Source organism: Amblyomma mixtum, chromosome 8 (assembly GCF_055824585.1).
Source record: "Amblyomma mixtum isolate Tamu chromosome 8, ASM5582458v1, whole genome shotgun sequence".
NCBI classification, from domain to species: Eukaryota; Metazoa; Arthropoda; class Arachnida; order Ixodida; family Ixodidae; genus Amblyomma; species Amblyomma mixtum.
The window spans coordinates 55,104,930-55,156,299 of record NC_143019.1 but is presented as its reverse complement, the minus strand read 5'-3'; the positions used below and the strand labels follow the sequence as shown (position 1 = coordinate 55,156,299).

General features: G+C 46.3%; 1 protein-coding gene across 1 annotated transcript; it reads left to right on the top strand.

Annotated features, from left to right (window-relative positions):
- The first annotated feature begins 3,686 nt into the window (after window positions 1–3,686).
- LOC149332480 (neprilysin-2-like) lies at window positions 3,687–41,936 on the top strand. Its single transcript, XM_089555774.1, has 13 exons — window positions 3,687–3,718; window positions 8,021–8,124; window positions 9,205–9,309; window positions 10,503–10,681; window positions 12,805–12,945; window positions 19,361–19,534; window positions 22,997–23,153; window positions 25,906–26,004; window positions 29,399–29,710; window positions 32,167–32,364; window positions 34,542–34,771; window positions 38,746–38,889; window positions 41,586–41,936. The coding sequence occupies exons 1-13, from the start codon at window positions 3,687–3,689 to the stop codon at window positions 41,934–41,936; spliced, it is 2,226 nt and encodes a 741-aa protein (XP_089411900.1).
- Window positions 41,937–51,370: the final 9,434 nt, after the last annotated feature.

The window sequence follows — 51,370 nt, the reverse complement described above, 5'->3', positions numbered from 1 at the left end:
ATAGCTTTCGACCGTCTAGGTGTCGCTCGCCTGCATTGACATATATCACTGACATAGCACAGCACAAGGTCATTTGGTTGCCGCTACTCTTTGGATTCCGTTGCTTAGAAACTCAAGCGTTTAGCTATTACAAAAGGAGAGCACGTCGAACCTGAATGGCAATCAGTACACAGACATGACAGCGGAAGTGATCTAGGGAAGTACATCATTAGGCACAGAGGAGTAGAAATGTAGGCATGAGTTGAGGTTTGGCTAGCACCAACGCTGGGTGCCAAAACATTTAAAGCACGGCAGGACTAGGGAGGAGAGGAGAAAGCAAGGAAAAAACACGACCAGACGCTGTGGCACTGTGGGTAAAGGATTAATATTAATAATAATAATGACGACGCACGATCTGTCAGGACAGGGTCAAACAGAGCAGGTCACGACAAGACAGCTACGGTCAGTCGAACAGTACTTAGTGTTCCGCGGTCCTTGACTCTCGAGTTGCCAGCAGAGGAAGGACTAACTATTCAGAGAATCTCTCATGCTTCTGCTCAGAGGAGAATACTCCTATGCCTCTATGCTGTGCCATAGAACGCTCTAAGAACTAATGTACCTTCGCCAGTCCTTAGTCGCGGAGGTCCCGGCCCCCGTCCCCTAAGCCTGCGTGCTAGGGGCGGGGATTAGGGGGTCTCCCACACCGCTGAAAACAAGGTTTTAATCATCATCGTCATTAGATGTAGGCGCAGGTGTTTAAAAACAAGAGTATCCAAAAAGAATTGGAAGGCAAACAAGATTACGGAGAGCGCAAGAAAAAATTGGAAGGGGACCGGTAGTAATGGACGGGTTCTCTGGGGAACGAAGCCTTTATCATAATAAAATGTGACGGAATACTAAACCGGTTACAGTAAAGGCGAAAACAAGAGGCCCATGATTGTAATTATGATGATGACAGTAGTGACACCAAGGAAGTTTCTGGCTAGTGAAGAGTCCTGAGAAGGGCGGTGAACACTCTTGTAAATGGATTCAAGAGTGCAGGCTGTAGCGCTGTTAGGCGTGGGCATCCTGATAGATATACAATTGTCTTGATACGCGCTGCAAGTGTTTCATGCGCACATGGCATTTAGACAGACCCTACTAGTCTTCTTTTTGCAGTGTTCCCTGGGGTGGTATTCTGCCGGTGTCGCCTTTTGCGACATGTCGCATATGGGCGGGGCCTAAAAAAGTGCTTACAGATGCTCGAAGAAACGGAAAAAGCCGCCGGCACTTTCGTCTGCGGTGCATTCATTCACTCCGAGAAGCGACAATTTACCACTGCTGATCCACTAGCAGCAGTAGTTTCGTATCTTTTATAGCAAGAATATTTGCCATCACATGAAGTCTAATGTTCAAAAAAACATTTGCAAATTTAATATAAACTCGCTTTACTTCATTTAAGTCTATAAAACACCGCGAAAAAGCTCCAAATCTATTTGTCTTTCGTTCCGGACGGTTGTGCTAGGTTTCGGCTGCGTTTCGGGCAGTTGCAGACGGTAGCAGTGTAGCTGGAGGTCCCATTAGGCTTGCGCACTCCAGAATCGAGAGCGTAACTAAAAAACTAGGCTGAATTGCAGCTTAAACTTTATCGTCGAAGCGAGGTAAGTCATAGCGAAAAGTAACAACACCAGTAGTTGCCGGTAAACATGCCGACCGGTATAGCACGGACTGCTGAATTGGCTGAAGCGGGCGGCTCTCGCTTGAAAGGACGTCGCCATGTTTTCACGCCAAGGGCGCAAAAGCCGCAACTGCCGATTGCGTTCGTACGCTAACGGTAGCCCGTCGCCCGCGCGAATCGCTTCAGCGCATTCCGTTGTTCGACTAAGCGTAGTAAATTGGGGCGACGTCACGATGACGTAGCAAGAAGGCGGGTCCGTGTCGTCACGCCGCCGTCACCGCGGCTCGAGCCAATCAGCGAAGAGCGAATGCGACATGTCGCAAAAGGCGACACCGGGAGAATACCACCCCTGCTCGTGGCACGCGATCTGTGAAAACGAAGCAGCTCGAGGCCAAAGCTCTGACGTCACAGGTAGTGAAGCCTTGTCTTCCATCGTAGCGGTTTCTGCACTCCGCTCTTACGCCTTGACCGCATCCCTGAGCCTACGTGGACAAGCCTTCTTCCACCAGAGCGTCGTCCTCTGACCATCCTTCGTTCAATGGATCCTCGGTTCTACCCCGGTTCTCCCTCAGGTACGCCCAACGGCTGCAACCGTCTTGTAGGGTTTAAGCATACCCTAGCTGACGCCATATTAGAGCGAAGCTACGATACAGTTCGGCTTTGTTTACTAATGCGCCATTGCAAGTAACTATAAACAAACTCAGTGTCTCCTAGCTTAATTGCCATTTATTCGAATAAAGGCACCGGTGTGAGCGGGTGAAGCGCGTCGCTAAAACACTCAAGGATGACGTAATAGAAATATCTGCCGGAGCAAGGGGCGCGAAGCGACGAGAAAAGGATGGCCGTTCTGGTATCGTTGTGGTAACCTTATCCCCAGCTGCCAGTCTTTATTTTTACAGTCCACTCCTGTTCTTTTCACTTTCTCCACGCTTGGCAAGCGATCAGATGGCAACGTCCGTCGCCATGCGCGTGTTGCGCGCTGAGCAAGTTGGTTTTGCGATGAATGTCATTTGTTGCACGTGAAGTGCCCCTATTTTCATGCACAGCTGTAGAAACTGCTATCCTTGGTCAACGGTGCCGACTTTGGAGTGTCTTAGTCAAAGTTGTTTTGGAGCGATGCTAAATTTCCTTGCCATGGCACCATCTGTCACTGGCACTCGGCCGTGAGGTAGTTATCCTCGCCATTTTTATACGGTAGGGGGGGGGGGGGGGGGGACTTTTTGTTAATATGCTCTAATATGCTTTGAGTTTTGAGTTGATTTAGCGATTTTTTTTTAATTTTCTTCACAATGCCTGTTCACAGGGTCTCTTAAGCAATGATTTCTGTTCATCGCTAAACTGAACAGGGTTTTACCTCCGTTTATGATCTATGTTTCGTTTCAGGAGACCCATCGCAGGAGTACGCCATGTATCCGATGAGTGGTTATCTCTCCCCTTATGAATCGGCATCGTCAGGTAGGTGTGAAAGACTGTTTACAAAGCAGAAGATGAGCGCACCTATCAAGGCGCAGTTAGCAACAACACAAGGCTTTCCTCTCGGCAAGCCTGGAAAAGATAGTACTCGTTGAACATTTTGGGAGGTTGGGCTTGACAACACCCTGCCGCAGGGCTTAAGGCTTTGGCTTGTATGCTTTATCTTGCTTTCAGGCGTAGGTTAAAACCAGACAGATAAATATTTGCCATAGTACGACACACAACGTCATATGATTGGAGGTGCGCCTTTGTAAACACTGTAACCCAGACGGCGAAGCCTCCTGGCAACCTCTTTAGTTGTCCCATTATACTGCGAAAGAAAGGCTTTGCATGAAGCACAAAAGTAATTAGCCCGTGAGGGTATCAATATAGACTCCTAAATACTGTATATGGGCGGCCTCAAAGTGACACAATAAGCGACGAGTGCTTCCCTGCCTTTATGTGTGCAGGTGAACGTGGCTGAAATCTATTTAGTCACAATAGTATAACACGTGTCGTATTACCCTCGCAAGTCTCTTGCCGTATTTCACGCATGCTTATTTTCTTTTCAGCCCCAATTCCTTACGACAGCGGTTCAATGCAAGATTCATTTTCGGCCACAAAAGCAGAGTAAGTCCTGGCTACAGCCTAGGTGTTGCAGGGACGTTCTTATACCCAGGATAAACCTACCTCTCCGAAAAAGTGCAAAACTCAATTTCCCTAGAAGACGGGCCGCCCAGCGCAAGTGCTCTCTCTGAATTAAAGCTCCTTTTGGAGAAAGCATAATTGTAGAAAAACATCACAAAACTGCATATAAAGAAGCCAAACCACGAATAACAGAAAGGAAATGCAGATATCACTAGAACCTGCAAGTAAATCGTGCTACATTGGGCACGTAACGGAGAAGAAAAATAATGAAAACCAATTTCGATTTCTTTGTTTTCTTGACAGTGACCCTATGTTCATTCTTCCTGAAGTTATCTTCACTATCAACTTCTTGCTTTCTGGATTATTGGCCTGTAGAAATGCAAGGCGGTTTTTCGTAGCTGAGCTCTTAGAATAACTGTTCAGCTGCTGGAAAGCGCGTGTGCTGTGCCTTCCTTTCCGTGTTGTGTGCTTCTTCCACTGTGTATGACGTCCAGCTCGCCGAGCGTTCTATCCTAGCGTGTGACTACACGCCCGACTACATAAAGGGGCTGCTCGCCCGCTGTAAAATGCCTGCCGGCTGTGACTGCTAAGGGGCGCGCAAACGCAGCTTCTTACACTGTTGATTGGTGGAATGTAGATTAGCAGGCTTCAGTGGAGGGAATGGCGTTCCAGTGTGTTATTAGAGGCACAAGCAAAATGGTGGACGTCGTCTTTGTGCCAGCCGCAGTGAGTTGGATGCTTTTCTCTGTCAAGTGAGAAATGTCGGAATGATAGATAGATAGATAGATCTTTATTTAGACAACAAGGTCTCGGATGCAGGGGCAAAAGGCAGATGCACTCTGCCTGACGGGGCCCAAGCACCCGACACAATGCTCAGGACAAGCGGCAAAAGAAGCAAGAGCTTCATACACTCTCATTACAGAAAACAACACATAATTATACAAGGTAAAAGTAAGAGGAAGGTGCATACTTTTGCAATGGCATAATTAAAGTAAATATTTACAAGGCACATCACAACAAGAAAAACACGAGAATTCACAGAGTTGACGGAAAAACAGGGACATCAAGAATTTTAATCATTCGGGCGAGAAAGGAGGTAAGCTTTAGCATTTCTATTGAATGACTTTTGGGAAACAGATTTCTGAATAATTTCTATGGCCTGTGTATGTTTATTTAGAAGACTGGGAATTAAATATGAAAGCATTTCGGTTCCATAGTTAGTCCTTACGAATGGTACTCTGTAACTGACGTGCCTTAATTTATAAGGCGCGTCACTACTAGAGTTTATTTGAACATATTTAGTGGGATGGTGTTTGAAATCGTTAAACACATAAGAAAGCAGTTTCAACTCAAATAATTCATTGACTTTTAGAATAGAATGCTTAGAGAAGTACAAACCTGTATGATTTGGTTTGGTTTATGGGGTTTAACGTCCCAAAGCGACTAAGGCTATGAGAGACGCCGTAGTGGAGGGCTCCGGAAATTTCGACCACCTGGGGTTCTTTAACGTGCACTGACATCGCACAGTACACGGGCCTCTAGAATTTCTCCTCCAAAGAAATTCTAGCCGCCGCGGCCGGGATCGAACCCGCGTCTTTTGGGTCAGCAGCCGAGCACCATAGCCACTGAGCCACCGCGGCGGCAAACCTGTATGATCATTGTATGCAAGGTTTTCGACATATCGTATTGCTTTTTTCTGTAATGTTATCAGCCTCGTGAGGTTAGTTTTCGTTGTAGATCCCCAAACAAGTAAACAATAATGAAGATGTGATTGAATTAGGGTATAATATAACTGCAACTTCAGCCATTTCGGAACAAGGTCTCGAAGTTTATATAATACACATAATGACCTTGATATGCTGGCATGAATCTTATTAATATGCAGGGTCCAACTCAAGTGTTCTTCAAAGATTATGCCTAAAAATTTGTAGGAAGAAACACGCTCAATTACGCTATTTTTGAATGTAAGATTAATTTCACTGTTATCAGGCTTGTTACGTGCCTTAAATACAATAAGCTTTGTTTTATTAACATTTAACTCTAGTTTATTTATATTCAACCATAAAGACAATTCTTGTAACCATGCATTTGCCTCAGCCTGAATATTACTAAGATGCATGCCAGAAAAAAATACACTGGTATCATCTGCATATAAAATTATTGTGGGAGTTCGAGGGATGGCTATTATATCGTTGATATAAAGAATGAAAAATACTGGACCCAAAATAGACCCTTGTGAAGCGCCCTATAATGACCTGCTCTTGATGCGATAGCATTACAAGCCTCATGGGGCAGAAATGTGTCGTCACTCATAAAATTCGTCAGTTGGCTGAAGGGAAGCGGCGTCATGAGACCTAGTTATTCCTATTGGCTGGAGGGAAGCGACGTCATGAACATATAATCATTGGCTGGAGGGAAGTGACGTCATGAAACCGGATACTTCTTATTGGCTGGAGGGAAGTGAGGTCATGAGATCGGATAAATATTATAGGGAAATGACGTCATCAGGCCAGATAATTCTTACTGGCTGGAGGGAAGCGATATCCCAAGACCGGATAAATTCTTACTGGCTGTAGGCAAGTGACGTCATGAGACCGAACAATTCTTCATGGGAAGTGACGTCATCAGACCAGATAATTCTTACTGGCTGGAGGGAAGCGATATCACAAGACCGGATAAATTCTTACTGGCTGTAGGCAAGTGACGTCATGAGATCGGATAATTCTTATAGGGGAGTGATGTCATCAGACCAGATAATTCTTACTGGCTGGAGGGAAGCGACATAATACGACCGGATAATTCTTAATGGCTGGGGGAAAGGGACGTCATGAGATCGGATAATTCTTATAGGGGAGTGATGTCATCAGACCAGATAATTCTTACTGGCTGGAGGGAAGCGACATCATACGACCGGATAATTCTTATTGTCTGGGGGAAAGTGACGTCATGAGATCGGATAACTATTATAGGGAAATGACGTCATCAGACCAGATAATTTTTACTGGCTGGAGGGAAGCGACATCATAAGACCGAATAATTCTTTTTGGCTGGAGGCAAGTGACGTCATGAGACCGGACAATTCTTAATGGGAAGTGACATCATCAGACCAGATAATTCTTACTGGCTGGAGGGAAGCGACATCATAAGACCGGATAATTCTTATTGGCTGGAATAATTAAGTGACGTCGTGAGATCGGACGATTCTTATAGGGAAGTGACGGCAGACCAGATAATTCTTACTGGCTGGAGGGAAGTGACGTCATGAGATCGGATAATTATTATTGTCTGGAGGGAAGCGACGTCATGAGACCGGATAATTCTTATTGGCTAGAGGGAAGCGACGTCATGGGAGCGGACAATTCTTATTGGTTTGAGGCATGAGACGGAAGTGATTATAGGAATAGATGACACTTCAACTAAACGCATCAACAGCCTCTAATGCTGTCGCTTTGCAGCGCAGTGTAATCAGGTGTTCGGAAGTTGGAAGCCTTGTCGGAAGAAGCTTGGCCGATGTGTACCCTTAGTGACGGCGCCCAGAAGTTGATGGCTCTGTCGTGCATTCAAACCTCTTTGCAGGCAATTTGCTCGACACAGAGTGCCAGCCGCAGCTTTTAGGCGTAGTCGTCTCAGCCCGAGATGCTCCGTTAAGACGGGAATACTTTATGGAATTGAGAGCACCTCTGAGCGAAGCATTGAAGTACTAATTCTTATAGTTAGCACTTCTAAATGGTGCGCCGTAGCCTAGAGCCCGGGGCGCTCTATAATCGTGGTACGGAGGTTAGAGTTCGTGTTGCGGCCGTGAACTGCAGGAAAACTAACACATAGCAATTAAAGACAGACTTGCTGCTCTCCCCCCGCTCTATCACTTGTGTTGCGCCTATTTGTTAGCGTGTTCTCCTGTGTTATGCATCCTCTAATTGAAGATTCTCTCCTCTTTGCTTATTCGGCGCCTGGTTGATCTAATCCCAGACCTTGCTTGCACAGTCAACGTTGCGTCACGAAACCACGTGCACTACTACTACTACTACTACTACTACTACTACTACTACTACTACTACTACTACTACTACTACTACTACTACTACTACTACTACGACTACTACTACTAGTACTACTACTACTACTACTACTACTAATACCACTACGAGAAGTCGTGGAGTTTTAGTAACGTTGCCGCCTCACCCTTCATCGCAGGACCCTTTCATTGCTAGCGTAACTCATTAGTTATGTTTTGCAATGCCCGCGCGCATCTAAAGGCATATCTCGACGCCTATCATGCAGCAGCGGCTTCGACACCAAGGCGAGGCTGTCGGTCGTGATGGTCGGCGTGGTGCTGATCGGACTTATCGCAGTGGCGGCCATCATCTACGTGGAAACATCGCGCACCGGTGAGAGCGATCATGCGAGTGGTGAAGTAGATGCAAGGCAGCCGGCCACGCGCCCTTGCGAAGCGCAATCCGCAAGATAACATGCGACGCTGCTTCTTATTGTGTACGAATAATGCTTCAAGCGGCAAAATAAAGTACTTACTTTCGTATTTCCTAGACGGTATTACGAGAGCATGGGCAGGGGCTCCACTGACTGTTAAGAAATGTTCTTCGCCATGGCTTATGATGCGCAGAGAAGGCGGCCCAGCGTCGATGTAGCGTCAGAAAGGACGGAGTGAACGGCTACAAAAGTGACTTTCAATATAGGCGGTGAGCAAACTCTCGGAGGAAGGCGTGATGCACGTTTGAAGTCAGGAGACTGAACAGCGCCAACTTGGCCTAGTAGCATTAATGATAGCAAAATGCGGCGATTATCATTATACTGCACGACGAACTGTTCTGAATATGGTGCAGGAAAGCGGCGGCTAATACTTTGTCTTGCGTAGTTTTCTTTGAACTTGAGGCTTCTTGTTGCCGTAAGAAGCTTCTCATATGAAAATGGTCTATATACTTTCTAAAGACTTCTTATAGACTCTATTGCCTTTAGACATTTTTTTTTTCTGTTCATAGTCTGTGAAGTGTCTATAGACAAGTCTACTAGACGTGTATGGTCATAAATCTAGAGATAATCTGTAGATTGTCTTAGGATTAATTTTGTCTACAGACTAGTGAATAGGATTTGTCTGTGGAAAGAATATAGGCAGTCTAAAGAAATTTTCGTAAGAGTTTCGCCCACTGCGAAAGCTTTCGCACGTGTAGTAGTAGAGTCCAACACAACTGTGCTCGGGGCTATTCCCAGTGCATGATGTCTGGGAGATAGAGGCCCTCGCTTGAGAGCTTGTCGCCATGTTGACAACCTTCCTTGCGTGTCCGAGAGCCAGGTCCTATAAACTTGAATAGCGTTCGTACCTCAACGTACTTATTTTTGCCTCAGTCTGTAATAGTGTTTAGAAATGCACACTGCGAACCTAGCCATTTCTTTAACAAGCTTAATCTCCTTGCATACATGTGCCTTCACCTTTAATGTCTGCTTCGACGCAGATGACAGCAGCGGGGAAGGTGTTGGCGGCGAAACCTCAGGCAGCAAAGGGATTGGCGGTGAACCCCCCGCTCCCGTTCCCCAAGGCTCAATTCCGAAACCAGAAAGTAAGGATCTGCCGCCTTTCTTTCCAGTAATCACTCGAGAGTCACCGAGAAATATTTTTTGTAACATGCAACTACTTCGAGAATCTGGAAAGTTCAATATTTTAACAACCTTTTTTAGTAAAGTTTGCGCAAGGTTCTATGTATCCTTCCACATAAAGGGCCTTCATAAAGTGCTGCCTCAATACAGACAGTGGCGTATTTGTGACGTCACACTTCCTCCGAACCGAGAAGCGAAATCGAAAGAAAGCGCCACCGCCACGTTTCAGTAACTAAGACTTTTCGAAGCGAGATACTTTGGAAGGCTGTAAAACACTATACCTTGAGCTAAAATTCGGATTCTAACCGATGTGAACAAAAAAAAAATTCTGGTACCAACGATTGGCAGCCCATTACATGAGGCGTTATCATTACAATAAGTTGTTTAACCAGTATGGTTACGTTATGTTTGTTTCGCACTTCACTGACGATTATTCGACAAGTGTTATTAGCAAGGCCTTTAGCTGCTGTGCCCGAAAAAGTGAACCAGTATTCAACGCTTTAGGGGTACTCCAGTGTTGGTTGCACTAGGAAGGAAATGTTGAAAGTTCGATTCAGTTGCCTGAAAATGAAGTGCGAATTTGCCTTAAAGTCGGCACTTGCTCTTGCATAGCCTGCATATGCTAAATGAACCGAGATCGCTGATGCGGCCTTAATTTGTAGGGCGCGGAAAGCCAGCTATCGATAGATTGCAGGACGTTTCACATAAGACTTTACACAATTTTTAAAAATACGTTTGTGAGTTAAAAGAGCGTTATTTTGGGCGCAGCATTGTCAGCGGTGCAGTTCACCAGTATACAGCTAAGGCGTGCCAACTAGCAGACTGATTGACTAATATAGAATAGTTAACCAGCCTGCTAGTTAGCACTTCTTAGCTGTATTCTGACGTGCTTCGCCGCTGACAGTGCTATCCGAAGTAAGCGCACTTCTAACCCAAAAAGCCTGTTTTTAAATAATGTATAAAATCTTAGGTGAAACACCCTGTATAAAAACAGCAGAGGTTGAGTAGTGCAAGAAATATCTGTTGCCGCATGGTGCCAAGTGTTCTACAGAGCGCGTTTATACTCATACGAGTGCATTGAGAGTCAAAGATAAAGTGTACGAAGCCGCGCGATAGTTGCCTACTAACCTAAAGCTCCTTGTCCTTGTGTCTTCAGTCGTGACCAGGGCGACGACTACGTCCACGCAAGGAAGTACGCCTACGCCCCGTCCGGGTGGCTTTGAGGTCGTCGCGGATTTCTACAATAGGTCACTCAACCGAAGCGTTGCACCATGCGACGACTTCTACACCTTCGTTTGCGGTAGATTCTCGGGGGCCGGTAGCGTCCTTTCCAAGGTGAGTTCATTGTTCGCACCCGGCGACTGCAAATACCCGCCTAATCCTTTTGTTGCGGAAGCAACACTACGTCAGCCAGCTCGGCTCGTCGCGTGGTCGCACTTCAGCCGTATGCCGTGGTCCACGAACGACCTTGAGCCGCCGTTGCCTAGCAACGCCGCAGCCGCGCTCCAACAAATGGCGCCGCCGTCGACGCCGCTGCCGTCGCCGCTCGCTGCACCAGATGTGCTCCGCTGGGGTAGAGGGAGAGGAGGTGTCGTCTCGCGGGGGGTGCATATATACTTGTATATATGCGCTTCGCCTCAGCGGATTCTAGTCGTTATGGAGAGCGCGAAAGAGAGAGAACAACGAAAGAACGAAGTGAGGAAGAGACAACGCGCTCAATTGCTTTCGCAATTCAAGTAGGGTTAACCAGAGCTAAACCACAACCATTTTTTTTTTCAATTTCGAGACAGGTGGTCCTCTGATGCACTTGGCGTAGAACGTTTTCAAGTCGCGCGTGTTATAAAACTATGGCGTGGAGCCTCAGCCACCGGTGACGATGATTCCCAGTGCTTAATGATGATTGATGAGGGATTGACGGTGATTGCCATTGCCAGGTCTTCCACTGCTACGCAGGGACACCGGAATTTGTCATTTATGCAACGTGCCCTTTGTCCGTTATAGCATCCACAACAAGAGAGCGCTATACGACGGAGGTTTTGCAGTTGCCGATGCTCTCGGCGCGCTTCATGCTGCATTCATTCTTTTTGGCCGCGCTCATGATTTCTTACATTCCCGCAAGTTATTTAGATGCAGTAGACACGAACGTGGTGGCACATTTTTGAGCCACCATCCAGAGACGGTGGAGGATCGAACGATACGAAAGGATGGCTACCACACATCTAAAAGTGGTCTACAGACTTCCTATACATAGACTTCTTATGCACTCCTTTGACTTCCTATAGATATTTTCTGTTGTGTATTCATAGTCGATACAAACAAGTAATAAAAGTGTATGACCAGGACTCTATAGATTATTAATAGACTGTCTGTCGGATTTTCGCGGTCTGTAGAAAGTTTCTAGACTTGTTCGATAAAGTCTACGATTAATCTATAGACTGTGTAAACAGATTCTGGAAAGGTGGTCCCACCCGTTGCGCCTTCAACTGCTAGTGCAGAGTTCTCAGCAGCGCTAAGTGTCTACGATCAGAACAGTCTAGTGAAAGCGTTTCACTGTTCTGTCGTGGCAGACTGTCACTGAATAGAAAGTTCTGTCCTCAGCCCTGTTTTAAAAATCTGAAGGCCCGTCAGCGTGCAGTTTGCTTGAAAATCGTCTTTAGTGTTGATGAACTTCTTAGGAACGAGAACGCACAACAGAAGTGAATTCTGGCTTTCAGTAATTACTGACGCTCGGAAGGCCAAACGCTGATATTTAAATGGCCTTGCTGCTGTCCGCGCAATGTCTTCGTCGTACGCAAGGTCTTCGTCGTACGCGCACCAAATTGCTTTCATTTGTCCAACAGCTGTTTCTGATACTTGTGATGAGTTTCCTCTGTCGCTTCGATGAACTGCTCGTCAGCTGGTTGTCTTGGGCGAAGAAAAAAAAACAGCATCAGCTACAATCCCAAGCGCCAACCGCGCAGAAAGGCACACTGCTCATAGAGAACGCAATCGAAGTATGCTGCATACCTAATGGGCGTTTTAAAAGAGCTGGATTCAAGCATCTACTCGTAGTGTTCGTAAATATAAGGATGCTGCTCATAACCGTCAGAGGGCATTGCAAACCTTGCTTCGCGCCCCATCGGACAGCGCTATAACATTCAATAAAACTCCCATGTATAGATATTCAAGCCAACGCTTAAAAAACCACGAGTCAACTGACTATTCATACTACAGACCGTTTCATTCGAGGCGAGATTAGGTGAGTAGACGTGCCAAACCAAGCTGTACGTCTAACCCTAACCATACACCTATCACAGCGAACCGCCTTTACATATCGAGCGCTTATCCCAGCAAACCAAAAACCTCTCAGAGACGTCTAGCTAGACGTCTCTGAGAGGTTTTTTGTTTGCTGGGATCTTTATGTAACCAAGCTTAAGCATCGCTTCCCCTGATTGCTGCTCTTGTCAATTTTCCATCAGCTTGCGAGCCGGGCAGAAGCGGGGATCAGGGAGGCTCTGGACACCATGCCCATCCCTCCCAGATTCCAGAGAGCCTCGGAGAAGGCGGCCGGTTTGTACAAAGCATGCATCAGCCTCACATCCAACACCAGCCGAACCGAGGTAAAGGCATCTCTTTGTGTGCGAAATTAATTGCATCGGTCTTTCCTCTGTGTTGTACCAAGAGGTATCGCAAATTTTAAAAATTGCGAGGCAACTGGCAACTAAAGTGTTGAGAGGCGAAAGCCGATTACACTGTGCTGTGCCGACTTCCGGTATATGTGACGTCACACCTTTCCCGTGGCTATATCTATACCAAAATTATACCTCTTTCGGGGATCTTAATGGTTAATTACGCTTATTTACACATTGTTTCATCTAATTTGACACAAATCCGACGTTTTTCCGACCGTTCTGTGAAAATTTTGCCTAAGCCGTGACGACTTCCGATGGATGTGACATCACACCGTTCCCGTGGCTGTATCGACGTCCGCGCTATTTCGACGCAATTTGAACGTTTTTGCCTACTATTAATTAATTAATCTACAGACATAAAACTTGGCTTCTAGGTTCATTTTTTCATCCTCTATCTGAAGCAACCATTGGTTTTCTTCTGTTTTTTTTAGTCGAAACTTGATTCAGCGCAAAAGACGTACACAAAGAAAGGTTCCTCGGTTCCTTTCTTTGTGTACGTCTTTTGCGCTGAACCAAGTTTCAACTATGTCCCACCAACTAGCCCAGCACGAAGTTTTGTTAAAGTATCTGTCTTTTTTAGTTCCCGAGTTAAACGCGTGAGACACACTTTGATAACGGACGACAGTATGAGCCATTAAAGGCTTTCGCCTTAATATTGAGGCAAGCTCTTTCCATCTCTTGGAGCGTTAGCTATTATTAGATACTATTAGCGCGCACCACTGCCTCTAGCGCGAACTGTGCTGCACTGCCGCGCACGCGCTGATTGGTAGCTGTTGACGGGAACGTGGCGCCATTTAGCGCCATGAGAGCAATTTGCACATGCGCAGTGGTAGGGCTCGGTAGGCGGCAAGCGGTAGGCGTAGTGGTACTCGCTATGCTAAAATTATCTATTAGCTCGTTCCTTGTAATGCAAGCATCCGTGCCCCCGCTGTACAAATCCAAATCCTTGTCGTAGGAACAGCATTTCATTTATGTTTCTTAGTCACCTGTCATTACTGCAGAACTGGCTCTCTCGCGACGACAGACATCGGGCAGGAGGACAGCAAAATACTTTCGTTTTTTGTAGCATGTTGTCGAACTTCCTGATCCGTAGAAGAACGGAAGATTGGGCGAGTTGGTGTTCCATGGCGAAAGTACATATAAACAGCGCTAAACGACAGGACGAGAAGAGGAGAAGACAAACACGGCGCTGAACTTACAACTGAATTTATTGGAAGGAAGAAATTTCAATATATACATACAAAAACGGGCACACGTGCGCACAGTCATACATCAATGTGGAGATACAATCAACAAGCCACGATGGTCACACGTGTTGTACCTGCCTTCAAGCTACCCTTTGTGCAGCAATGTCATTTCTTTCTTTGACAAAGCTAAAGAAGTATTGCTAACGCAACCTTTTGATTTTCTAGTGATATGGAATGCTTCTGCGACTTCTCTTGTAGTCTTGTCAGTATGAAAAAATAACAATTCTGTATCGTCAAAGAACGGCACGCATTTACATACACTGCAATGACTTGACAAGTTAGTATCTTTTTTTGCAACGAATTGGCATGCTCCATAAGCCTAACATTAATGCATCGGCCTGTCTGGCCTATGTAAGTGCGACCACATGATAATGGAATCTGGTAAACTATCCCCATCTTGCAATTAACGAACTTGTTCACATGGTTAACTTTGCAGACAGACATACGTTTGGCACCTTCCTGCTTTCTCTGAACTGCTGCTCCTAACCTACCCAGTTTATTAGGAGCAGAAAAAACCACCCTCACGCCATACTTGGCCCCTACCCTTTTAAAACGATGTGACAACGCGTGCACATAAGGCATGACAACTATTTTCTTCCCCTCAGCATTTTCTTTAGGCTGACCCGAACATTTCAGTGTTCTAAGAACCTTGTCTGCACCAGCCAGTAGTACGGAATCAGGGTACCCAGCCTCCCTACATCTCTGGGCTTGGACTGCAAGACTAGCAGACATTTGTGTTGTGTCCCCTTATTGCTTTTGTGTGTGTGCGCCCCCTCCTAACGACCACTCGCATTCCCCTCCTAACGACAGTTCGCATCCTCCTCCTAACGACCACTCAATCCTCCTCCTAACGACCGCTTGCCCCTCGTCGCACGCTGTCGCCGGATGCCCCCCCACGGTGCGCCCCCGCACCCTCCTCCTGTTCTGGGAAGCCACTCCCTGCCGTGGACGCTTCTCCACTCCCTCCTTTCTTCGGGCGGCCAGTTCGGCTCCTGCCTCGGTCGACGCTGGTCGCACCCTCATCGGCTTTAAATAAACGAAGTCTAAAAGTACCGTGTGCGTCTTTCGCTGCATTCAACACAGCGACCGGACACGACAGTGGCGACGAGAAAGTGGATTCGACCCGCGCTACGCAACGCTATTGACAAGCCATGGCTACGCGAGGGTTTCCCAATCAGATACCAGAATTCAACGGCTCATCGTGGTCATCGTGGGTTGGACGCCTTCAATTCTACTTTGAAGCTAACAACATCACAGACCCAGCCTTGAAGAGGGCCAACCTGCTGACGCTGTGCGGGGAGCAGACCTACGATACTGTCTGCGCCCTTATTCAGCCAAGCACACCAGCGGCAGTGTCTTACGACGACATCGTAAAAGCGCTGCAAAAGCACTACGACCCAAGGCCATCCGAGGTCTACAGCCGGGCTCGCTTCCAACGACGAGATCAACTGGGAGGAGAAACTGTGAGCGCCTACGTAGCCGCGCTCAAGAAGCTCGCTGCCGACTGCAATTTTGGAACGCTGTCGACAACAGCTACCGGGCAGGAGGGAGACGCAGCTTCTTCTGCTAACACCACCATGCTTCCCTTGGACGTGATGTTACGCGACAGATTTGTGTGCGGACTGAGTGACGAGTCACTGCAGCAGCGCCTGTTCGCTGAGAAGGACCTCACATTCAGCAAAGCTTACGACATCGCCGTTCGAGCGGAGAGCGCCGGTCACCAGCAGAGAGGGATTCGCCGGAACACCGAGCCGGTACACCAGACAAGCAACCAGGTGCGCAAGCCTTCTGTTGTTGTAAAATCGGTCAAAAAGGCACAACGCTGCTGGCGGTGTGACGACCAACACAACCCCCAGGGATGTCGATTCCAGTCAGCCACGTGTAATTTTTGCCACAAGCGAGGGCATATCGAAAGAGCATGCATTACGAAACGGAGACTTGCCAAGATAAAGTCACCTTCCCAGCCTAATCACAGCGTCAACGCCTCAGAGAATACGCCGCTATCTGATCTCCATGGAACAACATCAGCAACACCATCTGTGTTGTACGACCTGAACACCATGAATCTCGGCACGCGACCGAAGATTTTTACAGAAGTAAGCGTACATCACCAGCTGATTAAGTTCGAGGTGGACTCCGGCGCAGCCTGTACTCTGATCAGTGAGGACACGTTCCGAACTTCATGGCCATCTGACGCACCCGCCCTGCAACAAGACGACACGCACCTGCGAACGTGGTCAGGACAGAATCTGCCACTATTGGGCTCTGCCAACGTGCAGGTTAACTACAACGGCCAGACCCATACGCTACCTCTGCTTGTTGTGAAGGGCACAGGATCAAGCCTTTTAGGGAGAAACTGGTTTTCTCCACTAGGCGTGATGATATGCGGTAAACATCAAAACGCCGATGCGCTAAGCCGTCTGCCACTAGACGCAACTGTTGACGAACCATTTCCACCAGGAGGCGTTCTGATGTTCGAAGCACTGCCAGAACCTCCGCTTACAGCAGGCACAGTTGCAGCATCTACGCAGAAGTGCGCAGCTCTCCGGCTAGTTTACACAGCTGTTCAACAAGGCAACGTGCATAAACTCAAAGGGGACAACTTCGACGCTTACCGCAGGCGAGCTACAGAGTTGAGCACCCATCGCGGCTGCATCATATTTGGGTCCCGAGCTGTGATGCCGAGAGAACTACGCGCACAAGCTATGTCTCTCATCCACGCCGGACATCGGGGCATCGTTGCAATGAAAAAGTGTGCCAGAAGCTACATGTGGTGGCCTGGCATTGACAACGACATCGAAACAGTGGTGCGAGAATGCAAGCCTTGCCAGAGCAGCCGGAGCGCCCCGCCGAAAGCTCCTGTCCCAGAATGGGAAAAGCCAGACACACCATGGCACACACTGCACATTGATTTTGCAGGACCAATTGAGGGCTGCACTTTCCTTGTGGTCGTAGATGCCTACACAAAGTGGCTTGAGATAAGGCAAATGGGACAGACGACTTCGGCAGCAGTCATTGACAACCTCCGATCACTATTTGCAACGTTCGGCCTGCCGCGCAAGGTAGTGTCGGACAACGGAACACCGTTTGTGTCTGCGGAAATCCTCAAGTTTTATCGCGACAACGGGATCTCATCAGTTACATCGGCCCCCTACCACCCAGCGACAAACGGACAAGCCGAGCGCTACGTAGCCGAGCTAAAACGCGCCCTTGAAAGAGATCAGACAGGCTCGCTGCAGCGCCGCCTTGCGCGCTTTCTCTTCAAGCAGCACACGACGGTTCAGAGCACAACAGGCGAGACCCCCTCGAAAATGATGTTCGAGCGTGAAATGCGAACCCAGCTCACAGCCATCCTCCCCGAGCCAAAGGCAGAGACGTTCCGGGAAGAAAAAGCAATTCCGCGCTGCGGCACGCTTAATGAGGGGCAGCGCGTCCTCGCCCGACAGTTTCTGAAAAAGCCACGCTGGGAGGAAGCTACAATTGTCAGACGCATAGGCCTGCGCTCTTGGCTCGTCAACATACATGGCACAGTAGCACGCCGACATCTCAACCAGCTGCGTAGATTTACGACGCCGTCTGAGAGCTGTCCGCCAGCGGAGAGAACACGTGCACCATCTTCCCACATAGCCTGGCACCTCTTCCCGGAAGAAGAGACTTCGCCCAGGACAGACCTAGGAGACACAGCGAACAACAGCCAGCCTACAAGTGTTTCTCCCCCGAGCGCACAAAGCCAGCGCGCCTCCACGCGTGAGCGCCGACCCCCTGCACGATACCAGGCAACTTTCTAAGGGGGAAGGAAGTGTTGTGTCCCCTTATTGCTTTTGTGTGTGTGCGCCCCCTCCTAACGACCACTCGCATTCCCCTCCTAACGACAGTTCGCATCCTCCTCCTAACGACCACTCAATCCTCCTCCTAACGACCGCTTGCCCCTCGTCGCACGCTGTCGCCGGATGCCCCCCCACTGTGCGCCCCCGCACCCTCCTCCTGTTCTGGGAAGCCACTCCCTGCCGTGGACGCTTCTCCACTCCCTCCTTTCTTCGGGCGGCCAGTTCGGCTCCTGCCTCGGTCGACGCTGGTCGCACCCTCATCGGCTTTAAATAAACGAAGTCTAAAAGTACCGTGTGCGTCTTTCGCTGCATTCAACACAGCGACCGGACACGACAATTTGATGCATACAAGATTTTTTGACGGCCATACCAATACATCCTGTCACAATACCGAATTTCACAAGCTTGGAATGGAAAGACGCGTAATTAACAAGAGGCTTTTCACTCCTGGGAGCATATCGCCAGCATACATGGTTCGGCAAGAAGGACAAGCTCAGATCTAGGAACTGCAAGGCGTTCCTTTGAGGGATCTCATGCGTAAACCGCAGTCCGGACCCATGCTGTGAAAAAACATCAAGTACCTCAGACACACACTCAGTACCCAAAGACCTAACTAGAACCAGGAAGTCATCCACATACCGAAAAATTCTAATGCACTTTCCATTTAAGTCACTTTCTATTGCTCTGTCAACATAACTGAGAAAAATGCTGCTAAGAATTGGCGCAATTTTGGCTCCAATACACACTCCGCTCTGTCAATACACAATCCGCTCTGTCATCACTTTAAGCCGCTAACGTTGACAACAAAGAGGTCGAGGCATGTGGCCGTCGGTGGCGCTGAAGACAGCTGAAAAAAAAGGCTTCAGGGCAAAGAAAGAAAATGTGTTCATAAGCAAAGATATATATATATATATATATATATATGATGCAAAATTGAGAAACGCTTCGTTTATTGGGAGTCGACGTTTCGGACAGAGCCTGTCCTTTTTCGAGTCTTGAAAAAGGACAGGCTCTGTCCGAAACGTCGACTCCCAATAAACGAAGCGTTTCTCAATTTTGCATCTTATTTTAAACTAGCAACCAAGTACGTTTACCTTATTGTGCTATATATATATATATATATATATATATATATATATATATATATATATATATATAATCTTTTGAACAGTTTTCTGCGTGCTTGAGCTCATTAACACGGGGATTAAGAGATATTACCCTTCTCAACGATTTAATTAATGCGTGCTTTTCGTTCTCATTCACACGCAGCTTGAACCGGTCAAGGAATTCCTCTCCCATCTTAGGCTCGACTTATCGAACATTGACCCCGACCCGGCCTACAACATCCCGCATCGGCTGGTTTACCTGAGTTGCGTATACGGATTCCCCACCTTCGTGAAGTTCGACCTGTTCTGGGATGTCAGTTACGGAAAATTAATGGGCGTACGTACCAGTCCTATATTCGATGCAAACGAAGCAGGACCTCACGTTTCAATTACACAGGGCGCATTGTTTTACCTTGCGCCGAATTTAATACAGCGTTCTTTATAGAGGGCTGGTCGCTGGAAATATCAGTGCAAGGGTTGCCAACTGTATAGAGGGATGCTAAAGGCAAGGCAGAAAGCCAGGGCAAAGGAGAACTGGATTTATACACTGTTGCTTCGAGGTAACGTACATGGTCTGTTCTGAAAGTAGTAGGACTCATTTTTTTAAACAAAATTTATTCAAGAGAATAGTACAAACGATTACAATTTTTCAAGGTAGCACCCTTCCGCACCTACTCACTGCTGCTAATGAGTTTTACAATTTTCGTACGCCTCCAGGAACGCCTGGACCGGAATGCTGTTTAGCTCCCTCGTCACGGCCTGTTGAACCACCTCTACCGATCCCTGATGTTTCCCCTCGAGCGTCGATTTTATTCTCGGGAATAGAAAAAACTCTGGCAGGGCCAAGTCGAGGCTGTAGGGGGGCTGAGACAGCGTTGCCGCCTTGTGCGGGACAAAAAATCGGGGTCCTCATTCAGATGACGAAGAAGATCCTACCGATTGGCCTTTTCCTCCTCTGACAACACTCCCGGCACCAACTTCGCGCACGCTTTCCTCATGGGTAAGTTTTCTGTCACGATCCCAAAAACTTGGGTTTGAGGAATGCTCAAGTCATCAGCAATCATTCTGATAGATCACTGTTAAGTAAATGTTTCCCTCGCTACACATTTTCGTTGGTCTTGCTGGTCGAAGGGCGTCTGAAGCGGTCGTCTTCCTCCACTCTTTCCTTACCTTCTCGGAAAAGCTTGTGCCTATCGAAAGCACCTGATCTACCCATAGAAGCGTCACCGTAGGCCTCCTTAATCATGTTGTGAGTCTCTTTGCCCGTTTTACCAAGATTTACTCAAAATCTGATTCCGTATCGCTGATGCAGTAAACGCTCGACGATTCTGCGTGACGAGACGTTTCGACAGGGGTTCACAGTACAAGCGACCTCCTCTTTTTAACGGCCGAGAGCCGACTGCCGATTTTCCACAGCATTCCCAATATCCCCCTTCAACGATCCTGCACGCGCAAACCACCTCTCGTCCGCCCGTTCGCCCAGGAAAAAACCAGTCCTACTACTTTCAGAACAGACCATGTATGTCGTCTTCATCCCAGCAGAATCATTGGTCTAAAATTTAATAAGGTGAGATAAGATAAGGTAAGTAAGTAAGAGTCTGGGAAGGAAAGACCCGTTTATAATTGGCAGCGAGCTGTTTGGCAGTGATAAGGGAATACATCTGTGTGAAAAAGTAGTTACCGCAGTTCTCGACACCGAGAGTGAAGTAGCTAGGGAAATGAGAACAGAGTAACATGGGTAAGACACATACTCCGAGGTCTTAAAAGAAAGCTTACCAATACCCGTTTGGGACACCTGCACTAACGTAAAACGGCGACAAACCCAAGACAGTCGGGGTAAATAATTTCATTCGTATTGACTACCGTTATAACGCTAACCAGTGGCATGAATTCGGCTAGTTGGAACAAAAAGTTCTTTAGGCTAGTGTATTTGAACCCCTAATGTGAAGAACATTTCGAATTGTAGAGTCTTTAGGCATTAGAGCCTATAATGACTCTTTAAAGGATTATAACTACAAATGAAGGTGTCCCACTTCCATCCAGCACTCACAGGGAACAGGGGACCTGGGAGGGACCCTCTTTTTCTTTCCTCATACCTCTACGAGTTCATGATTCTTACTTTCACAAAGGAAAACCATAATGTTTTGTCAGCAACTTCACAGTTGAAGAAAAACCACTCCTGGTCCGGGGTTCGAATCCAGGATCACTAGCAGTCTGGGGCAGACTCTCTACCAACTGCATAAAGAGAGAACTTCAATTCCAACTTAAATGCAATAAACAAATTATTCCCTTTGCTGTGCACTGATTCAGGGACTTATTGGCCAAAGTAATTATGACCTCTAGAAACAACGGCGGTATAATATATTCTCAAACCAATGCCATGCCTTTGTTGAATTTCCAGCTGTTCCTCATTGGCTGAAGAGGCGCCACGCCCCACGACAGCTCCTGATTATTAGCTGAAGTCTAGGGTATGGCGTCGCCTGTGCCAATGGCGAAGGGGGGGGGGGGAATAAAAAAAAATTGAATCGATTCTAGAAGGAATCAGTATAATGTACCGACTCAGAGGTCTTGCGGTGTATTGAACACCAGGCTATTTTTTTATTTTTAGAGGGACAAAAAATGGGCTGCACGAGCTCGACCTAATGTATCTTTTATAAATATCCTTTCTATTCGCTCACTTTAGAGCAATTAGGGCAAGTGCACAGCTTGTATGTAATAATGCATGTCTGCCTACAGCAATGCCTCCTTACGACAGAAGTTCGCTGTAGTGAATAGGCCCATTTTCTACATATACATAACAGTAGTCGTCGCTGTCTAGTCAAATTTTATTTTGATGAGAGCTAATCAAATTACAGTGGTACCGCTACTTCAAATCTTCCCCATTTGGAACGACGAGAGGTATTTAAAGGTAGCCGCGATCATTAAGCCTGCTTAAACTGACATTCATTAGAAACTATGCGCCTTTTAGAAGTCACACTTAATGCAACATGGCGTAAACGTTTCCTTCGATCTAGTTGCAGTGTTCAATAGAGAATATTACATTTGGCTTAGCCGATATTTAGACATATGAGTTCAGAACAGTTTAAGCCCCAAAAGAATTGTCTTCCTGTGGAAACTCGGCTGGACCGCAGTGGTAGGCTAGTGGTTTGAGCATCCGCCTCCGGGCACATCCGGGTGGATTGGGGTTCGCTCTGCAAGGCCGCCGCGTAGCCAGTATGAAACACGTCATTCGTCTAAAATGGCGACCACCAGGCATCTGTCACAGCAGCAGTGGATACATACCACGTGACAAAAAAAACATACTACCATCAGATGACAATCAAGTTGCATTACACAATATATCTCGGGACACAATCGGTCGCATAGCAATAGCGCTGCATCCCGCACATACTACTACATTTTCGTTCCCTCATAAATATGCCAATGTGAGGCGTTCAAGTCGGACCAGTGGGTGGTACCATTGGTACAAAGACTGTGGAGCACCTAATTGGCGTGGAATGTTCTGAGTGGCATCAAACGGTTCAGCGCGTTACGGAGCATAACACTACTTGTGACTCAAAGCGTAGCGTGCCATAGGGAATCGCACCGACGTCATTCGGTTCCCCAAACCGTGACTTCCTTAAACTTCAAACGTCCATTACGGCCAAACTAATTAACGCAGGACATTCGAAGTGGTGTCAACCGATTTGTCTTCTTGCGCTGTATACGTTGGCATCAAAAAAAGGAGATAGCCGGATAAAACTAAATATTTGTACCGGATATAGGGAAGATCGTTAATGACGCAATGTTCGTTTGGCAGGCGTGGATAAACAAGGAAGATGAGAATTGGATGAACAACCAGCACAAGAAACCTCGCCCGAAGCTGCTGGAATTCTACCGGAGTTACCTTCAGGCTTATGATCCGAACATTGACTCTTCAGCGCTCGCCGAGCGCATCGTCAACATGGAGGTGACCAGTAAGTACACTCTCTTGGTGCTCTGCAGCGGAGAAAAAAATAATTGGAGGGGTCACTTGAGCTGCTCCGAAACTGCAATAACGTTATAGTTTTGATGTGTTGATGCCAATATATGCGGAATTGCTCATCGTAGACATTATATTGATAGATCCCTGGGAGTCCTCATACCACTTCCTTGAGCAGTGGTGCAGCGGTTACGCGATGCGTCACTGCCCTGCGATGGCAGGTGCTGCTACCGGTGGGGCTTTTGTGACACAGGTTACTTTTCCCGAGCAAGTGCCACGGTGGTTAGTTAGCTGACAATCCGGTGAACAGGTCGTGATGACATCATAAGGTCACGTGACCCTGGTGGCCTACCTAGGTTGCTTCTCCGTAGATTTTAGTGCGAAAGCACCTCTTGCCGCACTCCCCTGGTTTTGGTGGTGTGTTCCTTTGCGTGTGAACCTTCTGGTAGCAAGTGTAACCGGCTCACTGGGTCAGTGGACGCCTCAGTCGCGCTGTGAGTAGGCGTTGGCGTCCACCTACAAAGTGAGGCATTCACGCGCCTTTCCGTTGGCCAAAAACAGCCGAAGGTTTAGACCGTTGATTTTGAAGAAAGGAAAGGCGCATAACTGGCTCCTTGGGTCAGTGGACACACATTCGCGCATCCAAAGCAACGGCCTCAATGCAGAGACCATCCCCACCAGAGAGGACTGGGAGGCGGCCCTGCTCGGCTGTCAGGACCTAAAGACCCAAAAGGCCTTGGTTCACCGGACGCGGGCGGCGTTGCTTGCCAATGGGGCCCCGGAATAGGGGCTCCACCTAGTATTGTTAGGGGAAAGGGCCAATAGGGCCTACCCCAATCACCTCTCTGTAAATATTTATTGCATTATAAATGTTTTTCACCACCACCACCAAACTCACAATCACGGCACATAAAACCATCAGTTGCGTGGAATGAAGCGATTTTTTCTGCGGTGAATTGGGGATTAGGCGCTTCACAATGAGCCAGTTTCATGGAACGTGTAACTGCACCACTATTGCTGTGGATGACCCAGGAAATTCTGCACAATAAAATAAATATATTTCACTACCCTCACTGCGCATGCGCGCAGGTCATGTAGCCGCTACGAAACTTGTTTTGTAGCGATAGCTACACTGCGCTAGCTCTTCGAGCCTTCAGCGTGGCACCCCTTGAGCTGCGTGGCAGCGCCGTTGGTCACGTGGTTGGTCACGTGGGCTGGAACCGAGCTGCAACAGCTGTGCGCATGCGCCGTGCCGAGTTGGGGGAATGGAGAGGGGAAGAGGGAACCACTCCAGCTCTCGCGTCATTCCAGATTTAACCAGGGCTAATCCACAGCCATTTTTTTTAATGGTTTACGATTGCTATACGAACGAGGCAACCTTGAGATAAATACTCAATCTCGCCGCATTGGCAGCTTGCAACAGAGGGTTTCGCCTGTTCGCGCCTATCCTGCAGCACTCAGTGGGGAGCATTTCAAATAATATTCATTGCTAGTTATAAATAACCTGGCGTCCCCTCGGGAAATGAATCAAACGTTACAAAAACGTTTCTAAGCTCAGTGTGGACGTTCGTCATGATCTTTTCGTTTCACATGTGAACGAAAACCGCCTGGCGAATTCCCAGCCTTAGGAAATGTGCTTTCTTGGGTCCGTCCCTGGCCGTAGCTGAAACCACATCGGTCTCCACCGTCTTTCTATGTGTGAAACTTCACCCGCTGACTCCCGCTCATACTTACTTTTCATATACTGTCTAAGAAAACAAAGATCAATTCTCAGTGACCAGGGGCGATGTATTAACGCGATAGCGTTAGAGGCCCCGTTGCAAAGAAAATGCGGCGTCGGCGTTGTCGGCGTAGTGAGCGAAAAATCACCAGCATGACTCTGGCAGGTGGTCCCCAGAGAGCAACCTGGAAGGCAGGTGGGCCAGTTAGGTCACATGACTTTGCAGCGTCGTCTTAACCTGGCCACCGGAGAGTGATTAAACTGCCCACCATGGCAGGTGGAAGTTAAATCAATCATTAGCTTGCGAAGAGCAACCTGGGACGCACAAGGCCCACCGATGGCAGCACCTGCCATCGCAGGGCAGTGGCGCATTGCTTAACCTTCTGCATATATGGGAATGAACCCGATACGCTATCGCGTCATACCCTTAAGGCGGAGCTTAAGTGTCACCTGCAATTTCTTTTTTCGCATTGCATTAACCTATACAGCAGCTGACGCGCACGCAGAGCGGAACGGGCGCCGCGCAATGTTTTAAAAAAAATGTGCGTTCAACAGCCTTACGTGCCCAAGCGTTTCGCGCTGTGCTTTTTATCTCGGTGTCCTACTTGTTTGCTTCGTTCTTTGAAAACGTGTCATCTTTTGTGGTATGTTCATTTTTTTTTCTCTGTACAGCTAGGGATTTCATTACTTTTGTACTATATCATTGCCTCTGTTCTACGCTTTGCGTTTTTACCATTTATTGTTATAATATGCTTTATAGTACACTGATGGTTTTAAATTAGTTGTCGCGTGCTGTACGCATTTCCTTGTATTGGTTCCCTGGGCTACCGTCAAGCTGCGTTAGCTGCTTTTATTCTGAAAACCATCGAAAAAGGTCTGGTGAATAAATTGAATTGAATTGAATACGGTTTGTGGTCGATGGGGTCTGCAGTGTTAAGAATTCTTCTGTACGTTGATACTGCAGCATTCCATCTGCAGGCGCAAAGCTGATTTATATATATTACTGCTTTCTTTTTTTTTTCATCAGTGAAAAATCTTATAGCAGCGATCTGGAAGGGCAGCTGGTGGGCCAAAACTTTACGTCTGAGCGAGTTCGGAAGTATGGCGAAAGGTTACTACGATGAAGGTACGTTACGTAACTTAATCCTCTGCATGCTTTGTGGGCAGGTTATGGGCCTTCTTTGGATCTAGTGGCGCGGGAGACACCTCACTGATACCTCGCATTATTTTGGGTCGTCATTTCATTGACTTTAGAGGACTTTATAAAGCGCTGCCCGGTGATGAATGTAAGACACCAATGAACATTAAAACTCCTATGGACGTACTGCGGACGTTCAGGACGTCCGCAGGATGTCCGATAGATCTTCAGTGCCCATTGGCACGTTAGCGCTGATGTGTTATGTGGTTTAATTCTTCTGCCTGTAGTTCTGCACCGTCGGCTTTCAACGTACATTTTTTTTTACCTTTGCGAATGCAAAGGATATCCAGTATGCGAAAATCAATTAAAAAGTATAGTGCGTTAATGGCTATATATGCTATTAAGAACGCTATGGTTGGCTGTGGAGAAGATTCGCCCACCTGTCGTAGTCAGTGAAAAGTGTTTGCGCAACATAAGGTTAGTTTCGTGGCTGAACTCGACCAAGCCACCGACACCTACTTCGCAACCACATACGGAACAAAGGATTAGGGGGATTAAGTGTTAAGTAAATAGTGCTTAGGATTAGTGAACAAAAAGATCTCTAGCCGAAACTTTACCTAAGCACACTGAGGCTCTCCACTTCAGCTCTTGGTAATTTAGTTTTGTGTTGTCAAGACATCCATCTTTCTGCCCTCTCTCTCTACCGCAAATAGCCCGCTTGTTATTACAGCCAGTACACTTAACACTCAAGTACACTGAGTTTTTACAACCTATATCTTAGAGAATTGCAGAAATACTCCCGAACATCTCTGACATGACATCAGCATGGCGAACAGTGATATGGTGTTTCCACATGTTGCTTAAACCAAATGTTTGCATATCACACGGAAGACCATCATCATTATTAACTGCGAAAAAGCAAATTGTATGAGTATCTAAAGGGAAATCTTTCTGCAACGTCCGGAAAGAAAACACCAATCCAGTAATGTATAAATGCATTTTTAACAGTTTCTGGGTTACGGCACAAAAAACTACTGACATCCCATAGTCCAAAAACTTATTTTTCCGGCACCCATCTTTTCACGAGCAGAACCTCCACTTTCAGTTGAAATTTTCCCGAGCAGGCTGTACCGGCATTCGCTTTACACGTTTCAGTTAACGTTATCCGGGTCCAAAAGAGTATATAAGAAGAGGAAGGCTACGTCAACAAGATCTCTGTAAAGCCGTTTTGAGGTGACACTGGCTAAATACTCCATCTGTACATAAGAGTAGGTCGCTCGGACAATTTCCCAGAAGTAACCACACGCTATAAACCAGTCCGTGACAAACAGTTGCTACAGAAAACATCGAAAAAGCTCGTGCCAAGCGTATCTGACGAACGGTATACTTAGAAAAGAATCCTCCACATCTCGTACGAAGAAAAAACGGTTAACAGCTTGACGCAAGAACAAGTGCGAAGAAAAAAAGCCACCACAGCCTTTAGGCTTCTAACGTCATTTAGGCTGTCGACCCATATTTTCGATCTCGTCATTTTTGGAGAGGAGGAATAACCGCGAACTTGGACGAGACTTACGAACGAGAAGACGACAGGACGAGCGGTCTCCTCTCCAACATATCAGATCAACTGGCCCAAAGCTTCCCCTTGTTGAATCGCCATTTTCCATACGTTCTTTCTGCGTCGTGTATGTTTACTAAAGGCCACCAATGCGGCAGCAGAGCTCAGAAGACTTAATCCCTGTGCATCGTGGCCTACCGGTGGGCAGCCCTTAAATTTCATTCGTTGCGATGCGACCTTCCAGTGAGCCACAGGCGATGCTAACTTCTCAAAACCAGGAGCTGATGGTAGCAGCGACCTTTAATGTGCGCTTTCTGCTGGATCTTTAAAACTTACTAAGCTATCCTTTGGTTTCACCGTGTGACTCACTATTTGCAGCCGCGCACCTTGCGTACGCTACGTAACCCATGGTGACCCACGACATAGCGAACTTGTTGAACAAAGTAAAAGCAAATTTTTGGTTTCACTACCTTGCACTGACTCGTCAAATCCGTGTACGAGTGTCTTGTTCATCTTAGAGATCAGGGGCGGTTCATGTCTACACGGCAGCCTATACAAAACTCAGTTTATCTACGCTCTAAACAGGAAGGAGTAAATGAGGAGTAAACTGTCCTCCAGCGCACTTCCTTTTATTAAAGAGTGTCCGCTAGAGGACAGCTTACTCTCCTTTTTACTCCCATATGGGCGTATTCGTGTTCAGACTGTTCCCCCGAATGAACATGACAATCCTAGACTGTGTAAGACGGGAGAGAACGTCACTGTGCGCGGCGTTTCGGCGGACATTCCGCTGGTGTTTATACAGACACGAAGTGTCTGGTGCCTGAAGGTTCAGTACCACTTCCGCATTAATAGTTATATGGAGTTTAATGGCGTAAAAGCAACTAAGGCTATGACGCGCCTCGTATATATAACTGACGTAATGTAGTTCACAGCATTCTCCCTCTAAACATTTTCCTCTGCATCTTTAATCTGTTCCTGCTTTTTTTATTTCTTTAATGGTCACTACTCCGCAGACTGCGCACGGCGCGCATTTCTGGAAAGAAGAGTGTCGTGTGCAAATTTAGGAAGTAACGAGCCGTTTTGTGGACTAAAGATGTCTTTACTCTCCCCTGGGCCGGTTTTTTTCTTAGAGTGTATTAATATGTAAGCTGATTATAATTTGACTTGATGCTTGCTCGTTATTTAAGGGATATTTCTGCAGAAACAGCATCGAAGCAGATAAAACCTTCTTAGAAACTTTAACGAGCTAAGCACTACCTTGACCACTTGAGAAAGGCACACCACGGTTGACCCTCTACATTATGCATGTTCAATGTACACCGAGAGAAAATATATTCTATATTAGAAGCGATGTCAGCAGGTATCAGAGATTAGGAAAGATCATCATCGTCATCATCATCATCATCAGCCTGACTACACCCACTGCAGGGCAAAGGCCTCTCCCATGCCTCTCCAATTAACCTTTTCTTTGCCAGTTGCAGCCACCGTATCCCCACAAACTCTTAATCTCATCCGCCCACCTAACTTTCTGGCGCCCCCTGCTACGCTTGCCTTCTCTTGGAATGCACTCGGTTACCCTTAAGGACCAACGGTTATCTTGCTTTCGCGTTACATGCCCTGCCCAAGCCATTTTCTTCCGCTTAATTTCGAATAGGATGTCGTTAACCCGCGTTTGTCTGCCCGCTGCCGGGTCCCTTCACGTCACACCTATCATTTTGCTTTCCATAACTCGCTGCGTTGTCCTCCATAGCGAACGCAATGATCGCAAAACGTTCTCGTACTCCGGTTCAAAACTCAAGCCTTTCAACGCCTCGTCTTCTTCTCCAGAGGACTGGGCGCGGCTATTCGCACAGGCCACGTCCGACACGTACAATGCCTCGAGTCACATTAAGGTGTTGAACAATGTGACGGGAGTCTTGGTGTTCCTGCTGGACAAGAACCAGACGCCACGCGACGACGCCCGGCTGATCATGTCTTGGAGCTTGGTTCACCGGATTCTCCCGTTGGCCAGCGGCAGCATAATGGCCGCGGACGTCCAGAGCGCCTATCGCAGGCGGCAAGACCGCATACCTTACTCGTGTTTCAAAAGGGTCTTCAACATGATGCCTCTCGCCGCAGCCCATCGTTGGTTCAACACTGGTTTGTAATCCCTTACAAAATTCTTTTAGACAGTCTGTAGACTCTCCTTAGACTTCTGTTTATAAAGTCTATAGGCTATCTATACAGAAATCCTAGAGAACAGTCTGTAGGCGGTACAAATGATATAGGCAGTCAATCTATAGATTTATGGCTGTACGCATTTTAGACTTTTGGCTGTAGACTTTTGTCTATAGACAGTCTGTGGACTATGAACAGAAAAAAAGAAATATCTATAGGAAGGCAACAGTCTCTAAGTCTATAGACTGTCTATAGACCATTTTTATAAAGGATTCTATCTTCATTTATTATGACAGCTCGACAGTACGCTTTGCGGATACAATGAGCGTATTGCTGTTTTGGGAACATTCTATTCCTTATGTTTACACGGCTTTCGTTTCTACCAGGGGGCTTGCCAATTCGGTGTTATCCCCCTGGAAATTTTCTGACGCACGCTTATCGTGTGATATGTTCGCCTGGATTATATTATCCCAATGCGAAACTCGCAAGCCACTAAGAAAACCACCGAGAGGACAGCTGTCTCTCAATGACAACTGTTGAAACTGGAACAACAAAAAAAAAATCTGAATGGCCCTTACTTGGGTGACAATGAAATACGTGAACGGTCGGCGTTGCTCCTTGACCACACATTGATTTCTTTTTAATTTATTCTAGTTTTTGTTCTTGGCGTCTTCGTTTTCTCCATCTACTTTTACCACCGTGACATCGGTCATTCTCTACACCCTGATAGCGCAATGCCTTCATGACTGCTCAGATTTTGATTGAGTGAAATTTGTTTCTCGTAATTTATGAAGGCTGTATATAGTAGCTGGTTACATTCTTCACATTTCTCTATAACCTCATTGATAGTGTGAATACGCTGTAATGTCGAGTGTCTTTTACGAAAGCCTGCTTGGTCATTTGATTGAGTGATTGAACGCCACAACCTGTACCTAAAAAGTAGAGGGCTAGACGGCTGTTTACTCACATTTTACTTCTTTAGAGGGCAAACCATTTTTACAGTGTAAGAGCTTACGAAAGTTCGGTTCGTCTTTCAACGATCATTCTTCCAACATACATCCCACTTCACGGCATGCAGTGCAAACGTCGGTGGCCATGACAATCGGCACAGTAATGTGCACCGTTGAGCCTAAGTGTTGCTCTACGCGAGCGAGGGGTCTACAATTTTTTTTGCGCAGCGGAAAGGCGGATACGCTTTTAGGTGCGGTGAAAAATATTGAAGAAATGCCGCATGTATGCGCCATACGCTATTATTTGACTCATTAAAGAAAAAGCTTTCCAGCGTGGGTTATCCCGTATACAGTACGCGAGGCAGGATTACGCGGGAGGCAGGATTATCAACCAGCTGATGCGTGTTAAGATTATTCGTACATTCCTGCCAACAGCTATACCCGGCAGGCGGCAGGCTAGAGTTGGGCGGATTGCACCTTGATTCATCCCCGCTCACAACTCATACGAACATGTCAACATTTTTGTAGAAAAATTTTCAATATTGCAAAAGTGTAAAGTACCGGTATGGAAATTCTGAAGGTAAGGGTCTATTCTTCTAATATGCAGCAAAATCCTTCTTTTATGGCTTTCCATCGCTCGCATCGATCAGTTATTACTACAATACAAAACCGATGGGGAACGCTTCTTATGATAGCACAAACGTTAACAGCGAACAAATGCAGGCCTGTCGAGCGGAGATTTGAGGATATATTGATTATTAGAATAATATCTTACAATATATGAAGAAGCTGCGTTTAAAAAATGGCAGTGGCATAACTCTGCTATGCCCGGATATACGTAGCCAAAGCAGGCATGCGACACAAGCTGGCGAAGCGAGCGGAGGCGAGCGCAACGACGAGGCAAGCGGTGTGACGTCATACCAAACGGCAGCGGCGGCTCCGCGGCGAGGCGCGCGGTGTGACGTCATGCCAGATGGCGCGGCGAGCGCGCGACGTCCGCCGGCTGCGGCGGTTGCTAGGCAACGGCTCAAGGTCGGTCTCTGTGCCTTCTCGGAGCACCGCCGCAGCGAAATCGCAAGTTCGTGGCCAATATAGCTTTGGTTACAAAATTGCTTCCCGTTGAAAAATGCTTTTATAACCGGCATTGTTAGGTACGGCAACTCGCAAGCTTAGAAGTCTCAACGACCGCGAAGTCAGTCACAACAGTTGCCGGCGGTTACACTTAACTGCGTAGTTAACAAACACTCGATAATTGACAGCACACTCTCTTAATGTAAAGGAGTAAAAAAGGAGCAATCTGTCCTCTCCCGCACTCCTTTCTTTCAAAGGAAGTGTGCTAGAGGACAAGTTACTCCCTTTTTACTTTCGTTTAGTCTGATTAGTGTTTTGAGTGGAGTACAGAAATGACTTTGCTTCGCGTTTTGTTTTCCGGTGGCTCGTCACCTGACGCCGAACCTATCCTTCTCCAATGGACGTGCTGTTCCTTAGTGGTCCCGCCGCCAGCGATGGCCGAAGCCAAACGACTGGGGAGGAATATTAAACGGACCCTATTGAGAAAGATATGGAAAACAAGGTGGATCCGGGGCGCCCTATGGTGCTTGATGACCTCCAAAATTAAGGCGCTGACCCTTGTTATTGGCTACCCGGACGATGTATCCAGTGTGGCCATGCTCGAAAACTTTTTCCGTGAGTATCAACCTTACATCATTTGCTTGCATCGGCTCAAAACATGTCCAACATTCTTGGAGAAAATTTTTGAATATTTAAATATTGTAAGGTATTTTTGTCAGGCAATTCTTAATGAGTAGCAAAATCCTTCTTTTAGAGTACTCATATCACTCGTATCCAGCGGTTGAAGTGCACTGAAGAGGAATCTGAACTCGTCTTTCTGCCGCGGGAACTCAATCTACACGTTCCGAGAATTCTTAGAAATTCCAATTATTTCCCTGTGCGGCCGATTTGCGTAATTTAAATCGGATTAACGTCCGGCTCCGGCTTTTTTTTTTTAATTCTCCGTAGACGGTGGGAGGAGTCAACCAACGTATGGAGTGCCTTTCACATCAGGCAGTTGCGTGGTGTCTTTGCTTTCGCTTTTATTTTGTTTCTTAGGTTTCCGTGAACAAATAGACCTAGTCAGAAGGTACATAGCTTCAAATTAGGCCCATGGAAATAAAAATACGCGTGGACGCTCTGCTCTCACCGATCACTACGTATCACTCCGCCAGTAGCAGAGCGGCAAGTCGCCACGGGACTGGTTGAAATGTTGGTCGACTCCACCCACCGCCTGCGGGGAATTAAAAAAAAAAAGGGGGGGGGGGGTGGCGCCAGGACGTTTAACTGGATTTAAATTAGGGAAATCGGCCGCACAGGGCAATCATTCGCAGTTTCTAAGAACCCTCGGAACGTGTAGATCGAGTTCCAGCGGTAAAAATACGAGTTCAGGTTCCTCTTCAGTGCACCTTTAAAGACTGCCATAAAAGGGAACGCGTTTGACGAGGGCAAAAACGTTAAGAGGGAAAAAATTAAAGCCTGTCGACGGGAGACCTTTAGTTATATCGAATGTTAGAGTGAAGTCTTCCAATAAATGAAAAAATAGCGTTCATAAACTCGTTCCCGTTCAAAAATGCTTTTGTTCAGAATTGTTGGGTATCTGGGTGTTCAAATTACATTCGGGATCTTCATAACACAAAGAGTACTACGCAAAAGTTGCTTTCGTGCATTGTGTATACGGCCAGGCGGACGCAAGCTGTGAGGATAATCATCATCGTAATGTCAGCAATTAACTAAATGCAATAATTAACTTTTTATTCGCAACAATTAGCATGCACGTTTATATTGAAAACTTAGAGATAGTGGCACTTAACGATTATTCTATTTTGTACAATCTTCGCAAAGCACATGCATCCTGATATATGCGCGTCTGAAATTTCAGCCCAATCCGTCTATTTATCTGAGACCGCGGCACTCGGCATGAAGCTCCTCTCTTATGTGACGTAGCTGTTGCCTATGGAGCTCCGTCCGACAAGAATGTGGACCGATAGGCGACGGTGATTAGTTTTCGTTCCTGGGGAGCGAAACCGAAGAACGAATTTTTGGGCGACGTGAGGTCAACACTGCTTCTGTAATCAGTTGTTATTATAGTGGGTGATAAGACATTGATGCACTTCGCATGCACTGCTGACCAAGAGTGAAAAGTAATCATCTTCACCTGTCACTCCTCAGCTGCGTCACACCGGGTAGGAGCTTCAAGGAAATGGCGCAGTAACTGTCTGACATATCTAGGTGGGCACCGGAACCGCGCCGTAAGTGAAGGGTTAAAGGAGGGAATGAAAGAAGAAAAGAAGAAAGAAGTGATACCGTGGTGGAGGTCTCAGGAACGATTTCGACCACCTGAGGATGTTTAACATGCGCTAGACCATGGGATGGGGGGGGGAGGGGTATATCTATTACAACCGGCATCGTCGCTTCGGCGACGACGCCGAAGCGACGAAGGGGTTGCTGTGACGCGTGTCTGTTCTTTCAATCTTTCCTCACACATCTTTGAACTCTCCTCTGTCTGCACGTGGTAGCGATTTTAGCTCAGCTCGAGCCAGTGGGCAGGCCCGTGCACTTTCCCTTTCATCCTTCCTACAATCGCAACAACATCAACATGCACTAACATGTTGCGGTTGAGGTGTCCACCGATTCGTGAGATAGTTTCTGTTCCATTTCATTTTGTCAAAAAAGAAAACGACTCATTTTCATCTACTTAACCGGCGAATCATTCCCGCTCTTGGTGTCATACTCATTGCAACGAAAAAATTCCACCCGAAAACGAATGTTTGCGTTAACTATTGGTACTTTTGTGGCCTTGATTCGCGCAGTGGAGTTCCCAGACGTGGGCGAGAACTTCACCGCTCCTTTTCTGGCCTCGCGGCGTCTGATGACGTTGCGGCACTTCCGAAAGGGCTACCAAGTAGACTGGGACATAATCAAGGGCAATGCCTACTACGAGCCAAACCGACCAGCAGTCTACATCTACGGCAACATGCTGCGGCCCCCGGTGTTCGTCCCCGATGCTCCGGCGGCTGTCAACTATGGCGGTCTTGGACAGGTATTCTTGTCGCTCGCTCGTGGGCTTGTATGTGGCATCGCGATCTTATAGGCTTAATAAGAACGGTAAACTGGGCTAGTTGGTAGGAATTCATACTGAAAACTGCGCAAAAAACGAAGACACAGAACGAGAAGGCACGACACGGGTGCAGACTGAACGGTAAACTGGGCTAGTTGGTAGGAATTCATACTGAAAACTACGCAAAAAACGAAGACACAGAACGAGAAGGCACGACACGGGTGCAGACTATCAACTGAATTTTTATTCACATGAAGAGGCCTATATAAGTATCTTCTGCCCACGGTGAGACAAGCACAACTAGGTTCATAGAGTGTAACACTGGAGTTGTTTACGAAGTGCCGCTCTCGTGCGGAAAAAAGTACATCGGCCAGACGGGTTGTTGTGTAAACGAGCGGATGGCGGAGCATCGTAGGTCGTTGAAGGGCGCGGCTTCCTCCAATCTCGCCGTGCATTGCAAGGGTTGCGAAAAATGCTACCCTCATTTGAACAGGAGCAGCGTCTTGTTCAAACATAGCGATCAGGTATGCAGGGAGATGGTGGAGGCTTACCTAATCAAGAAAGACTCAGATTCCTGTGTGGCATCACCATCTGTGGCCTTGCTTGATTGCTTGATAGGGAGATAACCTTTTGGCCGGTTTTCTTAAGGCGAGCAGGCGATATGGGTCTTTGGCGTGATATCAGCGTGACCGTTAAGGTTGTCGTGGTTTTGTTTGTGCGCAGTTTTTTGGAAGTGTAATTGACGGTTGCATCACGGTGCACGCGAAGGGATAGTGGGTGATTGTGCTTTAGGGTGATTTTCGCGTTTGTTGTGTTTTTTTGCTTGTCTCACTGTGGGCAGAAGATACTTATATAGGCCTATAGGATGAAAACTTAGTGTTGCACTTGCCTTCTTAAGAGTGGAGATGCGAGAGCGTTTCACTGTCCTGTTTTTTCTCCCTGTATTTCTTTTGTTTTCGATTTATTTTTGTTTTCTAGTTTTGTGGTTTTTATTTATATGTTATTCTCGTTCTTTTGTTTTAGTTTTTTATATCTTTAGAACTTCTGTTTTGAGATTACTGCGGCTACCCGCATTGGCGCAACGCGAAAGCAACACGTCCACATAATATATCGACGCCACGGCTATTCTGACGTCCAAGTGCTATATCGACGTCCTAATGGCTATTACGATGTCTAAGTATGTTTTTGCCGTTTAATTAATTGCTCCGCATGAACCAAATTTGAATATCAGCGAGATTTTTTTCATCCACTGCCTAATGCAATCGAACTTTTTTTTTTAATTCGACCTTTATAGAACGACATGAACATATGGACGAAATTTGTTGACGCTTTGATGACGTGCACATACCGATATAATTCTCTCGCGTTAAAATGCAGAGCGACATGTTGATGGCGAAGTTCAAAGGGCGTAATCATTCTAGATTTTTTTTTGTTTTTTTTTAGGTTGATGGCCCTTTGATTGGATAGCAGAGGGGCAGCTTATCTGAAGACTGTAATGGTAAACATGGTATTGAGTTAGGGAGTAATCACTATTAGCATGCACCAGAGCGCAGCCACGCGGCAAAAAAAAATTAAACTGCGCGTGAGATAAGACAAAATGAAAGCCCGATACCCCTTATTGACCAGTGAGCGTACTAACCCATTAACCCATGACGAGCTGTACTCGTCATGGGACTGCCAAAAACGAGTTACGGTTGACAGTTGCGTTGGTTGCAATTTTCAACACTATGGGTCATCTGACAGCAGCCTGACAACAGTTTTTCTGGAATTAATTTGGCGGTTACTGGTATAAAAACCCGGTAACTACGACGAGTTCATTCCCAAGCGAGAGGTCCTGCTTCGAAGCGCGTCACCCGGTTGGAAACTGTATTAGCTCCACAGCTTTAAGTCTCTTGTTCAAAGGAAAACCCGGCGTCGTCCCGCGCGCGCTGTGGTGTCTAGAAACCCCCGCCACGCGGGACGTCACGCTTGGTTATCTGGAATTAAAATAACCGGTGGTTTAGGTTTAGGTTTAGGGAGTTTAACGTCCCAAAGCGACTCAGACTAGGAGGGACGCCGTAGTGGAGGGCTCCGGAAATTTCCACCACTTCGGGTTCTTCAACGTGCACTGACATCGCACAGTACACGGGCCTCAGAATTTCGTCTCCATCGACCGCCGCAGCCGGGAATAACTGAGAGAGGACTTGTAATGGGAATCAAGGTCGGCGCATGTCTCAAACGAATTAAATCTTTAAAGCAATTGATTTTGTTTAAAGAAAAATTTCCATAAACTTTAGCCAGCTTGCGCACCTACGACCCTTGGGTCACCAGCCAAGCGCTGCGCAAACTAGAGCACATAGCCTCGTGGATATAGCTGAGGTACAGAGGGCGGGGGGGGTGATATGTGCGTGGTGTTGGTTCAACTTGAAGCTTAATAATCTGGTAATTAGCGCAGTGCACACGCGACATGCTACTTAGTGAGATAATGATTAGAGTAACATTATGTGCCACCAGTTGCAGTTCGAAAGGATTCAAAGAGAAGAATGTAGGAACTGTGTTTAGATAATAGCGATAAATGTGCGAATATGTACAAATAACAGCCACTGTATGTGCAGAGAAGCCATTGAAGCCATTGAGAAGCCTTTAATGCTGTCGGATCATATCCTTGAAGACGGAGCCTAAGTGTGCCCCTAATTCTTTTTTTCGAGCTTATGCAAGAGTCGTGCACCCTGAACTCGGGAAATTGATTGGTTTATTGGGGTTTAACGTACCAAAGGGACTCGGGCTATGAGGGACGCCGTAGTGAAGGGCTCCGGAAATTTCGACCCCCCTGGGATTCTTTAACGTGCACTGACATCGCACAGTACACGGGCCTCTAGAATTTCGCCGCCATTGAAATTCAGCCTCCGCGGCCGAGATCGAACCCGAAAATCGAGTACGTAACGCGCGTGTTCCTTAAGGCTCGATTTGAAATAGTTCGGCGCATGCGCACTTTGAAGCACGCTATCCCATACGCCCCCTTTATCCCGGCACTGCATTCCGCAGCGTCCGAACGTCGCCTCTGCACTCATTGCAGCATTGCCAATGCTGCAAAGAACTCTTGAGACGGAGTTTACACAGAGGTGCTATCTGTGCTATGAATAGCGGTGACCAGCACTGTGCCCGCTGTTTTACAGAATCTGAGTGGCCAGGCGTTGGGCGTAGGAGTTTTAGCTCAGTGGCTTATATTCGGCAGCTTTCAACACATACCTCGCGGTCCTTTCTGAATTAATGTGCGACAGGAAATCGAACTTCTCGCTTTTTTGGAGACAAGACAGCGGTATCCATAGTACCGCGGCCATTTTTAACACGACGGTAATGGTTAGCGCCCCACAGCGAGGTGTGTCGCATCTCGATATAGGGAGTAATATGATTGCTTTTCTCTTTTAAAAAGTCATTAAAAAGCCATTAATGGCGAAAGCCTTTACTGGCTCATACAGTCGTCCGTTAACAAAGCGTGTCACACAGATCTAACTCGGGAACTAAAAAAGGTAGAAAACCAATGGTTAATTCAGATAGAGGAGGAAAAAATGAACCTAGAAGCCAAGTTTGATGACTGTAGATTAATTAGGTAATTAATTATAGGCAAACATGTCGAAATTGCGTCTAAATAGCGCGGACGTTGATAAGCCACGGGAATGGTATGACGTCTCATCCACCGGAAGTCGTCACGCCATAGTGAAAATTGTCACAGAATGGTCGGAAACACGTCGGATTTGTGTCAAATTTGATGGAGAAATGTGTAATTCAGCGTAATTAATTCTTAAGATCCCCGAAAGATGTACTATTAGGGTATCGATATAGCCACAGGATCGGTGTGACGTCGCATCCACTGGAAGTCGTCACGGCATAGTGTCCTCGGCTTTCGCCTGTCAACACTTTATAGTTGCCAAAGTGCCCACGCATTTTTTTTTATTGCTTTTCGGTGATGCTCGCAGGTAGCTGGACACGAACTTATGCACCACTTGGACCCCGAGTTCGTAATACTCGACAACTACCTTCGGGATGTCCACTTTGAGAAAACTCCCGCAAAGAAGCTGTACGCTGGGAAGATCCTTTGCCTCCGCCATTCTTACTACCAGGTACGCAACCAAGCCGACAATTCGAGCGATGCACGCGGTTACAAGCTTAAAATTACAGGATTGCACTTAAGTCTGCTTCAAGGGAAACTGCATAGCTGAAACGGTTATTTGAGAATTCGAGGTTATTCAAGAATTCGAATCTATCAAGTTTCTAGATAAGCCATGCAAAGTATTATTGCACTAGCATTTAAAATGATGACATAATCGTCGATTAAAACCACGACGATGTTTAGGCTTCTTCTCACTACGTTGCAGGAGTGCAAAGGAACTCGGCTGTGACGTCATTGTTGCCGAAATTTCAGATGTCTGCTGCTTACACCTGCATGCTGCTCTGCGTCGTCAGATGGCGCCAAACAATGCATCTTGAGCTTCACCTTCGATGGCATCGGTTTTCTTCCATGGAGTAACCGTTTCTTCGCTGGAAACGTAGTACCGTTATACGTGACGTCATCATCGGGGCATCTGCCTGTCATTACGCACTTCAGAGAAGCTGAACGCCCACGACGATTTTATTGCGAAAGCTATACTACTTGCACTTTCAGGCCTTTGCCGTGCCGCGGCGGTGACCATTATTGACCTTCATTTGACCTTGATTGCATTAGATTGGATTAGATGGGATTGGATTAGATTAGATTACATTACATTAAATTACATTAGATTTGACTGGATTGGATTGAATTGGATTGGACTGGAGTGGATTAGATTAGATTGGATGGGATTGAATTAGATTGGTTTGGATTGGATTAGATTAGATTGTATAACCGATGCATCACCACAAGTCTAACCACAAGCACCACCACCAGCTACGCCACCAGCTGTACCATGGCGTAGGTACGGATATTGCTTTCGCAATTACCGGGCTTAACCAAGCTAAGCCACAGCGAATTTTTATTCCGCGATTACGCCACCATTTCAAATGCTAGAGCAAAACCATTTCGCAGACTTTACGTACACATTTTGCACATTTGGCAACCTTAAACTCATCGAATTCTAAAACCGCTTCAGTTGCCCTTTAAGAGGGTCGAATGTGTATAACTTGCTGGTAAAGCATGCGAAGTCTTTTTGGGCTAGCACTTAAAAGAGTGAATTAATCGCCGATTAAAAGCCGGATGCCCTTCAAGCTTCTCCTCAGCGCAGAACTCCAAATGGAGGGCGCGTGATGACGTCATCGAAGGTACCGGTACATTTCCGACGCACAAATGCCTGCTTTGAAGGAAAAAAAACCAGCGCCACCGAAGGAAAATCCTGCCGAGAGTTGTTTGGCAGCGTCTAAGGACAGGGCAGGGTGTGGCTGACGACCACGGTAGTTTGAAATCATACCTTCCGTGACGTCACGCTGAATTTCCCTGCACTCCTCCAGTGCATTGAGGAGAAACGCAAAATTCAATCGTCGATTGCATCACTATTTTAAATGCTAGTGCAAAAACACATCGCATGCTTTACCCACAGCCTACATAGATTTGACCCCTTGAATATTGCGAAATCGTCAAAAAAAGTGCTGCAGTTACCCTTTAAGAGCGGAAATGCGAAATGTTTTCCTTGTCCTCTCTTTCTCCCTCCAATTTTTGTTTTCGGTCATTATTCTTGTTTTTAATTTTTTATTTATTCTTATTTATTTAGTTTTTCTATTGGGTGTCTTTCTTTATTTTGTTCTCTTTTTCATTTTTGCTTTTATTCGAGTTATTTCTCCAAGTGTGGACTCTTCATAGTAGGGTTACTAACAGCGGTTGCTGACACTGGGCCACGGTGCGCGGCGTCTTGTATTACTCCGCTGGCCAATCGCAACAGCAAACGAAATTAGCTTTTTAATGTTTGGCTATATTAAACAACACGTATCAAATTTCTAGAGCTCATAATTTTTCTCATTACAAACTTCTTGTTTAGGTAATAAGAAAAGTTTAAAAGCAGCGGACTACTTTTTCGTGGTGGACAAATTCTGTGCGCGGAGGCTGAATGTGGGCGGAGTCTATAGGCTTTATAGACAGAAGTCTATAGACACTCTATAGACTGTTGAATACTTTTTTTATAAGGGTGGAGGCCCCAGAAAAGATACTGCAGTTAATCTGGACGTGACCCTCCTCTCGCAGGCGGTATCCGACTATAGCCAGTTAAGCCAGTGTATGGATTGTTATGTGGCTAGTGTCGGATTGCTATGGATCTGTCTCGTCGGACGAGCGGCACTGATGATCCAAGAAATGCTTCCGCATTGATATGACGTGTCGAGAATCGCCCTCCATGTAGTGCCCTTATAAAAAAGGTCTATAGACATCCATAGACTTCTTAGACTGTTGACTTCCTATAGATATTGCTTTTTGTCTACTCATAGTCTATAGACTGTAGACAAAAGTCTACTAAAAGTGTATGGCCATAAATCTATAGATTGTCTATAGACTGTCTGTGGCAATTGTATTGCCTATAGACTTTTGTCTATAGACTATCTGTGGCAATTGTATTGCCTATAGACTTTTGTCTATAGACAGTCTATAGGCTTTTCAATCAAATCAAGTTTATTTCATATTTACAGTACATGGTTTATGGGGTATATACATCAGGAGGCCCAAAAGTCGAGACTGCAAATAGGGCTTTATAGACAGAAGTCTATAGACACTCTATAGACTGTCTAATACTTTTTTTCTAAGGATGGAGGCCCCAGAAAAGATACCGCAGTTAATCTAGACGTGAACATTCTCTCGCAGGCGGAATCAGAGGACCGGGGAAGGACACTGGACGAATTCATCGACTCGGAAGGCTTCGTCGATTATGCGGGACTGCAGATTGCCTACGAGGCTTTCAAGAGCCTTCCGGAGAACGAACGGTTGGCGACAGTGCCGGAACTTGAGCTCAGCGCAGAGCAGATCTTTTTCGTCTCGTACTGTCTCAAGTGGTGCAGTACGGCTCCAGGGACAAAGCGTAACCCTAAATCCTGGTACTGGCACAGCCGATCCCGGTGCCTTGTGCCCCTGCGAAACATGCCAGAGTTCGCTCAAGCGTACAGCTGCCAAAAGGGTGACAGAATGAACCCGGAGGAGAGGTGCAGCTTCTGGTAGAGTTGCGCGAGGATCGAATAAAGCCCGAAGGGAAGCTGCACTGCCTTTCTCTACTGACTTACCACACGATAAAATTAACAACTCACACCTGAAAGACTTAATACATTGTCTTCTCCAGTCCATATAAAAACTCAAATAGCTTAAATGAGTTAAGAATAGGTGCGAACCCCCTCGAACGAGTCGACCAGCAGGTATATCTTGGTGTAACTCTAGATTCAGCGTTCAATTTTAATCCTCACAATTCGTGTAAGCAGTAAATTGAGAGTGCTTGCTTTGTTTTAATAAAAGCTAGAAGTTCTTCTCGCTTCGAATATTAAAAGTTTTGTATTGCCTTATTCAAAACAATATGACTTACTGTATAGAGTTCTGGGGACATACGTTTAACAATTACTTAAATTAAATAGCAATTTTACAAAAAAGAGCGCTTCGTATAAAAACACATAGTAAACGCACAGATAGATCCGCTCCGCTCTTTCGTGACCTAGACATTGCACCTTTCTTTGCTATGCGGGATTTCAAACTAGCTTGTGTGGTTATACATATACTAAACCATAACATCCCACAGTCATCTGTTTTCGTACATCCATCTCGTCCAACTAGAAATTTTTTCACTAGTCGTTTTAACCTTCCAGTTGTGAATGATGTGTACGGTAAAAGAACTATTGCCTATGCCTGTGCTAAAATTTGGAACCAACTGCCAGCTAACATAAAAACAGGTCAATTGTCAATCGCCGAAATGAAGTTTTTTCGGAGCCAGCAATATTCGACTCCACTACAAATCAGTGTTTCTCTTGGATGCATTCATTCTTTTATTTTTTTTGTTTTGTCCTAACTATTGTATAATTTCTTGAGTATTTTGCTTTTATTTGTATATAACTGTCGCATAAATGCTGTGTAATGCTGAGTTGCCTCGCTATAATATTTTTTTAACTTCCTGCATGGGCCCAAGTCTAGCCGAGAAGGTTAAGGGCCCAGATGATTCGCATGCATTTTTTAACAACTGTTGGAATAAAACTGATTTTGAAAAAAAAAAATTATGTGCTAAACAGCCGTCAATATGGTTAAAGCGTTCCGTCGCTGCAGCGTACCGCGGTCACATTTCTTCGGTCATACCACGTGTGTAACTGCTAATGTTTTTCTATATTGTGTTTTTTCGACGCGTTAGTTTTGAGTATCTGCAACATGCTTTCAAGGTTTGCAGCCCCAGACGTGTGTTTGACGAAGCGTTACGTTTGTCCAAGTGGTCAAGCGTCACCCTGCCTACCTGTAATGCAGTGAAATGTATGGACTATGGTGAGCAAAAAATGGCTGAGGCTTAGCTAAGGTTAAGCCTAGTCAGATGCGAAGCATATTGATGGCTAGGCTTGGTAAAGTACCTCGCTTTGTTCTTCAGTTGTTGTAGAACGTTGTCGCCGAGCCACATATTGAGCACGCCGCTTAGCCAGACGTTCATCCCGCTCTTCATCGGTCTCTGTGGCACGCTGAAGCTTTCGCTTCTCGTTCAAATCAGCCCTGCTTCTAGGCGGCATCCCAACACCTGGCCGCCTCGTAAGTGCCCGGAGAGCGAGGCAAGCTCAACTTTATACCGCTGCTGTAGCGTCACGTGGTCAGCTGCAGCGCCTCTGATGTGGAGCCTCCACCGACGCGGCCGACCGCGCGAGCCGGCAGCCCATCTCTCCTCTGCTGTGACGTCATGTTGTCACGTGGTCAGCCGCCGCGTCTCTGATGTGGAGCCTCCACCGACGCGGCCGACCGCGCGAGCCGGCAGCCCATCTCTCCTCTGTTGTGACGTCATGTTGTCACGTGGTGTCACGTGGTCACGGTGGTAGCTCCACCGCCGCGCTCGACGGGCTGTAGTGTAGCTCTAGTAATGTGCTTCGCATAAAAGACCCCCTACCAACAGGGTAACAACAGGCGTCTAGCCACGCAGTACGAGATAGTACAGCGTGTTTCAGCACCCGCTGGCTGGGTCCCTTAAAAAAATGGTTCGTAGAGTCTATAGACTTCTCATAGACTCTACTGCCTTTGTATACATATTTCATTTCATCAATTCTTGTTTTATAGGCAAAAGGCTGGTAAAAGTCTACGGCCATATATCTTGAGATAGTCTATAGACTGTATATCGGAATTGTATTCCATATAGACTATGATTTGTCTATAGACAGCCTAAAGATTTTATAGACAGAAGTCTATGGACAGCCTGTAGACTAAAATTTTTCTAAGGGGGGTCTCTTTTGAACACATAGTACCACGACAAGTGAAATACAAACGGAACTGAGACGGGAAGACGAATATATTAAGTTCGCGTCCGTTTACACTTCCGCAGAGCGGCTCTGGTGCCTTCCAAGTGAAACTAAACTGCGCTAGTATTCTGCGCAGTCCTGGACTATAGACACTACCTGAAGAGTATGGCGGTCATCTACGCATCAACCTAAAGCTTACCGAATAATTTTCTTCCAGCCATTCTACATTATCCGCTTCTTTCTCTTCCCTAAACTTGAAAGATCTCGTTTTGCTCTCGACATTCAAGGTGTCTTCTTTCGTTCATACGCGAATAAGGCAATTGAATAGAAGATCCTCTGCGTTAAGACGGCTCCACATCAAAACTGCTCTCTTAAAAATGTTTACTCTGATAAAATTTTTTAAAAGGATGGTGATCGTAGGTTTTGTTATTAAGTGGAGGATGACTCCTGTTATTTATTTTTTGTATCCAGGTGTATACACCAGCTGTTCATTGGGCATTCAAAGCTGCCATCACTTTCCCATGTTCTCATAACCGTAACTCTACTCCCCGTAGAAAAAAAAAACTGGCTTCATTCACAATACATTGGCTGTGATGCTAACGCATTGATAAAATCTTCATGGCACTTCATAGCAGTGATATGAGTGAGCAACTAAGCTCAGATTTCTTTTCGAACAGTTACTGTTTATTTTCATTTTTGTTAAGTAGGAACCGGGAACAAATTTGCAGAAATAGCTTTGCAAGTGTCCCGGCACGTTGGAAACGTGGAAATAATGCGGAATCGTAGGCTACAATTGTTTCTACAAAGTAATTGTTACATGGAAACGTGCCATAGAAAGCAAGCAACAATGTAACCTTGCACATGAAAACCATAGTCCGCTTCGTAGTATATTACCGCGCTGACCGATCACAAATGCCTTAATCATCTTTTTAATGTATGTGTTGAAAAAGCTGGAGGCATCAGATTTATTGAGCTTATAATTTCGTCGTCATTAGCTTCTTGTTTAGGCAAGAAAAAAAACCAACAGTGGTCTACGTTTTCTCACAGAGGTATTCTCTTGGGCGATCCTAAATGCAGGCGGAGCTTCACCGCAGACATGTGTTGCGTGCAAATAAAGAAGACATCTTAGACAAATAGATTTTCCTGGCAGAAACGACTAAGTCTCTAGTCGGAGAATGTAAGAATGGTTCAAAATACTCAAAGCTCAACTTTTTTTAACAAAGTATAACACGGATAGTATGCGGCAAAGTGTAGAGAGGGAACTCTCTTTTCGTGTTTGGGGGAGAGGGGGAAGAGGGGGCTGGGAGATCAAATTTCGCCTTTTCGCATTACCACGGCTAGGCTACGGCTGATGATGTAGATTCCCCCGCCCAGTGCACCGCTGAATGGCTAAACCAAAGCTGCAGCAGCTTTCGTTGATTAATGTGCTAAGTCGGTAAGCCTACCTGCACAAACTTAGTATTTTAATGTGAAAGCATTTTATGTTCCTTTAACTGAAAAGCCGGCTTCCGCCATTCGCCGAGTATGACACGAAATTAGGAAGATGTTGCAACGCCGGTGTACGATGTAACAATGTAAGCAAACGTGTAGACATGAAGGACGACACGTAACGTACTATGACCTATGAAAGTAATGACTTATATCACGCAATGATGACCCATGACTCATTCATTCTGCAACATATGGATTCATTATTTTGTGTACGTTGTTTAACGTCCCAAAGCGACTCATGCTTTCAACGTAATGGAAGGCTCCGGATAATTTCGACCACCCGTGCTTCTTTAACATGCGCTGACACAGCACTACTGCGCTGTCAGCGCACGTGCCTCCAGAATTTCGCCTCCACCGAAATAGGACCAGTGGTCCGGGATCGAACCAGCGTCTTTCAAGTCAGCAGCTGAGCTACTATAATCACTCAGCCACCGTGGCGGCTACTGGGTAACACATGACCACCACTTTACAAGTAACGTAAGGTAAGGAGTATTGAGTTTGTACAAAGTATTCATGACTAATAGTATTCATGGCTCGTAGTATTCATGACTAATGGCTCATAATCATTATGCAAGTAGCATGACTCAGCACTTCAAAGTAACATTATGTAAGGTGCACAGAGTTTGTACAAGTGCGGTGGTGATGGACACGCAAGGCAGGCTGATAGCCTCCGGCACTACTGAAACGAGATCCTCAGAAGCGGTAGAAGAGGCGGCTAAGGCTGATACTATACTAAGGGACTCTTAATTCACCTTACGCAATTATGCGAGGGGCATAATTTCTCAGGCAGGAATGAACATAATGGTTCAAGCAAAAAACAGAGCTATTGAGTTGATATGGGTTCCGGCTCACCCGGGGGACCCTAGTAACCAAGCGGAACACATCAAAGCTCGAGTATTCGTCAGCCGAGCAGGAAACGCGCTAGTTACTTAGAGTTTCTCGAAGGACGGCCTAGCATCATATCACGACATTACTAATCATTTTACTTTACACTAGAAAGGAGGGAGCTTCCCCACTCCAGGCTAAACCTTAGAGAAGGAACAGGAGACCAGCTGGAGGTGACTCCTGACGCGGTCCTTCATGACTCCTTCCTTACTATCAAAATTCTATCCTGATGATTACGACCCGTAATGTACTCTATGTGGCGAAATAGCCACTTACGATCACATATACAGGAACTGTAAAGAGTCGCCATCAGAATCTCTGATACAAGTTCCTACTCTCGAGCAATGGAAGGCCGTGTTGGTCAGCTCAGACCTGGGCGTTCAAACCAGGGCATTGAATGTGTTACTCAGGTCTCTGTCAGCCGTGTACTGATAGCTGCCTAGCACGGATAATCTGAATTTTGCCTTTTCTGACGAAATGAGTATTTTGCAACCCACCATGTTTGAAAACAATTTTCTGAGTATTGAATGCTTCTCTTGTTCCTGAAGGAACAAAAATTTAATGGCGTTGTCCTCTTAAATACCAGATGATGCGATTAACAAGCATGTCTTCTACCATGCGAGGAAATGATAACGCTGTTGATAAAATGATAAAATGTTGTGCCTTCGTTAAATCTGTGAGGGAACAGCGAAGATATAGTGTGCTGTGCAGTATTCGTTTTCTACTTTCTCGTCGCATTGCTGTTTCTTCGGGTTGCTGGTCACCGTGGAGCTGCGTTTTCGTTTACTGCGCTGTATATAGCACTAAAGCTTCCCCTCAGCCCTTAGGTCACGTGACTTTGTGGCGTCATCGCAACCTTCCCCCCGGGGCAGTTCGATTAATGATTGGGCGTGATTGGTTACTCCGGAAGAGCAACCTGGCTTTTCGCCAGTTTACATCCGCTTGCTGGTTTTACGTCCGTTGGAAAATGCTGGAAGGCTGTCCGGACCAAAAGCGTGATGATGATGATGATGATGATGATGATGCAGCCGCTCTAGCCTTTTCGCTCAGCTCGTGCTGAACTTCCGCGCCTGAGCAGGACAGCATTTCATCCTACCGCTCAATGGTCGGTAATTTCATCCTTCCCATTTCTGTGTTGTTTTAGGCAGGCCCGTGCGATGTGGTATAGGTACGCCTTGTGGGGTTTTAAATTGGGGAGATAAATACGTTCTCCCCGCTTAACCGCGGCTGACACAGTTCAAAACCACGCGGACCCCACCCCGTGGTCGCGAGCGCTACCGAGCGCTCGCCGACCACGGCGGGCCTTGCTCTGCGGGAACAAAGGAACGACACACTGGCTGACACAAACAAGGCATTTATTGCTATAACAGCAATAACGCCAGCTATCAACAAAATACACTGAAGAATCAAAGATGTCCGACTCACCAGCACGGTTACGAGCGAACGTTCGCCCACGCTAGGGCAAGAGGGAAGCTCCGAGACCGGACGGGACGAGCTGAAGGGAACATGTTTCCACACGAGGTCGCCCGCCGGCGAAGAACGCGAAACGTCCGCGAGCTTTCCCGATCCCGAGCAGAAGAGCCCGCCTCTCCCCGCGCGCACGCAGTAAAACGCCATCCGTGGCGCTGGTGTCGCTGCCACGCGAGCGCCCTCCCCTGTTAAAGTAACACAACTAAGGGGAGTACGTTGCGGGGAAGCTAACCACAGGGAACTAGTGCGCTGCGGGAAAGCGAACGCAGGGGACGAAGGCGTCCCCACAGCCTCTATACCACAGTGTACGCATTGCGCCTAATAGCTTTCTGGGTAGATCGCGTGCAGTCCTTTTTGGCTTGAGTATGTGTTTGTAGTATGTATTTGTGTGTGTTTGAAGATCTGGACAAGGTGCAGGAAATAAGAATGAGAAGATTACAAAAGCGTAAATTCGTGAATGGACGCTACAGTAGGGGGTAAGACAATGTCTGTAATGAGTGGAGATTATGATGATAATAAGGGCAATAACGAAGGATTTAATGAATGAGAAGCCCAATGAAGAGCATTGCAAAGCTGTCAGTAAAGGGACTGCGCCGCAATGGGTGTGGAGAGGTCGAATGAAGGATCAGGCTACTGTAAAAGGGCTGCTGTTAACGTGGCATGAATGAAGTGAGGAATACTGGTTGTCCTTTACGACGCGTGGGGTCGATATGTAAGAGAACATGTAACACATAAGGCATAGGACATCAGATAGAACTGTATACAATTGTAACTCCACAGGCGCACTGAGACGCGAACAGGAATACACCAGTTGGGTTATGGCGGTCTAAGTAATGAGCATGCAGTCATGACTAAAATGACTTAACGCCTCTGTCGCTGCATGTGTTATTGCGGACACCGAGACATTTTATCCTATATTAGGCAAGAAGATCGCATCCAGCATTTTTGTTTCATTTTCTTCCAGCAAGCCTTTTCTCGTGCTCAGTGTAGTGGATGAAGAAGTAACACGAGCGTCGTGCCATTTTCATGTGGGGAAGAAGAAGAAGAAGAATTGCTTCGACCTGTTTGAGCAGCGGATACTACGCAGACGAGCCTTTGTCTTACTACCTCCTTGACCTCATCCTTTCAGAGCGTTTTTTTTTTTTCAGTGCAACCTGTTCCTATTCTCTCCACCTCAGGTGAGCGAAACGCGTCCTTCGGATGTTTCTCATTCTAGCGTCGCGCACAGCAAGCTGTTATAAGGCCACACCGAAACGATACACGACTTCTGTTCTCCAGAAAACACTTTACTGCCTCTATCCTACTACAAAACACCCAGTTTATCTGGAAGATATTCATGTGTCAAGATTAATTTCCTTCCCTTTTTTAGAAGGCCTCTCTTTTGGGCCCTTTTCGAACACACCTAAAATCTGGCCAAGTCCCCAGTGGGCCCAAGCCTGTATTTGGATTCGGGCTTAGAGAACAACATTTTAACATTCTTATCCATCCAACAAAATCACTGTTTCGCTCCCGTACCTAGCGCTCATCTTCATATAAGTGTGAGAGGCTTAAATGCATCACTTTCAATTAGAGCATTTTTTACTCCCCAGGCATTTAGCGCTCTACACCTGCCGCCGCAGTGGCTCAGTGGTTATGGTGCTCGGCTGCTGACCCCAAAGACGCGGGTTCGATCCCGGCCGCGTTGGTTGAATTTCTATGGAGTCGAAATTCTAGAGGCCCGTGTACTGTGCGATGTCAGTGCACGTGAAAGAACCCCAGGTCATCGAAATTTCCGGAGCCCTTCACTACGGCGTCTCTCATAGCCTGAGTCGCTTTGAGACGTTAAATCCCATACACCAAACACCAGACGGCGTACGACTGCACTGCGTGACAGTTCAAGGTTTCTTTTCTTCAAGTAACTGTACTTCGCTTCCTGGCGAATGTGGGGACGGTGAATTGCTTTTTTTTTTTTGTGGTCTTGCTTTTATCAGCACGGTTGCTACCTCCTTCGCAGAAATACCTGTTCTCGAGTGCACTTTGCTGAGTATTTGATGACTTTGCTTGTGCATTCGTGGATGTCACAAGAATGAATGCTGTCATTCATTCAGAGCCTAGGAGCCTGTAAACCTCGTGAGAGGTTTTTTTCTTCTGAAGTTGACTCTGGCATTTTGATGGAAAGTAAATTCATTAACTAAATCTTTACTCCAAATGTGGGCTTATGTTTGCGCGCAGATAATTTACGCCGAGATTCCACACAGGACCTTCTTCCCAGCCTAGAAATAACTCCCCTAGTTTGAATAAGCGAAGTTTCAAAGATGAACACAGCAACGATCTGTCTCCATCGTTCAAAAGCGATCACGCTAGCCAAAAAGGTTACGAAGAGATCGCCATTGCCACTCCCGTTGCTACAACCACCACTATAAAGAAGCTCTAAACTGCGGAAAACCTGCATAGTACAGCTATTCATGGAAAAGGTTGATTTCGTCTTTGTGTCAATTCGACAATTAGATATCGTGAGAAAATTTTCGATAATGACTTTGACCAAGGACAGTTCCCGAGCCAGGAGGGACTGAATTGATAACGAAATGAGCGCTGACTTGTTTTTACCCTTCGGGTTTCAGCATACGCCGTACAAACCGGGCGCACCATGATATTTAGCGATGTTCCCTCGCCCTATGAGGTACGATCATCAGGTAAGCAACCGACGTTGGAACTTGCATGAAATGCGTCGCAAGCATTGTTGGGTGTTGCATTCTTGCCGGCAGACATGGAAACGATGTTTTGTTATACAATACAGTAAAATTCAATACAATACACAGTTATTTTCCAGAAAGAACTGGATGGTCTCTTGAGCTAAAAGCTACACTAAAAGCTTGTCGAGGCCCAAGAGACCATTTACCAGGAAGCTGTATAATGAAGGCAGTGAAAATCTTAGTACTAAACAATGTTAAAGACAGGAACATGAAAAAAGTGACAGATTAGAACAATGGTAATTTCAATTAATGTAACCGGCAATCAACTAAAAGAAACGTTTGTAGAACAATGTAAATGGTATACGACGCAAGACGAAGCAGAATACATAGATCATAGGTGCACAAAATGAGAATGTAATTGCTTTTTGTTCATGCCCCCTGTACATCTGTATTTGTTAAGTGTTGTTGATAGGTTATGGATTAGTGACTGGTATTTATAAAATTTGTGGAAACTAGGAAGAGCCCAAGCATGAGTATTTCCTGTTTCCACGTTAATATTTCGATGTTCTAAAGATGCCAAAGATGTTAACAGGTTTGCAACTTCACGGGACAAAAAATACACTGATTGTAATAAACGAAACTCGCATAGCTTGTCTATACTTATCCATGCCCA

Bases quoted from the DNA above. Each gene is read 5' to 3' on its own strand.
- LOC149332480 (XM_089555774.1), top strand. From the start codon at position 3,687: ATGCAAGATTCATTTTCGGCCACAAAAGCAGA. The intron at 26,005-29,398 runs GTACGTTACGTA...CTTCTTCTCCAG, and splicing joins GAAAGGTTACTACGATGAAG to AGGACTGGGCGCGGCTATTC. The intron at 32,365-34,541 runs GTGAGTATCAAC...TGATTCGCGCAG, and splicing joins CATGCTCGAAAACTTTTTCC to TGGAGTTCCCAGACGTGGGC.